Consider the following 72,089-nt stretch of genomic DNA (forward strand, 5'->3'; position numbering starts at 1 on the left):
TCTTTGTAAATGGTCAACTGGTATACTCTATAAATACCTCTTATTTTAAATTTCAATAGATAGAGTTATCATCATTTTCTTTAGTTTTCTATAAACAAAAAAACTGTACACAATCTTCATCAGTAAAAGAATTCATATCTTCCCATGGACGTAGGCAATCTTGTCGAACCACGTAAACACTGTGTTTTCATCTTCTTGCCTTATCTTTCTTGTTCATACAAGTGTTTTCTTTACTGCAAATAGCGTGCCATTCATTCATCATTCAAATCGCATCTAGTAATTTGAATATCGAGTAAATAGTACACGTTCATCGCTATCGAGTAGCTTTGAGTTCATCATTTCCACCTTCAAGTCTCACTGAGTATCGTTCAAGAACCGTCGAGTATGATCGAGTATTAGTTCAGTTGTCACCGAGTTCCATCGAGGTTTTATCAGAGACTCATTAGACAAAAAAGGGAATTCTCATCGAGAATCGAGTAGGAAGACATCGAGCATTGAGTGCCGAGTATCGAGGATTTGGCAGAATATTTCTAAGCATTTCCTTCATTTATCCAACATTTATCTTGAGTATTTGGGCTTTGTGAAGAGTGGTTAGCCCAACAATTTGTGGTATTAGAACCTTTAAAGATCATCAAGGTCAACATTCTTGGAGCATCAAGATACTCAAGAAATCAAGACTTGATAATCGAACAGATTAGAAATGGTTGTTGCAAGGTATGAGGTTGAGAAGTTTGATGGGAAGGGCGATTTTGGTCTATGAAAAGCCAAAATAAAAGTCATTCTTGGACAATAGAGAGAACACAAGGCCTTTTTGGACCCATAAACTCTGCCACCCACTATATCAACACAAGAAAGAGAAGATATGGAGCTTACAGCATATGGGACTCTGGTTCTTAATTTTAGTGACAATATCTTGAGACATGTAATTGATCAAGACACGAACTACAAGATGTGGGTCAAGTTGGAAGGTCTTTTTGCAACCAAGGATCTCTCCAACAAGATGTATCTAAGGGAGAAGTTCTTCACGTTCAAGATAGATCCTGCTAAGCCTTTTCTAGATAACTTGGATGAGTTTAAGAGGATAGTCTCAGAGTTCAAGAGCCTTGGCGAGAAAATTGGCGACGAGAATGAGGCTTTTATATTATTAAACTCTCTACCCGAAGCCTATAAGAAGGTGAAGAATACCTTGAAATATGGCAGAGAATCAGTTACCACTGATGCCATCATTTCAGCATTATGAACTAGAGAGTTAAAGCTTCAATCAGTCAAGAAGAAGCAACCTAGTGCAAAGGGGTTGTTTGCCAAGAGGAAGAACAAGCAAAATCAGTCTAGGGGGAATAAAAACAAGTCAGACGAAGAGCACGAACCTAAGACCAAGCTGAGATGAAACTATTGCAAGAAAAAAGGTCACTTGATGAGAGATTGCTACAATCTGAAAATGAGAAGGATCAGAAGGGACAAAAACCAGAAGCTTCAGTGGTTGAAGGTTCCTACTTTTATTCTGATGCCTTAGCCTCCACTAGAAATCAAACCAACCAAATTAGTCCTCTTAGGAAGCATGATTGGGTACTTGACTACTTTTAATACTTACAAGGAAGTAGATGGAGAATCTGTGTACATGGGAAACAATGAAGTCTGCAAGATCAAAGAGATTGGTTCAGTATCCTTGAAGCTAAAGGATGGATCAATCAAGCTTCTAAGAAATGTGAGACATGTACCTTTGCTCAAAAGAAACTTGATATCTCTAGGCATGTGTTGGTTGTGAATGCAGAGGAAAAGGTGGAATTCTTGAGGTGATCAAGGATTCCAAGGCTGTGTTGGTTGGTGAGAAGATCAATGACCTTTATATTGTGAAAGGAGTAGAGATGATGACAAGTGCCTACACGGCTTCAACAACAAGCTTAACAAAGGCTGACTTGTGGCACAAAAAACTATCCCATATTAGTGAAAAAGGGATGCAAGCACTGTCCAAACAAGGAATTCTGCCCAAAGGTGTCAGTGAGCACCTTTTTTTTGTGAACACTGCATTCTAGGTAAAGCAACTGGGCAAAGTTTCACAAAATCTCAGCACACCATCAAAGGAACATTGGATTATGTCCATTTTGACCTATAGGGACCATCTCTTACACCAAGCCTTAGTGGCTCAAGGTATTTTCTAACCTTTATAGATGACTTTTCTAGGAAGAGTTAGATATACTTTCTTAAAACTAAGGACTAAGTTTTTGGGAAGTTTAAGGAATGGAAAGCCATGATAGAAAATCAAACATCTAAAAAGTTAAAATACTTTATAATCGATAATGGGCTTGAGTTTTGTAATGAACACTTTGATAAATTTTGTAATGAGAATGGTATAATAAGACATAGAATAGTGAGGTATATACCTAAAAAAAATGGGGTTGCTGAGAGGTTAAATAAAACCATAATGGAAAGGTTTAGGTGTTTGCTCTCTAATGCTATCTTAGGGGAAAAACTATTGGGCAGAAGCTGCAGTCTATATAGCGTACACCTTGAATAGGTGCCCTCACACATATTTAGAATTGCTTACCCCTAAGGAAAAGTAGACTAATCATCCTCCTAACCTAGATAACCTTAAAGTTTTTGGATGTGTAGGGTTTGTACACAAAAATAAGGGAAAGTTAAAGGCCAATGCAGTCAAGTGTATGTTCGTAGGCTTTACAGAGGGTGTCAAGGGGTTTAAGATGTGGCATCTGGTTGAGAGGAAGTTCACAGTGAGTAGGGACATCACCTTTAGGGAAGAAAAGATGTTTATGAAAAAAGAGAAAAAGATTGAGGATGAAGGAGAGTCATCCAACACAGGAATTCAGGTGGAGTTACCAACTTAGTAGCCAATAGAGTCTAGCCAACCTAGTGACACAGAGAAACTGAGGAAGATGTAGGGGAACATGAGGAGACAGCATGTGAGCAACCTGATTTAAGCCAGTATGTCTTAGCTAGGGATAGACAAAGGAGAACTATCACACCTCAAGCTAGATATATTGAAATAAACTATATGTATTTGGTTTCAAATGCTGTTGTGGCTCCTACTAATCAAGAACTAATAACCTTTGAGGAAGGAACAAGTTGTGCTAATGCAAGGGATTGGATTGAATCAATGAATGAGGAGATGCATTCACTAAAAATGAATGACACTTGGTCTTTAGTTCCTTTACCAAAGGGTTACAAATCTGTTGCCTCTAAATGGATTTTCAAACTTAAAGAATGAGTGTCCTGTGATCAAAAGCCTAGGTATAAAGCTAGATTGTTGCAAAGAGGTTCACTCAAAGAGAAGGAGTAGACTATTATGAGATTTTCTCTCCTGTTATCAAATAGACTTCCATAGACTTCTTCTATCCTTAGTTGCTCAAAATAATCTAGAATTGTATCAACTAGATGTCAAAACTGCTTTTCTTCATGGACATATAGAGGAGGCAATCTATATGATGCAACCTAAAGTATTTGAAGTTAAAGGAAAAGAAAATCTCTTTTACTTACTCAGCAAGTCTATATATGGGTTAAAACAATCACCTAGGTGCTGGTATAAGAGATTCAATGAATATATTTCTAGCATTGGGTTCAAAAGAAGAACATTTGATATATGTGTTTATGTAAATATAGGTTCTTACAAGGACAAGGTTTACCTACTCATATATGTAGATGACATGTTGTTGGCAGGTAGGTCCAAAGAAGATCTAACCCATGTTAAAATCCTCTTAAAAAGAGAGTTTGATATAAGGACTTAGGAGAATCAAGCAAGGTCCTAGGAATAGAGATCCAAAGGAACAAAGAAGAGTCTATTCTAAACATCAGTCAGTCCAATTACTGCAGGAAGATCCTTAAAAGGTTCAACATGAATGATGCCAAACCTGTGAGCTTACCTATTGCTTAGCACTTTAAGTTTTCCTCAGCTAACTCTTCTAAAGATTTTGACCAATGACCTTATAAACAGATGGCTGTCATACCCTATAGTCAAGCAGTCGGAAGCCTAACGTATTTAATGATTTCTACCAGACCTAATCTCTCATATTCATGTCTAATCCTAGTAAGAGACATTGGGAGGCTACTAAATGGATCCTAAGGTACTTGGTTTGGTCTAAAAACTCAAGATCAGTCTACCAAAGATCAGTTGAACCAAACTTAGAACTTTATGGATATGTGGATGCTAACTATGCTGGTGATATGGACAAAAGGAGGTTCTTAACAGGTTACCTTTTCCTTATGGTTCTAATCTAATTAGTTGGAAAGTATCACTACAGCCTATAATAGCCTAGCTAGCCATTCACCACCAACAAAGAACTAATGATTTTTTTAATGTTTCATAGAGGAAACAATACCAACCAAAGCATTTTCACATGCCGTGATATAGTAGAAGAAGTCACCAAATTTCGAACTATGCTTAAGTTGATACCAAGAGAGAAAACACGGAATAGATAAATAATCCCCATCACCTTAAGGTTGCCCAAAACGAAAACGAAACATAGCCAAATAAAAGCCTCAGGAGGATTATCTATGCTTTTGTCAGGATTAAGAACTCTCAAGTGCTCTATAGGAGAAATGCCATACTCATAATGGAGTAGTTCAAGTTGAATACGAACCACAATGGATGGAAAATCCATAACACGCTTAGAAGGTTTTTCCACATAATATACTCAAAAGGTTTCTGGGGACTCGTAATAAGAAGAAGAGTCATTGTCATAAAAAGTATATTTTCACTCTCCCCACCATCTCCATTCTTTTAGCCCATAACATGTGTCCTTCAAATTCTTCTCTTCCATAGTGTACCCACATCATATCAACGAACAAACACAACATAAACCCTATTTTAGGGTTCTAGGCTAACAATAAATACATAAGAATTCAAGTTTTAAGGTCAACCTATGATGGTTACTTCTTGGATTAATTAAGAAAATGTTTGATAGCGTTGAAAATGTGTTATCTCACTCCACTTAATTCGAAGTCTTTCCTAGATTTTATGGGTTTATTTTTTTTTTATTACAGATTTCAAGCATCAAAGAGGTGATTGAGTGTTAGAGTTGAAATGGAGCTAAAACGGACCAAAATAGAGCTCAAATGCATCAACTGGGAAAGGAGTTATAATCGTGAAAACGCGCCTGAAGGTTCGGCACAATGATGCCGCTAGACACCATACATCATACACGACGTAAAATCCCGAGAGCGAGGATGCACCGAGTACCACGGTGCTCCGAAACTTGATGGAGAAGATATGCACACTGCCCATGCTTTGGCTCGGTGCTATGGCATGACGGTAAAACCCAAGGGCCAACATGTTTGCAACGTTGCGGTGCTACTTTGATTTTTTATAAATATAATGTTAGCCGCCAACATTGAGGATCATCCAATTTTCTCTGATTCTCTATTCTTCTCCTTCATATTTTCTTATGTTCTTTCATTCGTTTACCTTCATCAATGTACTCAAACTTTTCCTTTCTTATCATTATAAAGATTATTTACTAAGGAGTAAGTCTAGCTTAGGCATAAAGAAAATTTCCCCATGATTATAAGACTAGTGAGGTTTTGATCATTTTATTATAATTCTCCATGTTATTTTATCATGCTCTTAATGATTTCGACTGTATTTTTTTCATGAATGTCTGAAAATTAATTAGGATATATCATCGGCAGTTAAGGATTAATTTCCAATAGGTGACATATAATTGTATGTTAATCCGTAAATAAAAAATTGTTAGGTAGACTTGTAATTTGTGGACTATAACAAAGAGCATTATTGTTTTATCAACCTAGAATAATCATATTGAATATTTAATTTGGCGTTTCCGATTAGAAATACATTCTAACAATTCCCTAAACTTTAATGTTGTTATTTAAATTGATTAGCATGTGTTTCATCTAATCCACTTGACTAATTAGATAATTTGGATTCTCATCTAGTGTTTCTAAGCAAGTTGGCTAAGCTAGAATAATATGGTTCTCGCCGAATCTGGTATGGTCGCTCACACAATAAGAGCTAGGAACAATAAGAGAAGATCAAGAAGAAGGACCTTTGCACAACCCTTCTGAGAAGAAGAGAAGAAGAAAAAAAGAGAAAAAAACCCTCAGAGAAGTTGAGGAAGAAGAAGAAAAAAAAACCCTTGCACAAACCCGCCAAAAGAAAGAAAGACGGACAGATCTGTAATTTCACTCATCTATAATGTCAATAGAAGGTCAATTACCACTGCTTTTTAAAAAATGAGACATTTTTAATTTTGAGACTCTAAAACAAGTCACTAGGCAGTTTTCTCAATAAATAAGGAAAGATAATTCCATAAGGAGACTACCTATCATAGAACAAGTTACTTGACAGCATGCAAAACATTTTGCCTATACAAAAGATAGCCACTCATACTAGAGTAACAACCCCCTTTGGCAAATTTTTTTAAGGCAAACCAAAACCACCCATCACAATACGCAGTGGAAGACCCAGACAGCGAACAACGACTTAAACACACATAATATAGATATAAGCTTTGGTCAAATAACATTAACATGTTTCAAAACATAATCAACCAAAAACAATAGCAAAAATACACAGGCCTCCTCCTTGGGGTTGTAAAAGAAATGCTTCAGAGTAGTAAAAGATTAACAAAATAAAAGAAGAAAAAAAAAAGGATCAAGGGTCAGGCACATCCTCAGCATAAAAAACATTTAACCCAGAGGCAGACAGACCATCAGCCCATGGAATTGACAAACGTAAAACTGAAACAAAGCATCCACCTCCTCCTTGCGCGCAACAACATTTTGAATAAGTGCATTCAAGGAACTGGATTCAGAGACAAAGACAAGCATAATGTGATTCCAGGAATAAGAAAACTAATATCTCCAATAGCAACATCAGGAAGGGGAAGATCCTTAGTTACAGGAGGGCAGGAACATGATGAGCTTGAAACAGTTTATAGCTATAATGAATGGGCAATTGGGCTGGACCAAGAGTATCAGAGACAAAATATCAGGATTTTGAGAAAGAATGATGCCACAAATTGGTCCTGTGAAGCATATGAGAATCAATATGACAAAGCACTAGATTAAAAACAAATGTCTCAAAATTAAACGACGGTCGAGTCCCAAATTGATATAGCAAACTAGACAAGGTAGGAGAAATATATCGGACCCATGAATGGAAGGACACTGGTTGGCAATACCAATCTTGTAAAGAATAACATATTTGGCGTTTAAATCAAAAGCAATTTTTTGACCCTGTTGTAGCCCAACTTGTACATACACCCTAGTGAGCTTAGTGATAAGATATTTTACTGTGGGGCGCTACTGTTCTTGCACAGAGCTATCGTCCCTTTCTAGATACTAATTAATAAGAGATAGATAGAAGTTGAAACAATACCCTCGAACATGCACTTTCCTAATATTCGGACTATACGACTCATTCATCATCTTAGGCAGATTAACGATAAATTCACATATCAAATGAGGATAAAAGGGCCCTACATTCACCACAATTTTCAAAATACATGCCTTCTGAATATGAGCAATAATATTAAGACGTTCGTGATCTTGTTCTGATGACTCCTTTTGTTCGCATGAATTTCACGCCATGCAAAACTGCAAGTGTGCGTTGTCTCGTTTGCATATAATGATTGAGGTTGAGTATTGTCCTCAAGACTTAGCCAGTAACTTAGTTATGTACCATGACAACTTTTACCTTTTTTTCATCTAGAGAAATTAAACTTTAAAGATATTCTTTTTTAATTAACACTACACCTAATCCTATTTAAGTAGTTACCATATTTAAAGGAAAAAGTTAAACACCAATCTCATGCTTTATATATAATTTAAATTGAGGGTCATTATAATGGGGTAGTCCTTACGTTGAATGGTGATAAAGAATAATGTGCTCTGTTTAATTTTCCTAAATTAAGCTCAAGTATAAAGTTAAGGAAGGTGTCTTTTTTAGAACCAAATTCAAACACAGGGACTTGTAACTGAAAGTAGATGTTAAACTTTATGGATGAAATGGGCGTAGGCACATGTTAATCAAATGAATACGTTGATAAGTGTTTCTATAGCTAAGTTGATAAATTAATTACAAGCTAAGGGGGATAGTGGATGAAAATGAACATGGAGGATGGTAATGGAAGTGTGATGCATTGAGTGTGTCAGTGAGATGGTGAAGTGTGGAATAAAGGGAAAATGGTATATGTGGATGACAAAGATACAACACAAATGAAGCAACGTGCGTTAAAAGGTTGGAAAATCGGTTACTAAAGTAGGGTTGAGAAGGTTCACTAACATTCACCTAAGTAATGCATAAATATTTGTTCATGCCTTTAACTTATAAAATGAAGATCTCACCTCTTGGTGTTCTATGCCTCATAACTCCTATCTCTAGGAAACATGCTCAAATTAAGAATGGACAAAAGACTAACTTGATCTCTAAAGCTACTTCTTCTTGTGTTTAATGAGTTCCATAGTCACCTAATCTCTCAAGCAGATAGCTATTTCTACTTAAACCGATTGATCAGATGGATTTAAGCAATAGATTAAGCACACATTAACATGATGAACTTCAACTTATACTAAACTTATGAGAATGCTAGCTCATTCTTCCCAACCCATTAAGAAATTAGTTGCTCATGATGGAAAAAAATGAAAGCATGGATGAATAAGAAGTGATGAAAATCATGATTTCTATTTAAAATAAAGAGAATCTTTTTATCTCAATACCCAAAATACAAATTCAAGTAAGAACATAATAAATGTGTAGAGATAAAGATGTCAAAAATCGTCGACACAATCTCTTACTCCTTTTGGATCGACCGAAGGAATGGGTGTCGTAAACCTCCCCAACAATCAAATAATATATATAATTTCACTGAACCGACTAGTTATACTACAAGGTAGCACAAACGGCAAGTCCGAGGTCGAACCATAGAGAGCCTAAGATAAAATCTTTTCTAAGCTAAATTAGTCTTTAAAAAGCAGTAAACCAGGGGATTTTATGATTGATTTGATAGGAAAAGCTAAATGCATCATTTAAAATGCGGACAAATAAGATAGATTGAGAAAGAGTTAGGACGAAAATAATATTACCTTCGCCGCTTTAGAGACCTTTGGGCTATCTATGAATTTATTCATCAATTAATCAAGTGAACATTTAACGATTAACTATTTCTCAAGCCTAATCGAATGTAGGGAAAGCTCAACAAACTCCCTAAAGAAAATCAATGTGATGTCCATTCCTAAATTAACTAAATGTTGTCACACAAGCCCTTTCATTTAGTTAATTGCATTAAGTTCTTGAATTGATTAAGACATTAAGTTAAATTGGCCAAATCTAACCTAATGCATTCCCAATCTTTAGGTTTCGTTATGTTTTAGGTGGTCTTACAAGTTTAGCAATCAAGCCATAATTCTAACTAAAACCTATTGCTACTCAAAATTAGCATGCTTTTGATGCAATTATGGACATAAAAAACATTCATAGCAAGAGTGAACAAACATACGAGTATATGCGATTAAGTTGTCAATTAAATCTATCTATATGCTGATTCTTTAAATTAAAACAAAGAGAGGAAATAAATAAGAAACAGAAAGATCCAAGAAGATTTTATCAAATCTCATAAAATTCATAGAAAATGCCCAACAAACATCAAAACCAACAATCAACCTTAAAACATTCATCGAATCCGAATCACGATGCTAGGATATGCAATTAAAACTCAAAATACAAAGTAATCTCATGAGTTTTGGCCTGAAATGGTCAAAATCGACCTAAAACTCTTCCTTAACCTAATTCGGAAAGAAAAATCTATTTTTATACCAAGAGTGCAGCGTTGTAACGTTGTGATCAACGTAGCAACGCTGGCTTTTTAGTTGCTGCTGCATAAGGGTCTAGTGTATCAATGCTATCTGCTATGCTCTTCAACTCGCTAGGCACGCGCTCGTTCCCTCTGCTTCCATCAATGTGAATAGCATTGGGACGCTACGTTAAATGCAGGCTACTGCCTTCTAGCACAAGGCTTCAACATAAAGTGGGCATTGCGACGCTCCGAACGCATGTGATGATTCTGTCTTTCAATGTAAGCCTACGCTCTGTAGAGGGTTGCTACACTCAATCATGGGCATTTTGGTAATTTTGTTCTCTTAAACTTGTTAATGCAACCAAAGCTCTATTTCAACTGTTTCTTATCCCCTTTTTGCTCTAAATGATCTTTCTACTCTTTAACTGCTTAATACCTACAAAATAGAATAATAAACGTGTAAAATTCATAAATGAACCTAAATTACGCTAAGGAAAATAGTACTTTTATAGTGCTATCACTTTGGCTTAATGGATGATTGCTTCATTGGTGCTATTAATGGCAATGGTGATGCTCTCTTCCTAATCGAAGAAGAAGAATAAGCTCTTACTCAGAATTTCTCAAAGAGAAGCTTGAGAGGTTGAAGACAATGGAGGGAAAAATTGGGTAGAGTTTCGGTCAATCTCTTGACAAAAAGTCCGACATATGAATTTAAGACCGTGGGGCTATTTATAGACATTAAATGGAAGGTTCTCAGCTTCTTTCTAATGATTATCAGACATCTTTGAATTTAATTCTATGCTCTGCTGTGCCAACTTCACACGCCACAAATTCATTGGTTCTGTCATAAATATCTCAAATCAGTACAGAAAAATCTATCATTTATAGACTCCTATTAGCGATAAATACTATCATTGATAGGCTTTTATTAACGTTATAGTTCATCATTGATAAACACTGATAGCTGGATCTAAACTTTGGTACATCTACACAAAAAACTTTATTGTTTTATATCTGCTAATATCTTAAGTCTGGGTGTTATATTTGTAACTGCCTCATAAATTAATTAGATTTTATAAACATTCAACGGTATATAAGTTTGAGAATTTACTAAATTATTAACATCCTCTCTTGAACTTAGTTAATCTCTTATTAATTTCAAGTACAAACCTTTTAGTCCATTTTCTAAATTAACAATGCATTAGAAAACACTCCTTGATTACTCCTACAAGTATTCTCAATTTATCTCATTTGTCATTACAAGTAGATCATTCATATTGTTACCCAAGAATCATGACTCCTTTTGAAAGGACTCAACCTCTAGTAAAATAACCTCACTTTTGTGTTAGCTACTCTATTAGTTATGCAATCTAAAGTCTAAAATTCAAGTTTTACTTTTTCCAAGTTCCAACTTAAATTACAAATCAATTAATTATTGGTATGAGCATCAAAATCATTAAGACTAGATTGTATAAATACAAGAGTTTGCAATATTAAAACATCCAAAACAAAAGATAATGCTTTCATCTATGGAGTTCTCTACTCATATCACCAGTCAAACTCCATAGAATCCATTGGATTGTTATGGAGGTGTCATTCGATTAGTTTGAATTTGATGACCTAATTTAAGTTTTTGTGTTAGTTTTCAAAATGTGTTCAAATTTTTATATGATTTTGATGGTCTATTTTAATTGCATTAAGTGTGTCAGTTAATATATTAAACAGAAAGTATATTAGTTAATTTGTTCTATTTTAATTTTTTTTTATATGATTTTGATGCCATGTTACTTATGTTTAGTCCAATATATCGATTTATAGTGTATATATTTTGTAATTCATATATCAGTTGATTGATATACTAGATTTAAAGTTGAATAAAAGCATATATCAACTATATTTTTTATATACCAAATATGAAGCACATATCATTCTAAATAATTTGTTCAGTATACCAATAGTTGATAACCACTCGGTCAAAATTCAATTTTCAAGTATAACATTATTGTGTCAATAGCTTATTAACACACATTAAAAATGGTTACAACAAAATGAATTGAACCATTATAAGTTGATGATAATGTAATAAAAAAATAATACTTTAAAACAAATGAGTAAGGTTTAAAAAATTAGGTCCATGAATAATTGAAAAGTGAATGATAAATTTGGTATATCAATTGTATAATTGACCAATTTACTAAATATAAGGTATATTGATCGACTGATATATCATATATAAAGAATGTCACCAAATAGGGTAAAATTGGAATAATAAAAAATAAAAAATATATCTGATATTTTATTGCTATATTTGCAAATTTCAAAAAACTATTGCTAAATTTACAACTTTTAGTTTTTTTTTTAATCTTTTTTCCTATTCATACAATGGCCCCCAAAAAACGTAATTTTATTATAAAAAAAAGGTAATTTGCCCAAAAATAATACGCTAAACTATAAAAAATAGTCTTGAATTTTATCATTCGTTTAAAAGATACTCAAATTATTTCAAAAGATGTAATATTAACCACAATCCTTAATAAGTATTTCAAAATTATCTTGAAGTATAAAATTTCAAAATTATGTAGTCTCAATTTTCGTACTTTCTAGAGATTCACACTCTTATGTTTTCAAACAAATATACTTTTGAAATAAATGATAAATCCAAGGATATTTTTGGTAATTTACTTCAAAATAATATTTGAGAAATGACTTTTCTAATCACGCCAAAAAAACCATCCTCAAAAATATCTCCGACTATTGTAGCGTTAGTATAATATAAAAACAGACTTTTGTGTTGTGATATATAACAGTGTTCCGTTTCTGTTTGGATTCAACAAAAATAACCACACAAAAAATGGAGACCTGGTTCATCTTCCTTATCTCCCTCTGCATTTGCTCTCTTTGCACCTCCATTTTTACCCATTTCCGAAGCTCCACTAAGCTTCCACCAGGCCCTCCTTCAATCCCCATCCTCACCAATTTGCTATGGCTTCGTAGATCCTCCCTCCAAATCGAGTCTCTACTCCGGAGTTTCGTCTCTAAATATGGTCCCGTCGTCACCCTCCGCATCGGCTCCAGATCCACTGTCTTCATCGCCGACCGCTCAATTGCCCACAAGATCCTCGTCCAAAACGGTGCTCTATTTGCTGATCGTCCACCGGCGTTAACTGTTGGCAAGGTCATGACCTCCAACCAACACAATATTAGCTCTGCCTCTTACGGCCCACTCTGGCGCCTCCTACGTCGCAATCTCACTTCCCAAATCCTCCATCCTTCCCGTGTCAGGTCCTACAGCCAAGCTCGCAAGTGGGTTTTGGATATTCTTCTTAATCGCCTTCAATCTCAGTCTGAATCGGGGAACCCTGTTTCAGTCATAGACAATTTTCAGTACGCAATGTTTTGTTTGTTGGTGTTGATGTGTTTTGGGGATAAGCTTGAGGAATCCCAGATCCACGAAGTCGAGAACGTGGAGCGAGAGCTTATATTGAGTTTTCCGCGTTTCAACATTCTCAATTTCTGGCCTAAATTCACAAAGATTTTGCTTCGGAAACGCTGGGAGGCGCTTCTCCAACTAAAAAGGAACAAAGAGAAGGTTCTAATTCCTTTGATTGAAGCTCGAAGGAAGGCTAATCAAAACAGAGCAAACCGAGCTCAAACTGATGAAAGAGAAGAAGAGTTCGTGCTGTCATATGTTGATACGCTGCTCGAATTGGAGCTGCCCGACGAGAAGAGAAAGCTTACCGATGACGAAATGGTCACTTTATGCTCTGAATTCCTCAACGCCGGCACCGACACAACATCCACGGCCTTGCAATGGATAATGGCGAATTTAGTGAAATGCCCAGAAATCCAAAACAAGCTTTTTGCAGAGATGAAAAGAGTACTGGGAGATGAATCAAGAGAGGAGGTGAAAGAAGAGGATTTGGGGAAGCTTCCATATTTGAAAGCTGTGATTTTAGAAGGATTAAGAAGACACCCACCAGCGCATTTCGTGCTGCCACATGCAGTGAAAGAAGATACAGAGTTGGGAAATTATGTGATACCAAAGAATGGGACTGTAAATTTCATGGTGGCCGAAATGGGATGGGATCCGGAAATGTGGGAAGATCCGACGGCGTTTAAGCCCGAGAGGTTCATGAAAGGTGGGAAAGAAGAAGAAGTAGCAGAGTTTGATATAACAGGGAGCAAGGAGATAAAGATGATGCCGTTTGGCGTAGGGAGGAGGATATGTCCAGGATGGGGCGTGGCGATTCTCCATTTAGAGTATTTCATAGCTAATTTGGTCTGGCGGTTCGAATGGAAGGCCGTGGACGGAGACGAAGTTGATATGTCGGAGAAGGAAGAGCTCACCGTCGTCATGAAAAAGCCTCTTGAAGCCAACATACATCCAAGGATTCATATTGAGAACTGATTCTGCGGTATTATAAGTTTTTTTAGGGCTAGATTATAGAAATTACCCTTTCAACTTGAAAGGAATGTTGGATAGGTTACTCTGTTATATTTGAAGTCCTGTTATAATAGTTGGTATTTCAAACCATCAATAACTTATGATCAATAACAATATTACTATACTAAATTTCAAATTCCTTTTTATTATAGCGTTTGTTATTTTCTATACTCATCATCGGTTCACCTCTTTGTTATAAAATGTGTATTATTTTCAACTCAGATTAATAGTCTGCACCTCAATCAACAGATTATTATTAATCTACATATTATAATAACTATAGACTATAATAACAAACTTGGAAAAGCTATAAGATGTTTTGTCACTCAGAACATGAATGTTTAACAGAAAGCATAGACAAACACGGCAACAACAGAATACGAACAATAAGAAATCAAGTAAAGACATTTAGAAATTGGTAACTTAGTTCGGTGAAAATTCACCTACGTTTAGGGGGCAGTATGCTCAGAAAAGATAATCCACTAATAATGAAGAGGCAAACAATTACAACGTAGTACTTATTACTCATGTAGAGCCCTACTCATAGATCACTTAGGCTCCCCTTAAATGTGAGACTCTCTCTCAAAAGAACTTAGGCTCCCCCTAAGTATGTTAATATTAGTGTTGAACACTTCGGCTTTCAATAGTGTGTGGCACTTCTCTCAACAATATTAACTCCCTTCACTGATGAATCTTAGATCCTCTCTAAGATTAAGAATTCCTTCCAAGAATGAAGTCTTAGGCTCCCCCTAAAACCGAGAATCACTTCTCGATGACAATGCCTTAGACTCCCTATAAGACAGAGATTATCTTCTAGGTCTTACACATTTCAATCAACAAGATTGCACAGCGGTATATAATGAGTAAAGAAAAAAATACGATGTTGCACAATTCGGCCACCAAGAATAGAAATACTCTCCGATAATAGTCAAATGCGGCAGTCTAAATGAACGTCATTTTTTTCCTTTTAAGAACTGAAGCCAAGAAAGGAAACACAATCATTTTCCGAAAAAAAATAAGCTGAGCCATGAACAAAGAAAATATCAGGCAAAAAATAAATCTGCAGAATATTTCCAATTAAGGAAAGTAAATATACAGGAGGAAAAAACATCTTTGGTGACCGTTGTTAAGACAACATTTGTGACAACGACACAACGGAAAAATTAGCACATGCAGCCTTAAAAAAATATGGAGCCAATCAACCAAGTTCTAATAAAACATAATGTTCCAAATATCTTCTAAAAGTTTCTATAATATTCTCAAACGTTTTTTAAAAAGTTAAAAAATATTCAAAAGATTTAGTTTTTGGATGGAACCGTAGTACTTTGTTTAAAAAACTTGAACTTTAAAAAATTTCAATAATATGTCACAACGTCAAAATGATAAAAAATACTATGAACGAAAACTGTTAATACCTCATTTAAAAAATACCTTAGTTAAGAGTTGCTTTAATATTCTTCCTTTTAAAAAAAATTAAAATGTTTATAATCTTTGTATAGTGATCAATTATTTTAAGTTATCCTTGCATTGGAAAATAACCAATTATAAATCAACTATATAAGTACCTTCTTTCTTTTCATATATATATTCTCATTTTTCTCTGGGTCATCAAATCCTTACACCAATTTCCTTATGAGCTAAATATAAACCAAAACCTCCTGTTAAAACACAAAATCTTACAAAATTCAAAGGAAAATTACAATGGATGACAATTTAAGTATGTTATTTTGTAGGTGTATTACTCATATTTGATGTTTTGCAAATATGTCGAAACATCAAATCTGAATTTCTAATTATTTTTTATTAAATAAATACCTAAACAATTAATTGATAGAGAAAGAAAGAAAGATATAGAAAGAGAAGTGGTGACCGGACGTGTGGTGGTCGAAGGAGGTAAGTGACAAAGAGATGGAGTAGTAGTCAATGACAAATTGTATGCAATTGGTGAAAGAAAGATGTTGAGGGAAAGAAAGATTGAGAGCGAGAAAAATGGCGATTGACAACTAACGATCACCTGACCGGATGTGTGGCGGTTGACAGAGGTAAATGTATCATTTTAATTCAAGTGTATCAAAGGGTATCAAGTATATTAAGTGTATCAAATGTATTAGATATATCAAGTGTGTATCAAATACGTGTCAAGTGTATCAGGTATATAAAGTGTGTCAGGTACATTAAACGTATAAGTGTATATCAAGTGTATCAGGTATATTAATACATTTTTTACATTTCCTATTTTAAATCATGGGTTGTGCTTGTTGTTTCTTTTTTCTTTTTTTTCTTTTTTTGTTTTATTTTTTTTAAAAAAAACTAAAAGGTTTAGACTACAGGCCTAATATTAATAATTTAGTTTTCCCATTTTTCAACTAGCCCAATTTCAAAATCAAAATCTTCCCTTGAAACTCAGGAAAATGATCAATAGCTAGATATATTAAAGACCGACAAAAGGAATATCATCTTCGACCATGGTGAATCTTTTGAACTAATCACAATAAATAGAGTAATTTGAATTGCAAAAAGGATCAACAAAGTCTTCGTCACTATAATGGCAATGCATATATTTTCTACTTTTCTCTTCTACTAGTTGTCCTCAAAATTGAGATCTAAATCTCGACGTGTCTCTCTTTTTTTGTGTTCAACTCAAATAATGTATTAACACACTCAACTACAAAAGTACAACAAGGGGTAAAAATCAGTCTGATTTTTTCGATTTTAGGGCCAAAACAAAGAATCAACTCAAACGGTTGTTTGGCTTTATAAATAATGGATCCCAGCTTATGTCCGGTAAAGAACAAAACCAATAAATTAGTTTTTATTCAGTTTGGTTTATTAGGGTCGGATTCTTGGTTTTTAACATTTGTTTTCTTCTTCCAATTTTTATATTTATTTATGATTTTGCTTCAAATGGGTTCTTTTAGCTATTTTCATATTAAATTTGGGTTTTTTTTTTTTTTTTCTAATAGATTGAAATCAGTCATTTTTGTTTTTTTTTTCTTGACATTCAAACACACAAGCATTATGATAATTGTTTTTTTTTTTTAAAACAACAAATATACATGCACCATAATAATTTTAAAAAAAAAATGTTAGGTCATTAGATTAAAGTAGGGAAAAGAGAAGAAATGGAAGGGGTAAGTGATGGGGTATAGATAAACACTTAGGAGGTATTTGATAAATGGGTACGAGTTATTGGGTTGGATGTGTATTTATTACCCATGTTTGTTAAACCCATAAAGAAAACCTATGTGTTATTAAAACCTCTCTTTTACCCACTCAAAACTCCTTTTTTTATCCTCTCAAAACTAACTCTAAAAATCAATGTATTTTTATTTCTTTCTCTCTTCCCTCATCTTTGCCATTTGGATCCATATCTGATTTTTTTTTATCGTCAAACCTTTGGATTCTATGTATCGAAAAAAAATTTGTCGTAAAAAATTTTTGTGTTTGTATTATGACACAAATATTATAAGTATTGAAAAGAACATATATTTTGTGAATTTTTTTTTTGAAACGGCCACATGTTCGATCGGTTCATATTATTTTTGTGATCTTATGAAAAATATTACTGTACTACATCACATTCTCACCATCATAATCAAATGAAAAGTAATTATCCTATGTACAATTTCAATTCCAAATATACTATCCATATTATATAAAAATAAACTGTATGATATGTGAAATAATAAAGTTAAGTTAGCATGATTCAATATATATACATATAATATACCAATTAGTAATTGAGATAATTACCTTCAATATATATACATATAATATACAATATACCAATTAATTTAGCAGCAATATGAAATATATTTTGTTGGTATGTTTTACCGATTGAAGAGAATTATAATTATTACAGTTTTTGAAAAGAATATATGAAAAATAATCTATTATGTTCTACAAATTGAGAAAAAAAATTGAGATTGTCCAGTTTATGTCATAAATGATTTGAGAAAATACGTGTATATTTGAAAATTAATTAATAATAGCAAAACATGAAACTAAAAAAATAAAAGAATGAAATAAAAAACAAACAGAAAAAAATAGAACTAATCTCATTCACAAAAAACTGTATCAGATCCCCAACTCTCAACTCAACTCTGCACAACAAAGACAATAATTATCAACTCAACTCTCTACTTTTATCACGCACCAAATACAAGGGAGTGTTTGATAAATGGGTATAAGTTGCTGGGTTGGATGGGTATTTCTTACTCATGTTTGTTAAGCTCATAAACAAAAACGGTGGGTTATTAAAACCACATATTTTACCCACTCAAAACTAACCCTAAAAACCAGTGATATTTTCATTTTCTTCTCTCTTCCCTCATCTTTGCCATTTGGATTCTCCCTTAGATTTTTTTTTTTTTTTTTTTTTTTTTTTTATCGTCAAACACATTTGGAACGTCACTTTACAAAAATTTGATATGATGATTTGATTCATTGTTTTTGTTGGATTTCTTTCAATGACCGATCTTATCTTATATTATGTTCTATTTGAGGCCTTCACTAATATTATAAGTATAAAAAAGAACATATATTTTGTGAATTTTTTTTGGAAACGGCCACATGTTCGGTCATTTCATATTATTTTTGTGATCTTATGAAAAAGGTTATTGTACTACATCACATTCTCACCATCATAATCAAATGAAAGTTAATTATCCTATTTACCATTTCAATTCCAAATATACTATCCATATTATATAAAAATAAACTGTATGGTATGTGAAATAATGATAAGGGTTTATCTATACCCCTTTGAAAGCTTTGTAAGGTGGCAATAGCGATTTCTTTTCATATACTAGTAAGGATTTTTTTTTTTTGAAGTTTAGATATATTTCCTAGAAAAGTTCATGGGTATTTTTGTAACAAATTACTAATAGTTTCCATCCAAAATAACATTAAAGATTTTTTGAACTTTTTGAAAGTTTAAGAGTATTTTTAAAATATTTGAAACTTCAGAAATATTTTCAAACACAAAGTACAAAATTTAAAAGCATTTTTTATAATTTAGATTTTTTTAATGTTGACATATTATATGTTAAGATGTTGAATCCATATAACAAATTTAAAATGGTTAGTTAGAAACACCGACGGATTTAGTATACGTAAACTCCCCCTCAACTTCCCTCAACTTCCCTCAACTTATGCTTTATATATATATATAATCTAATATAATATTAATGCCATTAGCTAGATTAGTGGTAGTTCTATCTTTTAGCCTCCTCTAGATCCAAATTTAAATCTCACTAGAAGTCATTTACATAATATTCAACTTCATTTATTTATTATTATTATTATTTTTGTTTATTTTTATGAAACTAGCCTTTTAGTTTCTTCTTATTGGCTTCTTCTTCAACTTCTTCTCCTAATTTATGAGGTAAGTTATTTATTTATTTTTCTTCTTCTTTTTAGTTTGTTATTTTATTTATATGCATTTGGTTTTAATATTTCAAAACATTATTATTTTTTGTTTGGAGATTTTCAAATATAGAAAAATAAGGGAAACTATTTATACAAAATACCAAATTTTAATCTTCTTTGATAGATGCTGATAGAAGTTTATCACTGATAGATGCTAATAGAAGTTTATCACTAATAAATGCTGATAGAAGTCTATTAGTGTCTATCGGTGTTTTTCTTTTTTTTTTTTTTACTATTTTTGTAAATAGTTTAATATTTTTCTACCTGTAAAAATTTCCTTTTTGTTTTTGTTTTTTTTAAATTTCTTCAACTTCCTCTCCTAGTTTTTTAGGTAAGTTTTAAATTTATTTTTCTTCTCTTTTTAAGGTTGTTATTTTATTTATATGCATTTGGTTTTCATATTTCAAATTATTCTTATTTTTTTGTTTTAGATTCTATATTTTACATTTATTTTATTAATTTTTGAAATAATTTATGGATCTTAAGTAAAGATCTAAACTTTGCTTGTTGGGTCTTTTAAATTAATATATTGTAGTTATGTTATTAATTTCTTCTTGATTTATTGTTGTTACATGTTATTATAGATTTAAAGATCTAAATGGAGAAATATTTTAAAAGAAAATCAAAGGGACCATCATCTCCATTGAACAAAAGTAATAATAGTTACAAGAGATATATCATAAAAGTAAATTTAGAAGATTTACTGAATTATAAAGCCTCTATCAACCAAATTTGTGGATCCACAGTTGATTAGAAACATATTGTAATGTAACTCGAGTAAATTTATCAGCATTGGCTCAATAAATTATGGGGTCTCTTCAAACAAAACAATTGTGATTTTATCAGCATTTGCTTCACTAACGGTATCTTCCAGCTCAAATATGGGGTCTCTTCAGGAGTGGTGGAATTCACTTTAGAAAATAACAATTCCAAACAAATTAAGTTCGTTCTTGATTTTGATTCCTTCTTAGTGCGCATCACCTTGACTAACACACGAATTTCGTTTAAAATTTTGATTAATTGACACAATTTATGCCGATTAATTGAAGTCACGAAGCGTGGAAAGCACATAAAGCGTAAATATCATCTCATCCAGGAGATTGTGCATCGAGGGGACATGATCGTCAAGAAGATCGCTTCTGAGCATAATGTTGTTTATCCATTTACAAAAGTTCTCACGGCTAAAATAAGGGTTACCAGGAGAATCCGGATCCATGAGACATGTCACATCTAGTCTAGGGCAAGTGAGAGATTTTACTAGGCATGTAGTGTATGCCCTAAATTATTGCTTTGGCTCTCTCTTTAGCCCTATGTCTCTTATCCTTAGGAGGTCTTCCTCCGCTAGTAGGTTTTTTTTGGAAAACTTCATTTATTCTGGTGTGGATGGCAGGCACGCCTATATTTCTTGGTTTCAATAGGACTTCTTACGAGCGTTGTTTCTATCTACTATTATCTAAAAATAACCAAGTTATTAATGACTGGACGAAACCAATAAATAACCCCTCACGTGCGAAATTATAGAAGATCTCCTTTAAGATCAAACAATTCCATCGAATTGAGTATGATTGTATGTGTGGTAGCATCTACTATACCAGGAATATCAATGAACCCGATTATTGAAATTGCTCAGGATACCCTTTTTTAGTTTAGCTTTTAGAATCTATTTCTTAGTTCAAGATCTTTCTTACTAACTGGAATCAAAGAATTAGTAGATCTGTTCCACTCAAAATGGGAATGGGCTAGGGTTATGAACTTATAATCTATAATTTGATGATCGAGTTAATTCCAGCTACCCAATATTTGGGGGATCATTTCCCTGAACCCATATGTGTTTCTGTAGGTCTTAGTGTAACGGGTTTGTCTGGAAATATACGTACCCATATTTTTCCGCCGCGTCGTGCATTTCGTGTCATTGCCCTTCGTCCCGCTTCGATTTGTCTAGATGTGATCCAAGCGGGTTCAAGTGCCTGAATAACGTATCTACCGAAGCAAATACGATTGCCTCGATAAGATATTCCTTTCATTCTTCCTCTATGGTGTTTACAAAATCTGGTTCTTTTGGGGTTGTAGTTGATGGTTATAGGTGGAATCAAATTGATTTTGACTTCAAACATTAGATCGTCTGTCTCAGTTAAGAGGAGTCATGAACAGAACATGTTCAAAATCACAATCAATTCCTTTTTCAAATCCTACGGCAGCTGCACGAATAGGATGAATCCTAGAACAAAATGAGAGGTAGCTAACCAACTTCTAGGAGAGACATAATTGACTACATTAATTTCGGTCGCTATGCCCCCTACGGAATTAAAAGAACCTAAAGAAGCATAGGTCATATCACTCCATTTAAAGTAAAGGGATTCAATCCCCAAACCCCATTTGAGGCGGACGACAAGAAGGATGTTGGAATCTGAAGGAAATCAGTTCTTCCCGAAGCAAGTCAAACGTCGTTCTTTCCACTGCCGCCTTAGTTTCATGTTTGATTCCAGCGACAATGAGCTCTGGTAAAGTGTGATCTGACTTCTGAAAGAAGAACCTCCACTTGAAGGCGACAACAAGGTTTCATCTGTCGCCCGATCTAATTGAGGAGTAACTATTTTTTCCTGAGAGTTCCTCTCCCTTCGATCGAGTTGGAGTTCGGAGCCAAACCCCCTTATATTTATTAAACTTAGGCTGGGTTTGGAACAAGTAGAAGATTGTCGGGGTTGATGCCCTAAATCTCGTGATCTTGTAGTTCGTAAAATTGTATTTGTACAAACATATTATTTATTTAATAAAAAAGTATTATTTTATTTGACATTTAATTGCATTAACCCAAAACCAATAAACTAAGATCCAAGGTTATTGGATGTTACTTAAACATGTATATGGATACATGCATGTGGTTCATATTTAAATATTAACCTGAATGGTCTGTAGTAAATGAAAAAGGCTAAATACTTTATCCTGGTGACACTACGGATACAGTCCGCTTTTTGGTTATTACAATTGTTGTAAAGTGTTACAAATGATTTGATCATGATCATTCATGTGAAGATATGTGAGTGGGGGTATCTTATACAAAGAGTTTGTATAAAACTGAATCACGAAATGAATAGACTCACTTTATAACATCGTTGCTAGAGGAGACTTACATTTCACCAGGATGACCAAAAGTGACTTGACTTTAGTCTAGTGTGAGTTGTGAACTCTTACCTATAAGGGTGATCCTTTGATCTGCATGAGTGAGAGTGATTAGATTCGCCGACTCAATATGCCTACCATTTTAGGATTCGTCTGATTGGAGAGTTGAGAACACAACTATACAAGAAGGAATTCACTCCTTCCCGTTGTTAGGGTAAGTAGATAAATTTCCACTACTACAAAAATTGTATTACTAGACTTTTTTTGCAGTTAAGTATTAGTGTTATTTGACATTTTTAATAATGTCAAGTAATTCCCATGTCAAGAATAAGAGAAATTTTTTTTACTGGCTAAAAATGTCAAGCTGTAATTTACTTGATATGTTATTACTGTCAAGTATATGAAATATTTTGACTTATTTTAAGTGTCAAGTATCTATGTTCTTGACATTTATTATGAATCAAATTTTCATAACTTGACAGTTTTTAGTTGTCAAATGTAATTTCTTCTTGACACCTAAAAACTGACAAGTTAATTAATGCTTGATATGTTTTGCTTGTCAAGTTTGTATGTATTTATTTTTTCTAAAAAAAAATTACACTCTTAGAAATTACCTATATAATTACTCCTATTTGGAGATCCAACAATCACATTGAGATATATATAACAAACAATATTTATCAACTAAATAAACAACACACATATTTCCAATCTTGTCAATTATATAAACAAATAATATATATATTCACAATTTTATATCTAGTGTTACTAAACTAACACTTATACCCAAAATGACAATTCTATATTAATATTTTCAATGTTACAACACTAACAACCTCATGAATAATACAAAAGTTACAAATTATCTCACCCAACAAGTGAATAAAACTCATTTGAACACAATATACTTAATAACAAAAAAACGAGTTATGATCCTTAATCATAAAACATAGAGCATATAGAATAACAAGAAAGAGAGACTGCACCCTCTTCCAAGCACTACAACACTCTTAGATAACTTTAAAGTCAAAATTTCATCGGATATTATTCTCAACTCCTTGAAATCTACAAACAAAAGAGAAGAGTATTAGAACCAATAACTTTAAGTCTAAATAGTACCTCCAAGAAACTCTCCTACCAATTAGAAAATTACTTATAATGGCTCGTGTTTTAAGGTCCAACAATGATATAATTTAATTGAAGAAGATAATCATTTATCAACCCAAATGAACAATTAAAAAAAGAATGAATTTCAACATTATTGTCAAACCCCATATGAACACATTTCCAAAAACTACAATCAACCCCCTCCCCTTGCGTATGAATAATTCCAAAAGTTACATATACCCATCTCATATGAATGTCATAGTTATGCCATATCTCCAAGATGACTGAAATAATACCTATGTCCAACCCATATGTGCAAATATCAACACTGATACCACACATATCAAATTAACAACTATATAAAAAACACTTTAATAAAAGTATTTGCATCCCATACAATACTTTAATATCAAAGGCACATAAAGTTGATGTTTTCTTATTTGATTAACAACTATTACCAACTATTACAGAAAGTAAACATAAAAATTTCCTATTTGATTACCGTACACAATACATTTGATGTTTTCTTATATCTTTCAGATTAAGTGTAATCAGTCAAGACATCCTTTAAATTTTGGATCAAGTACTTTCATATTTTTTTGTATGAAATTGTCACTAAGTTAATCAATTCGGAGATTATCAATTAATTACCCACTCCAAACTACAATTAGTTTCCTTAATAACTCAAATCAATATTGAAATAATAAAAATCAAAATTTAGAGGCCACAAGAAATTGAACTTAATACCTGTTGAAATGCCTTGAATTTGTTTGTTGGCGCTTCGAATAACCAAGTACGGGGGTCTCGTTGACCCCGAAACCTATTCAAATTTTGTATTCAACATATTTATTTATTTACAGTTATTTACGATTATGACCCTAGGGTTTAGAGTAGTGCACTATATAAACTCTCTAACCCTAGAGGCGCCATTTTGATGTAATTTCTGAAAAACATTCTCTCAAATAATATTGTTCTCTCTCTGCCCGTGGACGTAGCTAACACACTGTTAGTGGACGTAGCTAACACACTGTTAGTGAACCACGTATATCTGTGTGTCAATCTTCTCTATCTCTATGTTTTTTTGTGTTCTTTAATTGTCGATTTCGCAACAATAATTCTAGAATTCCATCATCAAATGACAATAATCCACATCATAAAAATTAACAGAAATTCATCATCAACTACAAATTCTCACACATCTAACACCATGAATGATTTCAATAGCTAAATGCAACCATGCTTTTATAGAGAATATTTTTATTGATTGAACTCAAAAGTAAAGCTACAAACTCTCAAATAGAAATTTTTCACTCTTGTAAGTTTCCTCTCTTCTATTTATACATGTTTACAAGAAAAGTTTAACATCTCTAGAGACATTTAATAAAGCTCTTCCTTGTGTTTATATGAAACTTTAATAAAGCTCAAAAAGGCCACATAGTAATATTAAAATTTTGTTAGATACAAATAACTTTCACTGGTATATCAAAAAAGAGTAAGAACTTACTTTTAAGAAGCTTTGGTGTGATAGGGATTGTTTTCACTAGCTGAATAAGATAGAGTTAAACGTTAATATAGAGACATTTTACTTAAAACTATATGTAAGCAAAGTACATGATAATAATGTAACAAAACTCATGGACATAAACTCATCAGAAAATAAACTTATCCTAATGACTGAAAAATGAAGAGAAAATTAGTAACTATAACCAAATAGAAAAGACAATAGTAACCAAATTACTAAGAGAGAAGAATATAGTAACTGAATTCATTTGGCAAGGTACATGAAAATAAACAACTCACATAGCAACTTAACCTCAAATACCTCAATTTATGGAACATGAAAGCTTTGTGGTCATAACAAGGAAGATTCCTTGAAAAAACCTAAAACCTAAAAGAGAAAAAACAATGAAAACACACACATTATATAAATATTAAAGTTAGAAAAGAGAGAGCCAACCCAATATATTGAACCATTTCCATGTCTTAAATACAAAATTCTAAGTACAAAATCATATTCAATTAGGGTTCATATAACTTAGGTTGGATATGCCTCCGAAGCTTGCCCACAAGGTCAACCTCAAGTGAATGCAATAGAAGGTTTCCAAAGGAAGTACAACCCCCATGGGAAAACTTATAACCAAGGGTGGTGAGATCATCCAAATTTCAAATAGGGATCTTAAGGGAAATTTGAGAACTAGAATCAATCATCTTCAAGCTCCTTAGGTATATCTCTCGAGGATGTAGTGAAATCCCTTGCTGACCATTCATTAAAATTTCAACAGGAACACCACAATTTGCAAAAGGACAACATACAACTTCAACAAGAAACCAAACAACTTCAACAAGAGACAAAATCTTTTCAACAAGAGACTAGACAATGCTTCTCAAACTTGGGCACACAAATCACGCAACTTGCAACTGTAGTAAGCAAGCTTGAGAGTAAATCATTAGGAAAGCTCCCCGCTCAACCAAAGCATGCAAATGTAAGTGCAATCTCTCTAAGAAGCGGAAAGGTAATTCCTTTTTCCTTTCAAGTAGCTAGTCTAGTTCAACTAACTCCCAAGAAGCCTGAAAAGGCAATTGATCATGATAACAAGGTAAATGAGTTTGAGGAATCTTCCATCTTCCTAGAGGTACGTAACTACTCTCCCCCTAATGTAGAACTGTATGTACCTAAGACCCCTTTCCCCAGTGGACTAGCTAAGCCTAAAGGAGAAGAAGCTGATTTAGAACTAATTGAAATGGTTGAAAAGGTACAAATTAAAATCCCTTTACTTAATGATATTTAACAAATACCTTGGTATACTAAATTCTTAAAATACTTGTGTACTAAGAAAAGAAAAGGGAAGGAGGATGAGAGAGTAACTATTAGCAAGTATGTGTCTACTTTGTTAAAAAAAAGGACATGCCTCAGAAATGTTGGTACCCGGGAATGTTTACCTTGCCATGCAAAATAGGAGATAGAATATCACTCATGCTATGCTAGACCTAGGCGCATCAATAAATGTCATGCCTTTTCATGTCTATGAGATCTTAAATTGAATAGCCTATAAAAAATGAATGTTTGCATACAACTAGCCGATAGGTCATATATACAACCTCTAGGCATAGTAGAAGATGTTTTTGTTAAGAGTTGGAAAATTAATATTTTCTGTTGATTTTTACATTTTAAAAATAGATCAACCATACTCTACTTCTTCCTCTAATATTTTACTTGGTAGACCCTTCATAAAAATTGCAAAAACTAGAATTGATGTAGATAAAAGGTCTTTATCAGTAGAATTTGACGAAGAGGTAAAATCCTTCAACATTTATGACGCCATGAAATTCCCTAAGGAATATTTGTCTCTTTGTTCCATAGATATATGCGACATGTTTGATGAATTGTTGTTTTCTACGATGAAAATTTGGATTGTTTTGTTGTCCCCTCCATTGTTCTTGATGATGATGACTATTCGATTGACTCTTTCTTTACCTCGAATGATTTTGATTTGAATGATAATTCTTCTAATGATGATATTGTGGAATCTCAAGTACAAGGGATCGAGCTTAAGGCTCTTTCTTTTCACCTCAAGTATGTTTTCTTAGAAGAAGAAAAAGCCTTTCCTGTGATCATATCTAGAGAACTCACATATTCTCAAGAATGTTCACTAGTAGAAACATTGAAGGATCACAAAAAAGTAATTCATTGGACTTTAGATGATATCAAAGGGATAAGCCCTTCCCTTTGCATGCATAAATCGTTCTAGAGGATGGAGCTAAGGAAACTCTTCAACCTCAAAGAAGACTAAATCCAACCATGAAAGAAATTGTTCATAAAGAAATCCTTAAGCTACTTGAAGTCAGAATAATATACCTAGTCCTGGATAGCCAATGGGCAAGTCTAATACATTTGGTATCGAAGAAAACCGGGATAACCATTGCGAAAGAAGAAAAAGGTGAGATGATCTAAATGAGAGTGAAAAACGGTTGGAGAATGTGTATAGACTTCAGAAAATTCAACGAGGTAACAAAAAATGATCATTTTTCTATACCTTTTATTGAGCAAATGGTTGAATGGTTAGCCGGAAAACCATATTTTCGTTTTCTTGACAGATTTTCTGGATTTTATTAAATACCAATAGCACAGGAAGACCAAGAAAATACTACTTTCACTTGAACTTATGATAGATATGCATTTAGAAGAATGTCATTTGGGCTATGTAATGCCTCAAGTACATTTCAATGATGCATGATGAACATTTTCTCTGACTATGTAGAAAAGTGCATAAAGATTTTCATGGATGACTTCATTGTGTATGGAAATTCTTTCGAAGATTGTTTGCACAATTTGAGTTTGATTTTTAAAAGATGTATAAAAACAAATTTGGTTTTAAATTATTAAAAATGTCACTTCATGGCTTCTCATGGAATGTTTTAGGACACCTTGTATCTTCTAAGGGCATAGAAGTTGATAAAGCAAAAATAAATGTCATAGCTAACCTTCCCTATCCTAAAAACATTAGGGGAAGTGCACTCTTTTCTTGGTAGTGCAAGGTTCTACAAGAGGTTCATTAAGAACTTTTCAAAAATTGTACTCCCTTTGTCAAGTTTACTTCAAAAAGATGTCGTATTTGATTTCAATAAAGAATGCAAAGAAGCCTTCGACACACCCAAGGAGATGTTGACATCAACTCCAATCCTTCAACAACCCCAATGGGACTTGCCATTTAAGATCACGTGTGATGCTGGTAACCTAGCAGTAGGGCGGCATTAGGACAAAGAGTTGACAAGAAGTGCCATGTCATCTATTTCGCATCTAGAACGCTCAATTCATCTCAAGTCAATTATTCAACAAAAAAAAAAAAATAATAATTTCTTTCTATAATGTTTGCTTTGGATAAATTTAGATCTTATATTCTTAGTTTTCCAATAATTGTTTACATTGACCACGTTGCTCTTAGGTACCTCATGATAAAAGAAAGAATCGAAGCTTATACTTGTCAGATAGATCCTTCTTTTGCAAGAGTTCAACTTAACTATGAAAGACAGAAAAGGATCCGATAATTCAATGGCTGACCATCTAAGTCAAATCAAGCAAGAAGAAGAGTTAATTCTAATTAGAGAACACTTTCCTAATGAACACCTTTTCAAGGTGACTGCTTTCTTACCGTGGTATGTTGACATGGTAAATTACCTTGTTACAAGTAAGTTTCCCTTTAGCATGTCTTCATCTAGAAGGTCCAAATTAAAAAGTGACTCTAAATACTTTGTATGGGATCCTCCTTATCTATGGAAATTTTTTTTCTGATCAAATCATTAGGAGACGTGTCCCTAACGAAGATTTTGAGTTTGTTTTGTCATTTTGTCATGAACATGCATCTAAAGGTCATTTTAGTCCAAAACGAACGACTAGAAAATTTTAGATTCAGGACTATTATGGAATTCTCTTTTTGCCGATTCATATGCATATTGTAAGTCTTGTGAAAAATGTCAAAAATCCGGATCTTTGTCTAAAAGAAATGAAATGCCTCTAAATTCTTTTCTTGTTTGTGAAATATTTGACGTGTGGGGCTTAGATTTCATGGGCCCATTTCCTTCTTCGTTTGGTTATCTGTACATTTTGCTTGGAGTGGATTATGTTTCCATGTGAATTGAGGCAATCCCCACTAGAGCAAATGATTCTTTTATTGTTACGAACTTCCTTAAAAATAACATCTTTTCAAGATTTGGGATCGCTAGAGCCATTATAAGTGATCAAGAAACACATTTTTACAATAGGACCGTAGAGACATTATTGAGGAAATATGGAGTTCACCACCGTGTTGCAACCCCATATCATCCTCAAACAAATGGCCAAGTGGAAATTCCAAATAGAGAAGTGAAAAATATTTTAGAAAAATCGGTAAACCTAAAAAGAAAAGATTGGAGTTTCAAACTTAATGATGCGCTTTGGGCTTACAGAATTACTTTTAAGACGCCCATAGGAACAACCTTGTACAAAATTCTATATGGCAAGGCATGCCATATTCCAATAGAGGTTGAACACAAAGCGTATTGGGTGGTAAAATGATGTAATTTTAATCTAGCTCAAGCCGGAAAAGAAAGACTCCTAGAGTTACAACAATTGGAAGAATTAAGACAAGATGCTTATGAAAATTTAAAAATTTATAAAGAGAAAACCAAAAGTTTTCATGACAAAGGCTTAATAGGAAAGGACTTCAAAATTTGACAAAAAGTTTTGCTTTACAATTCTAGATTATAATTGATGCCTAGAAAACTCAAGTCCAAATGGCTAGGATCTTTTGAAATTACTAAAGTTTTCTCTTATGGTGCAGTCGAAATAAAAGGTCTTGAAACAGAAAAAATCTTCAAGGTGAACGGGCATAGACTCAAAATTTACAATGATGAGCATGTAAACCAAGTCCAATTGGACTTGTATTTAACTAATCCCTCATATACTTGACGCCCTTCTTCACTAACATCGAGCAAACGACACTAAAATTTTGCAACAGGACAAATTTTTTTCTTTCTTTCTTTTTATTTTCATTTTTCATTTTTCTTCTTTCTTTCTTATTTTAGCATTTCAAATAAAAAGAATAATTGATTCTTCTTTTTTTCTTTTTAGGTGATTATCACAATAAAAAAAAATAAAGCAAGGAAATTCCCTCTCAAGCAAATAAATTATCAACAACAAAACCAGGGAAGTTTCTCTCTACATCCCTTCTTTTTTGTTTCTTGAATTCATTTGCTTATTCTAAACATTAAGGACAATGTTCCATCTCTAAGTTGGAGGTGGGTAAACATTGCATGTTTTTTGTATTCTTTTTGGTAATCTTTGATTAGCTTTAAAAATGAGCCTCTTTGAAAATTTTTACTTTATAATGATCTATATAGAATCATATATGCATGTCTGGAACCCTTGAGCGTCTGAGCTCGAGTTAATAGATTATTGATTACTTAGACTGATTACATAGATTTTGCAATTCTATTCTAACATATCTGAATAAATTTGAGGCTCTGATTCATCTTTATAGCGTAATTTTGATTATCTGAAAAACATGTCTATGGAATTCTTTATGCTTCAAAAGACTATTTTGCCTTGAATGCAATAAATTCGTGATTGAGTAAATGCATGTTTACACATTCAATAGTCCCATTCACTTTGTTCTATACATCATTTGTTTTACACAATCTCTTGATTCTTATCGATGAAATTTCAATGACACATTCTTTCAAGTAAGGATACAAACAAAATTTTAGACCTTTTAAAATTTTCAAACAAAATTTTGAAACTCGTTTTTCAAAAGAAACTTTCTTTCCTTTTATTTTCATAAAAAATAATCAAATACTTAGTCTTTTAGATTTTTTTTATAATCTTAAAACTCTTAGAAATGTCATATCTACTTAATTTTCTTTGTCACCGTGATAGGACAAATTTTGGTCTAAGAATAACCATCTTATTTTAGAGGCAAGTCTAGGCAAAGAGGAATGAAAAAAAAAACCTAGTGAATAACAAAAAAATTGCTAGCATTAAAAAAAAAAAAAGCAATCTTGCCAAATTAACATAACCTTCACTAATGTGTGTGTGCGCGCATGGGTAGAGGTGAAAAGAGATACCTCCATCGTATTTAGTTAGGGCCCGTGAGAAAAGAGTGATAGGTTCTCGGCGGTGTGAGTGTGAGAGCTATCCATCTAAGTAAAAGAAATGTCAGTTCTATTTTGTGTGCGAGTTTAAAAAGGCACCCTTGTATTAGAATTGCCTCTCTCCAATGCAAGTTAGTATATCTTAAATTGATAATCGGGCCAGTGTAGGGCAAACAGGAATTGAGAGTTGGATGTCTCCTTTCTATTAGTTTTGGCCTTTAAGTAAACTAAAACTAGGTAGTCTTTTCTTTTATGATTTTGCAAGAAAAAGACTTTTTCTTTTCAAAGTAAGCTTCAACATTTTGTTAGTAAAACTTTAAATTTCTAAATGCTTGCTTAAATCCTTACTTAATTGATTTTTGAGAAAAGTGACGAGAATCAATTCATTGTGTAAGACAACTTAATGTATAGATCACTTGAATGTGAGGATGAAAATGTGCCAACATGAATAAGTCAATCTTGATAAATGAATGAAACTTTGAATAAACAATAAACAATCCATTTTTGCTTGAATTTTTGCATACTTCTATTTTTTACTTGGTTGGGACGACCAAGATCTAAGTTAGGGGTATTTTGATAGGTCTTGTAAAGAGGTATCTATTATTACTAATTCCCTCAATTATTCTTCAATTATTTGCTTAAAATTTCTATTTTGGTAGGTAAATTCTAATCTCGACCCAAATGAAGTTATTTCGAAAGATTTGGAGCTAATTCAAGCTAAACGACACCAAAAAATCACTAACAAGAAGATCCAGGACAAATTACTACTTTGTCTCTCAAGAGGAACAATTCAACACACTTTAACAATGCTTGGAGCGTCACAATGCTCCTCATAACACTGAGCTTGACGCTAGCTCAACACTTGAAGATAGAATGCACCTATTTGTTGCAAAATCAGGGTAGCATCCTCTGGAGATTGACGGAATCGCCACGTGCGCGCTTGCCTTGTACACCCGAGCGTTAACGCAGCGCCAAGATGCTAGCCCAATGTTTCTTGGCTTTTTTTTATGATTTAGCGTTGCAATGATATCCTTGGCTTTGCGACACTACACCTGTAGATTTAAATAAAGTTGTTTCATTTTCAACAAAGAAAGAGGAGAAAAATTCACTTTTTAGTTGATAGAGAGTTTAGAACAAAAATAGAGAGAAAATTACCCAACTTTGTGTTTTGTATGAGAGATTTCTTGCAACTTTTACAATTCCCTAGTGAATTGATTGATGGAATTCATCATACTTTCAAGAACTTCTTCAAGACTTGTTATCTCTATGTCTAGGTAATTCTTTTTCTTGTCAATTTTTAATTCTAGGTTTAATTCTTGAGTTCTTTTTTATATTTCCTTGAATTGTCTTCATCCTTGAATGTTCTTGGGTTGAAAGTTCTAAGAAAATTCTTCTTTTCTATTCCCTCTAATCTTTCAAGAAGCAGATTCCACAAACCGGATCCTTGCTAGAGTCATAGTAAGGAAGATCTCGTGGAATAGAAGAATTCAAGGAGATTGCCAGTTTGTAAAAGGAGATTTTGTTGCAATTGTAGATCAGCAAAGGTATGTTGCTTAACCTTTTATTGATTACTTGTATTTTTATTTCGTTTAAGAAATTTGAGAATGTGATCACACACTTCCGCGGGATTCATTTCCCTTCACTTAACTGTCAATTTATATATAAGAGGTCAGTACATTTAAAAATGTCAAATAGGTACCTGAAGTTTCAATTTGGTGTCCAATAGGTCTTTAGCATATTTATATTAGAATTTGCAATGGATGGCAAATCCAAAATGTATAATTAGGGTCATATCTTCAACATATGAGAAATTATAGATATGGCAAAATTCTTAAATTTAAATTTTCATATATTCCATATTCAAATTTTTCCCTTTCAACAACCCATGTTTTTTGTATATTAGTCAACTAATATACTACATTTAAAGTATATCAGTTGTGTATTTTTTTTCCATAGTTTGTATACTTGTATTTTTTGTTTGTAGCAATATGACTTATTACTCACTTTAATTTTTGTATTTGTTACATTTTTATCCCTCCTGTAGCTTTTTTCTTTTATAAATGATGTCGTTTCTTTCATTTTCAAGTATAAATGTACAATAGGCCAGAAAGATTCAACCTAAAGTTCACTAACACTAAGTTTAGTGTACTCATTTTGAGAATTTGGGCTTGTTTGGAATAACTAGAGAAAAAGAGTTTTTCAAAAAAATCATTTTCATGATTTTTTTAAAAATATTTAAAAAACTAATCATTTTCAACCGTGTATCAATACTATATCAATTGTATCAAGTGTTTATTATTAAATGTGTATCAACAGTTTATCGAGTGTATCAGGCGTATACTGGTAATGTATCAACTAAATCAAGTGTATACCTATATCAAGTATATCAAGGGTAACAAGTGTATATCAACATTGTATCAAGTGTACTAATTGCATTAGTTGTATCAAGTGTATCCGTGGGTTTAGTTTTTTTTTTTTCTATTTTTTCAAAAGTAATAAATCTGGGATATGAGCCTACTTTTTTAAACATATTTTGCCAAATCTACCAAAAGCCTTATATATATATAATAAAAAATAAAATTAACAGATCAATTAGACATAAAATTTGTTTTTTTCTCTAGTAGAACATTAAACTTTGAATTTTGTGTGTAGTAGGCTCGTAAAATTTTTAGTTGCCAAAATAAAAAATTCAAAACTTATGACATTATTAGATATTTTTTTTCATATACCTATTAAACATAAAATTAAAACTATTGGAATGCCTTAAATTTTTTTTTCTGGCTTTTCGAGCAATTAAGTATGTGAGTCTTGCTGGGAAGGAGTATATGTCTATATGCTAGTGCAATGGGGAGTTTGATATATGCTATGGTTTGTATTACGTTTGATCTCATGCATGTTGTTAGTGTTTTCAGTTGGTTCAAGAGTCAACCTAGAAACGTTGACAAGCTATGAATATGATTTTTCTTTACCTTAGAGATGTTAATAGTAGTCTACGATTGGTTATGTGTTCACGCTGGGTGGATCTGTTTTTAGTCGGAAAAAACCTTACAGCCTACAATTACTTTGTCTACTACAGAAGTACAATACATGGCTTTCACATAAGCCTTTAAAGAGAGAGTATAGTTTATAGGGCTAGTTGATGATCTTGGTTTACATCATGATTAGGCTATTGTAAATTGTAATAGTTTGAGTGCAATATGTTTAGCCAAGGATCAAATTCATCATGAGAGGACTAAGCACAATAACGTAAGGGATATTTGTAATAGATAGTAAGATAAAGGGAAACATCTAAAATCTATGAAGCACAGATATTTCATGTGAGACAAAGAATCCATATCAGACACGTATCAGATATCGATACTTCCAGATACTTCTCAGATACGTATCTGACGAGCGATTTGATGTATCTATTTTTATGCTTACTTTTTTTAAAGAAAAAAGGCAAACAACTCATCTAATCTTTTTCAATCTAAAACTAGCCAACATATTATTTTAAGTAAGAGAAAATGTACCTTCAATGTATTAGTATACTCGTTTTTTAGAAATATATATTAAAATAATATATAAAGAATGATGTATCCTTCAATGTATCCGTATCTTAGATTTTTAGAAATTGACGAATCGTCGTATTCAATTGTATCCGTATTCGTGTCTATGCTTCATAATCTAAAATTATATCACACCTTTTTAAAATATTTGCAAATATAGAAGTGTTGACTAGTCAATTTTTATTTTTTTTTTTCTAATTTTCAATTTTGTCCTCCCTTGTCATGTCTTGTTGCACACTTTCTTCTTCATTTTTTTATTTTTTATTTTCTCTATTTTCTTCAGTTTTTGCTTCTTTCATTTTTTTTTTAAATTTTCTTTCATTTCTCCAGTTTTTTATTCTCTTTTTTTTTTTCTTTCCTTTATTCGGTTTTTGCTTCTTCCTTTTTTTTTAAAATTTTCTTTCCTTTATCTGATTTTTGCTTCTTCTTTTTTTTTTTTAATAATTTTTATATTTTTTTATTTCTCCAATTTTTGCTTTTTCTCTTTCTTTTCTTTTTTTTTTTTGTTAATTTTCTTTCCTTTCTCTAGTTTTTGGTTCTTCTCTTTCTTTCTTTCTTTTCTTTTCTTTTCTTTTCTTTTTTTTTTTTTTTAATTTTCTTTCCTTTATCCAGTTTTTGCTTTGCTTTCTCATAAAAATTATGAGGCTGAGTTTCATACTCAAGACTTGAATGTATCCAATTTATAAGTGACTTGGCCCCAATAAGTCAAATATCAAATCTGATTATTATAACGAAATATTAAATATAAATAGCAAACGAAAACGAATTTGAAAGAAACTACTTTTTTTAGTCAAAAAATTTGCACCATTTTTAGAAACATTTCTTAAAAGTTTGAAATAAGAAACGAAAATAGTTATTAAACAAGTTTACTTCTCAAAAAATGAGAAATTTGAACGATATCAAACAGACTAGTTTTTTTTTCTTTTTATAGAACTTTAAAGTATGATTTCTATCCAAAATAAACGTGAAAAAATGACATAGATGACCCAAAATGAAGGGCACAAATTGAATTATTTGTGTATTTGTGTATTGATAATAACAATTATTAGTGATATTAGTGATAGAACTTACATAGATCATATCAGTCATATTCATGTATTAGTGATATCAAATTTAGGTAGATATAAGTTGTAGAAGGCTATTGGTGATAAAAGTATATTATTGATAATCATGATAAAACTTTCTCAATAATAGCCACCGATAGCTTTGAGTGCAAATCTTTCAAAATTGATAGTTACTAATGAAAATCTATCAGTGATAGTCACTAATATTTTCTATCATTGGTAGCTTAATCTTTGATATTTTTTCAACAATTAATGTCCACTTATAGAAGTCTATCATTGATAGCCAACTTAGTGACTTTAATTAATAAATTTGAATCTCGAACTAAAGTGTAAGTGGAATGCCTAGAAGTTATCACTAGTAGCATGTTATCAATGATAGAAACTATAAACGATGACATGTTATTTGATGGTAAAAAGGAATGACAAAAGTTATCTCTAATAGCATGTTATAAATGATAGAAGCTATCATCGATAACTACAATATAAGTGATATCAGCGATATCAGTGATAGAACTTAGGTGATATCCATATATCGATGATATTAATAATACAAAAGTCAATTCATTTTATGAAAGTCTATCATTGATAGCTACTGCTAAAAGTTACCGGTGATAGTCACTGATTGAAGCTACCAATGATAGCCATGCTATTAGTGATATTCCTATATCAGAGATATGACTTAGATATATATCAATAAAATGAATGATATTGATGATATTGGTGATATGAGTTAGATAAACATCAGAGATAGTCACTTATATACCTCTTATTGATAGACTTCAATCAATTATAACTTTAAATGTTAATCTTTGAAAGATGATAGTTTCTTTTCAAAAGTTGATAACTATTTATAAAAGTCTATCATTGATATCTACTGATAGCCATAGGTATTAATATTTCAAGTTTGATTACAATTGATCAAAGTGTATCAATGATAGCCATTGAAAACTGATACCAGATTGATAGGTGATATTTCAAGTGTTATTATTTTAAGGTTGTATTAATATTTCCCAAATTTAAAGCTATAACTGATAGCAACTATCAATGATAGAAACTGATAGTAGCTATCAGTGATTAGCAATTGATAGTAGCCATCAATGGCTCACTGATAGCTCCATCAGCTGCTATCATTGATAGCTACTATCAACGATAGTTTTCAATTTGAGAAAATCGGTAAAAGAAGCAGAAAATGTTGGGCTATGTGTGGACTTTTTAGTCATTTTCCTATATAGCTATCACTAATAGCTACTATTAGTAATATCTTGCACTAATTTTGTACCATATCCCTAATATGTTTATCTTTATTCTACAATTTTTTTTTATTATTTTTGGTCTGATTGTTATTTGTGCAACAAACCCTAATGAAAGATATCATTTCCTGAAAAGTGAGACAAGGGTTATGGTGATGGAAATTTGTATTACTGATAATCCTGTTGAAATGCTTACAAACCCTGTTCCACATGGCTATTAAAATTATTAAATAATTCACAATATTATATATAATTTATTCAATTAAATAATTCTATAAAAACATCCATTGTTACTAATTATATCTAATTAGTTAATTAAATTTATTGATTATTTTAGGAATTCATTAACTATTTAATTATTTAAAATAAAATAATGGTTTAAATTACAAATTTGGTTCTTATGACTTGAAAAATGTTAGAATTTAGTCCCTATAGTTTGATAAAAGCTCATAAATAATTTCTATTATTTAATAAAAATCTAATAAATAACCTATAATGTAGGAACTATATATATGTATATGTCTGTGTGTGTATGCGTGCGTGCGTGCGTGTGTACGTGTGTACGCGCGTGCGTGTGCATGTATGTGTATGGGCGTGTGCATGTGTGTGTGCATCTGTGCGTCCATGAGTGTATGGGTGAGTGAAATTTCCACAGGTACAAAAAATGTCAAATTATTTATAGAAATAGCAAAAAAACACACTAATAAACACTGATAGACTTCTATAGCATAGATTTCTATCTGTTTCTATAACTGATAGATACTATCAGTCTCTATAGAAGAAGATTAAAATTTTGATATTTTGTATAAATAGTTTTCCTTATTTTTCTACATTTGAAAACCTCTTTACATATACGGGTTTTATCTGACTTCTCTCCAAATCATGATAGTTATGGTTTTGCCATTTAAAATAATTATTTTGATTTTCCAAATAGTAATGACTAGGCTGCATCTAATTCATATTATCCATACTTCTTTACCACGTGAAAAAGAAATTAAAAAAATAATTTCTTAAAAAATAAATATATCACGTGGTAGTATTTGGTTGTACCATAGTTGAGATTGGTGCATTTGAGGGAGTAGCCAAAATTTTCACTTTTACAAAACCGTTGTGCTGAAAAAGAAGGAAAACAAAAGTGTGGGCTCGGTTGCTTCCACTGAGTCAATGACATATATAGCCTATGGATGGTCCTTTTGTTGTTAGAATTCAACATTGTAGGAAACGGGAGGACCCTCAAAACAGAGCTCATTCTCTCAAAAAGGACCGGACGGCAATGGTGGTGCATGTGTGGGACTTCCTATCTCCTCACTCCCTCCAAAACATGGATACCTCTTGGAGCCCAAACCCAAGACTCAAGATTAGAGTAAGAGATTTCCAACACCAAATTTTCCAATATTAAACCGTCCCCTCTTGTTTTGAAAGTTAAATTTTCACCCACCAAACCTTTAATCTTCAACCCAAAAAAAAATGGAGATTTGTTTTATCGTCATCGTCTTCCTCTATATTTGCTATTTCCTCAGCTCCATTTTTACCCATTTCCGAAGCAACACAAAGCAGGCCCTCCTTTAATCCCCATTCTCACCAATTTTCTATGGCTCAGCAGATCCCCACTCCAAATCCAATCTCTTCTCCGGAGTTTATTCGCAATTTATGGCCCCATCATCACCCTCTCCATAGGCACTCTCCCCGCTGTCTTCATCGCCGACCGCTCCATCACCCACAAGGCCCTCGTCCTTAACGGCGCTCTCTTCGGCGACCGTCCACCGACGGGAGCTGTTGCCAAGTTCATGTCCTCCAACCAACACAGCATCAGCTCTGCCTCTTACGGCCCACTCTGCCACCTCCTCCACCGCAATCTCACTTCACAAATCCTCCATCCTTCCCGTGTCAGGTCCTACAGTGAATCTCGCATGTAGGTTTTGGATATTCTTCTCAATCGTCTTCAGTCCCAGTCTGAGTCGGGAAACCACCCTGTTTCAATCATCGAGCATTTTCAGTACAGTATATTCTGTTTGTTGGTGTTGATGTGCTTTGGCAATAAGCTTGATGAATCCCAAATCAAGGAAATTGAAGAGGTGCATCAAGCTATGCAATTGAATTTTTGGCGTTTCAGCGTCCTCAAATTCTCGCCCAAATTGTTCAAGATTTTCCTCCGAAAGCGTTGGGAGGTGTTTTCTGAACTGAGAAGAAAGCAAGAGAAAGTCGTAATTCCTTTGATTGAATCAAGAAGAAAGGCAAATCAAAACAGAGAAAATTGAGGCGAAAATAAAGAAGAATTCATAGTGTCATATGTTGACACAATACTCGATTTGGAGATTCCCGACGAGGACAATACAGAGCTTATTGATGAGGAGATGGTCACTATATGTGCAACAACCCAACAAGTAAATATACCAATAACACATAACCATGCTATCAGTGCAATCCCAAACTCAAATTAGCTTGGATTCCAAGACAAATTGGTATTAAATCACTTACCTTGATTTTAAGCCTAAATATCAAGTAATTAAATCTCCCTCTCAGCTTTGAAATTCTTGAATCAAGGCGTCTACACATAAAGCATAAATAACTTTAATTTCAACTTTAAGGCCTAGTTCAAATACATAAATTATCAAAACGTAGTTCACCTATCCAACACGTGGTTTACTCCAAAATGTTTAGGACGAGCTTCGTCAGCACCATGACCGGTCCCAAGCTGACGAGGCGCCACAACACTACTGAGATGGCTTTCCCTCTGCCACTCTGGATTTCCCTTCAGAATATCTTTTTATTGCAATCGTTTTCTCTACACCTCATAGTAGCCCTAAAATTGATTCCTTCCCTTTTGTCCTTATTCATTCCCAATGGTGTATAAATTCATTCTTTCACCTCTATATAATATATGAGCAAATATACAAGATTAATATATAGAGGCTTTTAAGCTCCCTCTTTGTCTCTTATTCTTCATTCTTCTTCTTCCATTTTCCAACTTGGTAACATAGCCAACCATGGTGAACACTGAGTCATCCCTATCGTCTTCAGGTCTACCTCATGTCGTCACCAACATTGGGAGTATAACAGGACTTCCTTTAAATCAACTCATAAATCAAGTAACATCCACTAAAATGGATAGATCAAACTTTCTTCTTTGACAAAACCTTGCCTGACCCATTCTCAGGAGTTACAGGATGGAAGGATATCTAACAGGAGAGACTCCTGGCCCCAGTAGGTTTATCACAAAAAGTGTGAATGCCAGTGGAAGCTCCAGCGAGAGCTCAAGCTCCAAATCAGCTACCTTGTCGGAAACAGAACAACAACCAAGTTTGGCCTATGACACTTGATGGTTGTGGATCAGCTTTTGTTAGGTTGCCTTTACAACTCAATGTCACAAGATGTTGCAATCCAAGTGGTGGGATTCAAACATCCAAGAACCTGTGGGAAGCTGTTCAAGAATTGGTGGGCATCCAGTTCAGGGCTAAAACCGATTACCTTAAGCATCTGTTTCAACAAACACTCAAAGGGGCCTTAAAGATGAGTGAGTACTTAACCTTAATGAAAAAAAAAAATATTCTGAGAGGCTTGCCCTTGCTGAAAGCCATATGTCTACTTTTAACCTTGTTTCTCAGGTACTATCGGGGTTGGATAAGGAATATAATCCAGTAGTAGTAGCTATCCAAGGCAAAGGTACAACACGCTGTCTGATATTCAGTCGGATCTTCTTTCATATGAAAAATGCCTCGAATATCAGCTTGAAATCAAATCAAGAGTATCTGGAATGTCTAGCTTATCGCTCTTCCCCGACCTTGTCTCTGTGAATGTAGTGCCAGGAAGTACTCAGACCAACCAAAATCAGTATCGAAACTCATAAGGGAGCACCCAATTTTTAAACTCCAGGGGAGGTGGAAGTCGAAACAAAGGAAGAGGCCACTGGAACAATGCCTCAACCAATTGGCCTACATGTCAAACCTGTGGAAAACAAGGCCATACAACTGGTGTTTATTTTTTTCGCTACAACAAATAGTTCAACAATCCTCGCCAAACTCATAATTGAGCTGAATCCACCCAACTACCCATCAACCATACTCAAGATCAAAATCCTTCAGCCTTGGTTGCCAATTCCAACACCGCCTCCCCTGAAACCGTAGCTGACCCAAACTAGTATGCTGATAGCGGGGCCACCAACCATGTCAATAGCAACCCCAACTTTCTAACCTCTGATACGAACTATACAGGTATGAATAGGGTGATTATTGGAGATGGTACTCCCTTGGAAATTTCTCAGCAAGCTTCTTCCACTATTCGTTCTAAATAAGGATCTTTTTCCTTGTTAAATATTTTGTATATTCTCGATATAGCTAAGAATTTAGTCAGTGTCTCTAAGTTGGCCAATGATAACAACATTTTCGTTGAGTTTCATGCTGATTTTTGTGTGATTGAGGACAAGGAGTCGGGGGAGGAGCTACTGAGAGGCATGCTTAAGAATGGTCTCTACTAGATGGAATGCATAAGCCCGTTGATAAATAATTTTTCTAGTACTCAGGAAAATGGGAGTGCTAGCTCGGCTGCTCACACTTCTTCTTCTCTGCATATCTTTCACATAAATGTATTAGTGTCCAAATCTTTACTACATAGACGTCTTGGACACCCATCCCCTAAAATTCTGAACAAATTGATTAGTGGATGTAATCTCAAAATATCTAATAATGTGAAAAACGAGTTTTGTGAAGCTTATCAGTTCGAAAAAATGCACAATTTGCCCTTTCCCCTTCACTCTTCTCATACACAGCCCTCTTTCAATCTCATTCATACTGATCTATGGAGGACTGCCCCAGTGCTATCAAACGATGGTTTTCGGTACTACATTCTGTTCATTGATGACTTCAGTAGATTCATATGGCTATACGCCCTGAAATAAGAGAGTGATAGTGTCTCTGCCTTCTATGACTTTAAGTCTTTTGTGCATACTCGATTTGGTAAAGTTATAAAAAACATACAAATGGATGGTGGTGGTGAATTAAAAAAATGTTGCTCATATCTGTAAACACCTCGGCATTCAAATCCGAGTCTCTTGTCCTTACATATTTGCCCAAAATGGTCGTGCTGAGCGCAAACACCGTCATCTTGGCAAAACCAGCCTCACAATCCTTACTTAGGCCTCCATGCAACTTATTTTTTAGTGGTACGCATTTCAAACTGCAACTTTCCTTATTAACAGCTTTCCTTCTTCTATTCTTCAGGATAAAAGCCCCATGGAGATTCTCCTTCACACAACGCTAGACATCTTCTCCCTACATGTCTTTGGCTATGCTTTTTACCTTAATCTTTGACCGTACCAATCTCACAAGTTTGATTTGCACAGCTGATAGTGTGTCTATCTTGGGCCTTCACCAATTCATAAGGGTTTTCGCTATCTCATTAAAAATGGCAAAATCATCATCTCTCGACATGTTTGATTCAATGAAGAAGACTTCCCTTTTAAATCGGGTTTCAGATCCCCTCCGACCCAAATACCTTCACCATCTCCAACACAACCAATAACATCATGGTTTCCCCAACCCCCATTGGACCCCCTTCTCAGCCCATCTTCCATGGCCCAACAGACAATGCCTCTCCAATCCCACTCTATTTTTCCAGGCCTAAAAAGCTCAACCCAAGTCCCTACGACCCATCCACTCAAGGACACACAACAAGCTCCTTCTTCTTCCCCTTTTCCTTGCCCTGTGATAACTAGTAGACATGCCAGTTATTATAAGCCTTTTATTTAGAATCATGAAGGTTAACAAGTAGAAAATGTGGTGATAATACTAGGAATTCATGAAAAAATTGAGTTTTGCGTCGATTAGCACCTAAGCACTCACTAACCCAATATTATGCATTACTCCGTGTCAAAGTGTCTATTTTTGTAACTATCTGATAACTTATAAAAATACAAGTTATTTATGCCACCTTATCTAGATATTGCGGCCAAAAGTTAGCAATTATGGGCCAATTGTATGAAAATTAACTCAGTATGACAATAATTATAAATGTTTGCAATAAAACCCACTAACGCCAAAAGATGGAGGATACGCCAAACTTTATTCTATTTTGCAGGAAGACCAAGTCACCGCTTACGCCCAAGGCTTGCAAGAAACTAATCAACGCATCTCTATCACATTGCGACCATTGATCAACCTTGCAAAGACAATTACCGAAGTAATGGCGCAATGCGATAATCAGTCCAGATCTATGTTTCGACCGCATGTGGTAATAAAAACAAACACCGCATGCGAATCTATGATCGAAAGATGCAACTGAGCAACGTAAGAGTGGGAGATTGAGACGCGTGTACAACTAACGGTTGTGCAGAATTGACGATCTGATTTCATAATAGAAGGAATAATATCCCCTCATCTACGAAATTACCATAACCATCAAGTGGGCACCACATGGCCGGAGTCAAAGGATCTCCTCCTATAAATACCCCAGCATATTCAGAGAAAATGATGTTATTTAATACTGGGCAAAGTGCTATAATATTTTAGAGAGAAAAGGGCTGAGCTGAATGCTGAAAAGAAGAATCCGGGAAGAGGAAGAGATAAGGTCGAAAGGTAAATCTCAGATCTAACCTGCCATATACCTGAGTGAAGCTCTGTGTAGAGACACCTGCTACCGGTGGAGCAAGCCTGAGAGGGAAGCTCTCCCCGCCATCAATTTCATCAGATTCGGCAAGCAATTCTCCATTGATCTGTGCCAAGACATTGGCATTCGATCGTATCTGTTCTATCCCTTTCTATGTATTCCATGTTTTCTTTACCTCTACATTCACTCATTATGTATCAAACACTTAATAGAATTATTAAATGTTTCAATAAATTCCATTTACCATTTTCTATCTGTTTCCGTTCACCCCTTGTCATTTTCTCCATGATGTTTTTTTAATCCTCTGATGAGCAATATGAATTTCCAAGTGCTTAATGTGAATTAAAAGTTATAAAATACGTTTAGCTAAAGCATGTTGGACGGCATCTTCACTTGTGAGAGTAGAAGTGAAGATATCATTCTGATCTATCGAGAGAAGGTCAGGAGAATGCGTTAACTAAAGCGAGTAGTACTTCCAGACATGGAAGCAACCTTGCGTTCATTACGTTAGACTCTGTTTCACCATAGACATGTGGGGAACACGTCCGATCACTAAAAGGTGTACGCCAAGAGAAGAGCGGAACAGTATTTGTACCTTTAATTCTGTTAAAGAACTTGCGTTGTTTGTACTACTTATCTTTCTTTTCTAATCTATCCACGAGACTTGTCGTCGCAATCCACGTCTTTGCACAGTCTTCATAGCTAGCCTTAGTCCTAGTATCTTGCACATAAAACCTGTATCTTATACATCTAGTTTAGGTTTATTGTATTTTTATCGCATCTTTACAACTTTTCTTTACTTTTCTGTAATTACTTACTGTACACACTTTTATATAATATTGAAAAACCCGGTCGCATACACCATGAACATACCGCATTAACCGACACTATTTTCCTCGTGTTCGACCTCGGATCATATCGAGAAACTTGCGGTGGAATTGCACTTGGTTCCATCGTAAGGAAACTTGTGACAACGCAGGGCATACTACTTGATAAATATAATTAACGCATAAATAGCAGTAGTATCGCATCATGAGCATTGAATTTCATATATACACTTAGCATCCCAACACTATCGCAGGAATCAAACGCATGCGTTGGAATTAAGCACTCACAATCAAACGCATGTGCTGAAGCCAGGCGAGTGCAAAGACAAATGCATATGCTGAAAGCCGAGCTATCGCATAGACAAACGCATGCAGTGATCGCGTGCGTCCATCACATGAAAGTTGCGGTGATCGAATGCATCCATCACATGGAAATTACGGTGATCAAGCAAATGTGTTAATCACTTGGAGATTGCGGCTAGGGAGTGATAACCATAATAGAAGGACGATCGCAAGATGGGTAGAACGTGTTGACACTTCAACTGAATCAAGCTTGGACGCATACCTTGGGAGTATTAACAAGATAAGACGATGTGAGAATGCCCATACCGCGACAAAGGCAGTAGTAAAACATACCGCGATCATGATAGCTGTCAGCGTCCAAGCTCCATAAATAGCCCTTTGGACCTTCATTTCAAGACATCCGAACTTCTGCCTCAAGGAAGAGGTTTGCGATCACAGATGAAAGCATGAGTGAGATTTTCAGTGAGAATTCTCCATCTCCACAAACCAGACCGAGTGATGACCAGAGCTTTCACCGGAGATAGAGCTTGAGAGAGACATCTCCACCATTCATCCATGGCAACACCAGCAGCCTTGACGCGTCACAGATGTAAAATAAGAGATTGTTTTCATCTGACCCTTTCATTTCTCTTCTCTATCAATGTATTGTATTGCATTTTGGCTTAAGACATTAATTCATTGTGTAATCAATGCATGTCTTCATTCCTTCGACGCCATCTTCTTCATCTTCTTTATCTTTATCATTGTTTACCTTCATCGTTTAGTTATTAAAGGCAATTGCATACTCAATCGTGTAGCCTATAGATAGGACGCAGGTAATAACCCATCGAGAGGTGTGCGTTGTGCGAGTATAGTGAGTTAGTTCTTTTTGCTTAAGTGTGAGGCTGTAGCAACGCTGGTCTATAAGCTGTTACAATGCTCGTCTATGAGCTATCTGGCTGTAGCTATCAACCTAAGAGGGTAAAGTAGTGAGACACACTAAAGTGAAGTATGCGTTGTTCCTAGAGATAGGCGCAATCTTAAGCTCGACGCATCCATGCGTTATAGAGATATAAGCATGCGACTGGACACCAAGAGGTGTGATGCGTTAGTGTGGTGAGCTGGGATTACTCGAGCGATTAATATAATGAATATTACCATGTGTTAACAGTTGTTGCATCTCTACCGATTCTCATTGCATATCTTCCATTGCTCAATCTGTTTAATTAGAAGTAGGAGTAGTGTAGTATACATCAACTTCTTCTTTTTACTTTTATTCACCGCCTCAAACGCATTACTTCACAAACACTATTGAGTGACAAGTCCCTGAGTTCGACCTCGGATCACCCAAGAAACTTGCGTTTACGTTACACTTGGTGCGAGCGGAAGAAAATTTGTGATGGGACGCATGGTCATCGCATACACTCATGAGCACTTATTACATGTTCAATGCATGACCTGCAACGCGTAGGGATTGAACGCATGATAAATGCATGAGTTCTCCAACGCAGCATTTTAAACCCCAACAAGTTTTTGGCGCCGTTTCTGGGGATCGACCGCGTGACAAGCGGGAATACTCACCATTATACTACAACAAGCTTCTTCTTCTTCCCCTTTTCCTTGCCCAGCCTCACCTTTCCAAGGCCCATTCTGCCAACAGATTCCTCCATCTACTCTCTCTCCTTCCTCGAGTTCTTCATCTCTTGGTCTTCCTACATCATCTCTTCCACTACTCCCATCACTCGTACCTTCTCCATTACCAAATCAACCACCAGTAGTTAACAATCATCCGATGGTCACTAGGGGTAAGTTCGACATCTTCCATCCCAAAGTATGGACTACTTCTGTTTCTCCAGATCCTTCATCAGTTGAACCATCGACAATCACTCCTACCCTTGCAATTCCTCAATGGCGTTCTACCATGGTCACTGAACTTGAAGCCCTCCACCAAACTCAGACTTGGACACTTGTTCCCCCGGCCTCTCACCAAAATGTTGTCGGCTATATATGGGTGTTTCGAATCAAACGAAATGTTGATGGATCAGTTCAACGTCACAAAGCCCGTCTTATTGCTAAAGGCTTCCATCAACATCCCGGCCTCGACTTCTTTGACACATTCAACCCTGTTGTAAAGGCGTCCACAACTCACATTGTCCTGTTCCTCAATGTGTCGAACAAATGGGCCCCTTGGGAAATCGACTTCAACAATGTGTTGCTTAATGGATCCCTGAAGGAAACTGTGTACATGACACAACCTCCGGGTTTTGAGCATTCTTCATTTCCTTATCATGTCTGCAAGCTCAATCGAGAAATTCATGGCTTAAAACAAGCCCTGAGGGCGTGGAATGATGAACTAAAAACCTTCCTCCACGGGTTTGGGTTTTAGGTTAGTACTCTTGACACCTTCTTATATTACTACCATGCTAGTACTACCACTATTCTTCTGCTTGTGTATGTTGACGATCTCATTGTTACTAGAAGTGATCCGGCTCAAATAAATTGATTAATCTCCTCTCTCAACTCCAAGTTCTCTCTTAAGGATCTTGGCCGACTTGATTACTTCCTTGACATTTAAATTACTTACCTTCCATCTGACCTTTATCTTAATCAGTCCCAGTGCATCACGGACCTCTTATCTAGACTTAACCTCCAAAACATGAAGTCGTGTCCCTCTCCAATAGCCCTTGGTTCTCTTATATCCTAGAATAATGGAGTTCCCTTATCCGATTCCCTTGTGTATCAAAGTACAGTAGGTGTACTCCAGTACCTTACAAACAGGCGACCTGATATTTCCTTCATCATCAATAAGCTTAGTCAATTCCTTAAAGCACCTATTGATGTGCATTGGTCAGTAGTTAAATGAGTACTTCGGTATCTTGTGATACAACTTGGTCAGAATCTCAATATTATCACTATCTTTTCAGATGCAGATTGGGCTTCAAATGTTGACGATCGCAAATCTACTACCGCCTATTGCCTTTTTCTCGGACCCACCCTCTTGTCATGGTCATCTAAAAAACAAATGGTTGTGGCCCGATCAAGTATAGAGTCAGAGTTTCAGGCCCTTACTCATGTCGCTACTAAAATCACATGGGTTTGCAATTTGCTCTCTGAAATTGACTTCTTTCCATCCAGTGTCCCTGTTTTATGGTGTGATAACATGGGAGCCAGTGCTTTAGCTGCAAATCTTATCTTCCATGCCCGGACTAAGTACATTGAGATTGATGTTCACTTCTTTTAGGATTAAGTTCTCTAAGGCTGCTTAGAGATGTGATATGTTCCATCGAACGAACAATTTGCAAATTGTCTGACCAAAGCTCTTCCTCATGATCACTTCACATACCTACGAGACAAGCTCGGGCTAGCTACTCCACCCTCTTGCTTAAGGGAGAATGTTGAGGACGAGCCTAGTCAGCACCATGACCGGTCCTAAGCTAACGAGGCACCACAACACTGTTGAGATGGCTTTCCCTTTGCCACTCTGGATTTCTCTTCAGTATATCTTTCTATTGCAACTGTTTTCTCTGCCCTCATACGAGGCACTAAAATTGATTCCTTCTCTTTTGTTCTTATTCATTCCCAATTGTGTTAAATTCATTCTTTCACCTTTATGTAATATAGGAGCAAATATACAAGATTGATATACAAAGGCCTTTAAGCTCCCTTTCTATCTCTTATTTTTCATTCTTCTTCTTCCGTTTTCCAACTCAAAACACCATAAAATTCTACAAGTACTCTAACATAAACATAAACAAGAACCAAATACTCATAATTCATTTTTAACCATTTTTCCAAACTCCACAAGTCGCAACACCTTAAAATTTACCAAAGAAAACGACCAAGAATCGCCCTTGGCACTGTCGGACGGCACGCTTATAGCTTCCAAAACTACCTTCAACCTTTCCAACATAATGGATAGTCCAAATTAGATCAAATCCAAATGGACATTTTAAAACCCACACAGAAAAACCAAAGAAACCTTAAATCTCACCCAAAAATCGAAGAATCCGACGAATTGAGGTGCTGGATAGAAGGGACATGTCGACAACAAGCTGATGGAACGGCTTCGCGGCTAGAACCTTGGAGACGCGTGGGTTTGCCTGGCAGCGCAGGTGCCTCGAACGACAACAGCACGAACGGTGAGGTAGCTGGCGGGTTCGAACGGCGCGGCTGGTCCAAACGAAGTCAACGGTTGGGTTGGACGGCGATGGCGTGCCGATCTCGGGCGGCTGGGCTGGACGGTGACGGTCTCTGATGGCTAGGAGAATGAGGGATCGGGGGGCTGGTGGCATGAAGGAGAAGAGGAAAAAAGATATTTCTTTTTTTTTTTTTTTCTGTTGACTTGCACGCATAGCGAATTAAAAGGCCTATTTAAAAAAAAAAAAATTCCCTCCTCTCCTATGTCTGATTTTCAAAATAACAAAACAAAATTATATGTATATACATACATAAATACATACATATATATATATATTGGCGTCACAATATGCTTGAAATTCCTCACCGGTCGCACCGATACAACATCCACAACCTTGCAATGGATAATGGCGAATTTAGTGAAGAACCCAGAAATCCAGAACAAGCTTTTGGCAGAGATGAAAGAAGTAATGGGAGATGGAACAAGGGAGAAGGTGAAAGAAGAGGATTTGGGGAAACTTCCATATTTGAAAGCAGTGGTTCTAGAAGGATTAAGAAGAAACCCACCAAGGCATTTCGGGTTACCACACGTAGTGAAAGAAGATACGATATTGGAAAATTATGTTATACCAAAGAATGCGACAATATATTTTTCATGATGGCGGAAATGGGTTGCGATCCAAAAGTGTGGGAAGATCCGATAAAGTTTAAGCCGAAGAAGTTAGAATTTGACGAAGAAGATGAATAGGGACAAATTCTCAGCTAATATTCTCTTATTGAAGGAAAGGCATAATCAGCCCAAATTTATACAGATTTTTCCCAATTAGGGTTACATAAGTAATTGAATAATAAGAAGAATATGGAGGAATAAAAATGGTTATACTTCGACAGATGGCCCAATCATAAAGGAAGGTGATAAAGTCTGTTGAAATCCAATCCTAACATAAAGGTCTAATCTTTATCAATCCATCGTGGCTCTTCTATGTGATGTGGCGGTCTCCAGCTGATGTGGCTTCTTTGACTCATCCTTGGTGGCAATATCTCTAACAGGAGAGGTTCATGAAAGTCAGTGAAGGAGAAGGAGAAGAAGAAGAAAGAGTTTTGTTTGATATTACAGGAAGCAAAGAGATAAAGATGATGCCATTTGGAGCAGGGAGAAGGATGTGTCCTGGATTTGGTTTGGCAATTCTTCATTTGGAGTATTTCATTGCAAATTTGGTATGGAGATTTGAATGGAAGGAGGTAAAGGGTGAGGAAGTTAGTCTGTCGGAGAAGATGGAGTTCACACTGGTAATGGACGTAACCTTTGAAAGCCAACATAAATCCCAGGTGAAATTGTCCTGCTTTGCTCTGTATATTGTGCGTCCAAATGCAAACAACTTTGGGTTTAGCTACTTAATTATGTATAATTAAGAACACATACGAACCAGCTTTTAATGTTTATGTAATAATTTGGCTAATATTTTGTCTACTAAGTAATGTTTATGCAATGTTCATTCTAATATGATTGTGTTAAGTGTGTAATTTGCAACGTTTAAATAACATATATTTCATATTTTTATATTATTTTCATCTATTTTAGATATATATTTCACCCTACTTTATCGTGAACACTTTGCATATTTGGTTATTTGCAATGTATACTTGTATGTTTGTTCATCATCTCATCACCATCACGTCCCTAATAAAACTATTATAGTTTCATTATATCTTTTCCCAATAAAATAAAATAATAAATAAAGTTGTATAAACAAGGTAGGAAACAAAAATAGTTTGGGAAGTAGGAGAATTAAATTTACGCTCGTCTTGTCAAACCAAACGTCAATACAATTTGAATGAAAAAATGGTTACACTTCAGTAGACACGGTGTTTTATTCAAAAAGTTACACGTTTCTCCTTTTTATTACTATGGTATTTTTAGTTATTAATGAAAAGATAAAAACAAAAAAATAAAAATAAAAATGGATATAAGATATGTTATTTCAAAAATGTGGTTGAATTTTATGTCTTAAAACTCGTGATTTGTAAATAATAAATTTATTCTGAAATTCAATAAACTTATTATTGAATTTATGAATTGCTTATTTCGTTTTAGAAATAAATCCAATAAATTAAAATATCCATGACTATTATATGAGTACTTGAACTTTATGTGGAGACATAAAAGTGGATGAGGTTCGAGTAAATAGTCAAAATGTTCTATAGTATACGAATAAAGTTTGGTATCTTATTTTGGTAACACTATTATCGGATGTGGCCCACTCTATAGTTGTTACAAAGAGTTGTAAAGTGCTACAAACGAAATAATCATGATTCATTCATGTAGTGACATGAGGAGTGGGGTATCCTGTGTAATGAGTTTGCATAAGATCAGACCAAAAAATAAGTCGTTCTTATTTATAACGCTGTTTACTATTTAAAACTGACAATTTCATAGCGATGATCAAGGTAACTTAACCTTAATCCTGAGCTAACTATGAACTCTTATTTATTCGGGATTATCCTTAGATTTGCATAGGTGAGGGTTTGTTCAACAGTGCCGGCTCAATAAGTCTCCCATTTCAAGGGTAAAACTAGGTAGATAGTTGGGGACATAGGGTGCAAGATGAAATTCACTCCTACCCGCTTTCACGGATAGTAGAAAAGTTGTTTCCTTAAGTGCTGATTATGAGTCTTGAACAAGGGGCCCCACCCTCTCATTGACCCAAGAGAGATTCTGTTTGTTGATTGGATCACAAACAAATTGTTCATTAGGAGATCAGTGGAACTTAAGGAATAAGAGGTAATCTCGAGGATAAAATAGCCTTTTGACCTAGGTATTATTATGAACAACCTATTAAGGTTAACTTACTAATTATGGTTATATCGAGTGGACACAATATAAACTTACTAATTATGGTTATATCGAGTGGACATAATATATCTACAGTCAGAGAGTGCAACTATTAGCCTTTAGTGGAGTGACCCGGTAGTTAACAAACAGGGGTTAATTCGGTGTAAAAGAGTTTTAACGGATCGTTGTAGCACATGATCTATAGGTCCATTAGGTCCCCTACTAGTTTATAAACGAAATTAGCCTTAGAATAGCGTGATAAATTGATTTGAAACATTCTGTTCACACAAGGTTTCTAAAGAAACATATTTTGTGGGGTTGAACTTGAGTTGGTGTTGGTGTTGATGTTGATTAGATGCGATGTGGTTCGATCTCTAGTGCTTGATTCTCTGATTCTCTCTCGGTTGAGTGGATATGCTTGACTTTAAGAAGAAAGGCACCGAACATTCTTGAAGTCTTGGAAGAGTCTTTGTGTCTTCAAGAGTCTTTTGTCTTCTAGGAGTGCAGCTTCAGGAGTCTTCAGAGTTTTAGTTTTATGCTTGTTGATGAATATTCTCTGGGCTCTCTGAAGGTGGAATTGTTGACATTTGCAAATGAGGAGAGTTTCTCTATTTATAGAGCTCCCTGATGGGCTTCATGGGCTTCGGCCTAGTTGGCCCACAGGTCTGGGCTTGATTGGCCCATGGGTTGGCCTTTGGACCTTTGGGCCCAATTAACTGGGTTTATGCTTATTTTGGGGTTTTAGGCCCACATTAAGCCTATATTTGGGTGTAATTGGGAAAATGCTCAAATTATAACGTCAAATAATTTTACTCCATCACGTCTGCGACGAAAACACAGAATTTGTCCTCAATTTCAATTTGAGACCCATGCCAATTCTTAATTGGTCACAAATTTGACTATTTTGGAATTTCATCCTTAATTTGGTGGTTCGTGGTTGGTCCAAAATTTCTCTTCCAACAAATACCCTTTTCGAGATTCGTGCACAGATGTGGGCGGATGAATCTTGAAAATAATAAAGTTGGAATCGAGATATAAGTAATTTATTCTTGCCTTCGATATGTTCACATGACCAAACTATGAATTTAATACATAATTTGATTAAGAAGTGTGATAAAATTTGGGAACTGGCTAAACTTTTAAGAACAATTGCAAATTTTCATCTCCAATTTAATTTGGTTTAGAGACAAAAACTTTAAAATTTTTTATTTAGACATTTGGAATATGATCAAAGTTTAATTTAAGGAAAGAAATCAAGTTTTATCCCCAATTCGATTTGATTTGGAGATAAAAACTTCAGAATTTGCATTTTAAAAATGAAATTTGGAATATAGTCAAATTTTTTTAATTTCAGAAAAATTTCAAGTTTTATCCCCAATTTAATTTGATTCGGAGATAAAAGCATGAAAATTTGAATCTAGTATGCAATTTGGGATATAGCCAAAATTTTAATTTAATAAAGAATTTCAAGATTAATCATCAATTTAATTTGTTTTAGAGGTAAAAACATACCAATTTGGATTTAAAAAGGAATTTGAAATATGGATTTTCTTTTAAATGGAGAGATATTTCAAACTTTATCCTTAATTTAATTTAGTTTATAGATAAAAGTTTACATAAATTTAGCCTGATAGAAGAACCTATCTGAATCAAAGGATTTAATTCAATTTAAACTTAAATAAGATTTGTTTATAATCTAATTTAAATCTAAATCTAATTAAGAAATCTGTTTCAATTTGAATCCAAAATCTAATAGAAGATTTCGAGAGACGAAATTCAAGTGGATTTGAATCATCCATGCTCTTAAATTGCCTAAGACTTTTTTTTTTTCTTTCACAAATTTGAGTAAAGGTAATAGACTTCTCACTTTTTCCTATCTTTTCCTTTCGGGTTATTTAAATTTAGGGATGCTTTTGGAATTTAATTAGGGAAGAGGGGTATTTTGAAGTTATTTAAGGGGAAGGAGTTTTTTTTTTTTTTTTTTGTTCCATCCAAATGTGTCTATTGCCAATATTTTATTATTTTATTATGTTTTTTCTCCGCATTAGAAAGTATATATATATGTCAAAATTTGAAGCAGAACAATAGAGGGAGAGGACATCATTGGAACAACTCACCCTATTCTGACATGCGGTCAAAATGCGTCTGTTCAACCGACGCATTCTAATCATTTTTACTAGGATTGTTTGATTTTATTTCTTCATTGCACACCAAAATAAATTTTAAAGTCATTAACTTGTTATTTAATCCTTTTCAGGCCGAGCTCCCAAATTTTCCATTATCTGCTCAACGAGCCTTGCGACTCACCTCTATATATCGAGTGCGATATTTCGATGGTGATGTTCCAATGGAAGAACAAGGTGATCCAACAAGACATGAGGATGTTCCTATTCGACCTAATGTTCGGAATGAATATCCAATAACGCCACTCGATCATTTTACACATACTTCCATGATGTCCTCTCCCTCAACATTTGAATTTTTTCCAACAACCTTCAGTACACTCGTATGGGAGAAGGACAAACTTCACATGTCCATCCAAATATTCATGACCAGTATGTGACATATTGAAACGTAGTGAGGGTATACATTTTGCGGAGGAACAAGTGTAAGAGGGTGTAGCGATCATAGTCACTATGTGACTCATGATCGATTTAAGCGTAATAGATGATCTTATTCCAGTCGTGAATAAAGAACATTGTACATATGATTAAATTTATTAATGAAATTCAATTACGAAAATGCACTCGCAGTCTACAACACACATGCTAAAGAACCTTGAACATTATTTACAATAGTCGAAAACTAATATCTATATTTTTGCATAAGTTTCTAATAACTTTAAATAAAAACAATAATTTGAAATTAAAAATTAATATTGAATATATCAAATCAATCATAGAAATTTCTTAATCTCAAAATAACATTATTGTGTATATTGTTAAAAAACTAGTAATATTACTATCAAAATAAAAAAACGAGATTAGTGAGATAGTTGATTTTAGGTAACAATGATTTAGAATTAAACAAATGAAATATTATTAACGGTAAAAAAACATAAATAATGAAAGAGTCGGGTTTCAGGTTGTTAAAAGAATGAAAAAAATAAAAACAAAAATATTTTATTATTCTATTAATTGAAGAGTTAGGTTTCAGATTATTTTATTAGATTATTATTTTTTTGACATTTTTTTTTAATAAATGCGTCTCACATTCGGATGGGACAAAAAAAAGAACCCATTTCCCCTGAATAACTTCAAAATACCCATTTTCCCTAATTAAATTTCAAAAGCACCCCCAAATCTTCAAAAGCACCCCAAATCTAAATAACCTTTTCTTTCTCTTTTGTCTTTTCTTCTTTTTCTTTTCTTTTCTTTTTTTTTTTTTTTTAAAAAAAAAACAAAAGATCATTTTTTTTTCTTAATTTGCTTCAGCAGTTTCTTCTATTTTTTTTCTTTGCATCTTTCGATTCTTTGCTCATCGCCACCCTCCGCGCCGTCTTGTCGGAGTTAAACGCCTCAGTTGCTAGGATCTCCTTGTTTGCTGGGTGTTTATCGTCAATTGGAGTAGCTCACCATCGGGATTTGCTTTGTGCGTCGTCATCAATGGTGGAGTGAATTTATGACGATGGTGAAGGAGTTCTCACCGGCGGCACAGTGTGGGTGACGGTGAAGGAGTTCCTTTTGTTGTTATATATATATATATGAGGGGTGTTCAAAAAAATCGGTAACCAAACCAACTCGGACTACCCAACTCAAATTAGGTTGGGTTAGATTTTATTTTGGGTTGGATTGGATTAAAAATGTTAAAAAATATTAAATTCGGGTTGGGTCTGGAGTTTACCCATTTCAGGGTCGGCCCGAATTCTTAGCAAAATACCTCAAAACTATCTACTAATGGAACTCTCTCGCTCTCGCTCTCGCTAGGGACGTCATAATTGTATGAAAATAATTATTTAAAAAAAAAGAATCGATGACCCTACCCGACCCAACCCAAAAATTTTGGAAAGAACTAATACGGTTCATTATTAGCCAACCCGAATTTTTGGGTTGGTCCACAAAAATCTTCGGACCTGGTCCAACCTGGACTATGTACACCCCTAAATATATATAAATATATATATATATATTACCTTTTTTTTTTCTTTTTATATATAATTTTTAAAATTCTGATTTCTTTATCTCCTAACTTCGCCTTTTTTCTTTTTCTTTTTCTTTGTTCTTTGCTTTCTCTTTTTTTTTTTTTTTTTTTTTTTTTTATCTATTCTTTTTCTTTCTTTCCGCTTTTCTTCTCTTTTTCTTTTCTTTTAATTTTTCTGTTTTCTTTCCTTTTTCTTTTTTTTCTCCTTTTTTCTTTTCCTTTTTTTTCTTTTTTTCCTTGTTTTTTCTTTCTCTTTCTTTCCGTTTCCTATTTTTCTTTTCCCCTTTTTTTTTTGAACATTACCTTTTGTTATTCCCACATACTCTTCATATGTTTACACAAAAGATGGGTTCTTTCTTCTTCTTCTTTTATATATATATATATATAGGCACATATTTAGTAAGGGCATTCGACATATACTGTTAGCTTCCGCTAGCACGATCTAACTCCTGCTAGACACAACCTATGTGGGCGACTGTGTAGCCTGCAGGGGTGGTTTTTGCAAGGGTGGTCATCAGCTCTACCAACAACTGATTTGACTCTTGCTAGACAATAGTCCTATTGTGGGTGACTGTGTAGCCTATAAGGGTGATCCTGCCAACAACAACAATCTGACTTCTGCTAGACATACCCCCTGTGTGAGCGACTGTTAGCCTGCAGGGGTGGTCGTCAGCTCCCACCAATAACGATCTGACTTTTGCTAGGGAGTTCAACACCCCTATGTGGGCGACTGTGTAGCTTGCAGGGGTGGTCGTTAGCTCCACCACACAACCGAGCTGAGCTTGCTAGAAAACACAACATATGTGGGCGACTGCGTTAGCTTGCACGGTTGGTCCGTCCTCCGCAAACAACGATCTGACCCTTGCTAGACACAACCTCTATGTGGGGCAACGTGTAAGCCTGCAGGGGTGGTTTTCAGCTCTCCCCACAACGATCTGGACTCCTACTAGACACAGCCCCTATGTGAGTGACTGTGTAGCTTGCAGAGGTGGTCGTTCAACTCTGCTAACAATGATCTGACTCCTACTAGACACAGCCTCTATGTGGGCGACTGTATAGATTGTAGGGTGGTTGTTCAACTCCGCCAACAACAATCTGACACACCTACTAGACACATCATTCTATGTGGGTGATTGTGTAGCCTGCAGGGGTGATCGCCAGCCCCACCACGTTTATACATACATTTGTTTATATTTAAGCAATTTATTACTTTCCTTTTTTTTTCTTTTTTTTTTTTACAATCGGTACTTTATCTATATATATATATATTCTGCAAAACAATTTTTAAGCTATGATGTATTTAACAGAGTATCCCGAACCAAGGAGAAAAATGCACCTTAGTCATGTTAAAAGATGAGAATCAACCTTTTGAGAGTGGAATTATCCTCCCGTGGGAGAGGCGGTGCACGGAAACTTTATTAAATCTCAACCTCCCATAGACAATTCTATTTTCCCAACTCGATGGTCTAAAGAGAGACCCGTGGAGCCCAATTCATCGCCGAAGTCCTGGTTTCTAGAGTTTTTAACACATAACAAAGCTCCAAATGAAAATCCAGAGTCAACATTGGGTTGCTGCATTATTAACAGTAAGAAAGTTCGATGGGGTGCCTCGTTGAAGACTCATGGAGAATTTTTTTACATCTCCCATTATTGGGAATGGTTAGTGGTCGTAGTTTCTCATAACACAACAATACTCAAGAGGGCTCGCTTGTTCGATGTCATTTTTGCTTCATTATACACCTATGATCGCAATAGCGACATTGTTTAGGCTAGTGACATTGTTTGGGATTTTTGTGAAGCATGGTGTCCTTCAACAAATACCCTTCATACCTCCTTCGGAGAGATGTCTATTTCTTTATGGGACTTGTGGAGATTAGGGGGTCTTCCCATCAAAGGTAGATTTTATGACGAAAGCATTCCTAACTGTAATGATCTACTGAAGCCATCCGATGAAGAAGATTGTCTAAGGAGCTGCAAATACCTATTTTCTACATACTACCACATCGCTTCTGAACAAATAGATCACTCTTGAATTCCCGTGAGTGCATGGATCTCTTTTTGGTTTAAGCATCCTGACGTGAATTATCCAAAGCCACTGACACGCAAGTCATAGAAATCTTCTCATCCTCACTCGACTCATAACCCGGATGAAGCCCCCATTCGATGTCCCAATTGGTCCGAGGAGAAACTTAATTTAATTCGCGGACTAGCCATCACAGACAAATTCAAGGATAAGACCTATTTGGCCGCCTTTCTTTCCTGCTGGCTATGCGTGTTCATGTTCCCCAATAAGCAGTCCTCTTTGAAGGAACTCTTATACAAGAGTACCTTGATAACGGGTAGAAATGCATGTTATCATAGTGCTAAGTTATTAAACAATGTTGGATTGCGTTGATAAAATATGTTAAATTGCGTCCATTAAGCATAAATGCTATAATATTGTAGTCGCATGCGTTTAGGGCATTAAAACTATTGATTTTTGTATTTTTGTGCAGAATATGTATTAACGCAATGTAAGATTGCGATAATAGGAAATTATCGGTTGAGCGCAACTTCACCGCAAGACTTTGCGTTGATCGTGCTCGCAAACATTCACCCGAGAAGGATCGCCGCAACTTGGTCAGCGCAACATGGTGGGCGCATCTGACTGAAAATCCAATTAAGAGGGATGGGACAGACAACTGATCACAGTCGAATCAAAATTAAGTTGACAGCCGATAACGGCCATAAAGTACATTCAGCTTTATCGGTAAGAATCATTCGGCGCGTCAATTAGGAATTAAAGTCGTCCCATCTGTACAACCGGGAGAGAGAAGCCACCTTTCACCATTGATGCCTTATAAATACCAAGTGCATTCTTCAGAAAAGGGGTTGATCGGTTAACAAGTTCACCGTTTTTACAACAAGTTGCTTCTGTTCATAGTTTTCTTTTCCAATTTAAGGTGGAGCAAGAGAAGAGTGGTGGCATCGAAGATCGCTTAGGGCAACTTGAGAGAGAACCTTGGGACGTAAGGGCAGAGAGCGGGCCGACTCTCGCGAAAGCGAGAATATATTTAGAGCATGAATAGAAACAGTGTAAATGCCTGGCAGCAAGAAATTGCTACCAGGCTCTTTATTATACTTGCATTGTTATTTATACTTCATCTTCGTATCTATTCAATGGAAGTTCTATTTCTACATCTGCTCACTTTCTTAATACGCATGAGTAGCTAAACTAGTTGAATGGGTTGAGAAGAACTAAGTTAATATGACCTAGGAAGTTCATTGCTTGCGATTGTCTTGTTTTATGCTGTGCAAAATACCCTTTAGAGTTACTCGAGAGAAAGTCTAAAGAAAAAACCTAATGTCTCGAGAGAGCTAGGTTAGAATCTAGACTCAAAAGAGCAAGATTAGACTTGCATAAACAAGAGATAAGGACTTAGAGATAAGCTCTGTTTGTCAACTTGCATCGCATGCATCCTAGGAATAGGTATGATATTATGTGGTCGCATTTGTGTGGACGTCATTTCGTCCTCGCATAAATATGAATAGAGGTTTATACCCTGTAGACTTATTGCATAATTATCGCATGCGTTCTAGCCTTAGAAGCCGTGGTATTTGCACCGAGAGGTGGTATACTATTGTATGCATGTTGCATGATCGCAAAGCATGAACGCATTCTAGGGAGTGTTAGCCGAAACTTTTCTCAACCCGTTCACCGCATATTTATCGTATTTTTCCGTTCACCAACTCTTTCAAAGTCCGCCGCATTTGTTATTTATTTTCATCAACGCAAACAACAAACCCAACGATTTATTTATTTTCCCGGTTACCGCAAGTCTTTATAAAAATCACAACGCAACTATTTTCACAAGTCCCTCTGTTCGACCCTGGCTTACCAGGAAACTTAGAGGAATTTACACTTGAATTCCGCTGGGGAAACTTGAGTGTACAACGCAATCCATCAATGCATATCATCTATATTTCCACTTAATAAAATAACGCATCAAGTTTTTAGTGACGTTGCCGGGGACTTCGACAAAATAGTTTGTTAACGGTAATTTTTTTTTATTTCTTTTCAGGACTCTTAATCTCTAGCAAATTACGACCTAGAGATTGAGAGGACTTTTAGAAGAAGATTAAGAGACCACCACCAACAATAAGAAGAAACATTAAGAATGGCGGAGCAACCGGACGCAAGGGCCGCTAACGCGAATAATATAATGGCGAACCCCATCCTTCTGGCGAATGAACGCAATAGCCCCATCCCGGGACTATGCGTCACCTAACCTCTACAATTTCTCTCCAGGAATCATGAGGCCGACGTTAGATGGATCGAGGTTTGAAATGAAGCCGGTAATGTTGCAGATGATTCAACTTGCTGGGCAGTTTGGAGGAAGGCGTGCGAAAGACCCACACGCCCACGTTCGAAGCTTCATAGAAATCTGCAACACTTTTGTGTTCCCAAATATCTCAACCGAGGAAGTTCGACTAACTTTATTTCCCTTTTTCTTTGTGTGATCAGATGAGGAATTGGGCATACTCTCTCAAACCGGGAGAGATAACTTCGTGGGAATAGGTGGTGGAAAAGTTTAAGAAGAAGTATTTTCCACTTACTGAGAACGCTATGAGAAGAAAATTAATAACAAATTTTGAACAAGAAGATGACGAATCACTCAATGATGCCTGGGCGAGGTTCAAGCAGTTGGTAAGAGACTTTCCACATAATGGCTTACCAGACTGCCTGCAAATGGAGATTTTCTACCAACGATTGAATCCCTCTTTGCAGACCGCTGCCAATGCGACAGCCGCTGGTGGTCTGCTCGACAAAACATATGAGGAGGCTAAAAGTATACTTGATCGCATTTCCAAAAATCATGAGGATTGGAGGGAAAGCGATCAGAGATTAAGAGTCAAAGAATACTACGCAAATAATGGGGCCATCGCATCCTTGCAAAATCAAATGACTGCGATGATGAATTTAATACAAGGCATCGAATTAATAATATAGGAGCATAGAAAGGGCAGGTCAGCGTAATTAAGCAGACGAACACAAGTTGTGTCCTTTGTGGTGATGCTCACCCGATGGAGGAATGCCTAACAAACCCACAGTCGGTATGCTTCATGAGAGATAATCCCTTTTCCAATACATACAACCCCGGGTGGAGAAACCACCCCAATTTTTCTTAGAAGAATCAACAACAAAATTTGTAATCTATGGCGCAAAAAGAAGGACCACCAGGATTCTTTCAACGCAACAACGGTCAATCGAGCAATCAAGCAAGTAGTTCATAACAACCACCGTAATCCTCTTCTTTGGAGAGCCTACTGAAGCAATATATAATGAAAAATGAGAGGGTGCTTCAAAGTCAGACCACGTCCATCTGCAATCTTGAATTACAGATGAGCCAGATTGTGAGTGAGCTAAAAAATAGACCGCAAGAAGCGTTTTCCGAGCTCAACTGAGCTCCCTCACAATGCTGGGGCTAATGGGAAGGAACAATGCTTAGCAGTCTCCTTGCTAAGTGACAACACGACTGCGGATGTAGGGGAGAAGCGCATTGCGACCAACTTGAATGCGGTGATAACCGAAGACCCGCTGACCTGTAGTTTGGAGAAGCCCAAGAAAATAGACCCTGAAGTTGCGTCCACCCTTAAGCCTCTGGATCTTGAGACAGAAGAAGTCCAACCACCAGTGACTCCGTAAGGATTGAAAGAGGAACAAAATGAGGAAGAAAATATCGCAATAGTGGTTGTAGTGCAAAATGCTATGATCCCACCTAAAATGGGTGACCCGGGAATCTTCACAATCCCATGTTCTATCGAAGAGACCTTCAGTGGCCAGGCACTATGCGATCTTGGGGCAAATATAAACATAATGCCGTTATCAATCTTCAAACAATTGAATGTCGGCACACTTATGCCCACAAAGGAAACTCTCTTGCTCACGAACAGATATCGAATACATCCTGAAGAAGAATTGAAAAATGCTGCAATTTTAATTGATAAATTCATTCTACCGGCAGACTTCCTCATTTTGGATTATAAAGCGGACGAAGATGCGCCGATCATATTGGGACGACCATTCCTTTCAAATGGTCGCGCTCAAATTGATGTGTGAAAAGGAGAAATTGTAATGAGTATTCATGGGGAAAAGCTCTGAATTAAGGCAGTAAAGACCTTAGAAGACAAAGAAAAGAGAGAAAAGCCACCATCTACTTGAGCAAACCAGCCGGAAATAAGTGGTCCCTGTGGTATCAAATGATCGCAACTTATTAGGGACTCAAGTTTTGGGAAACCCCAATTCTTCAACTCTTTTCTCCACTACTCAAAATTTTTACTATCTTTTCAAATTCTAATCTATCTTTATTTCACTATCACTTTCTTTATTTCTACCAAAAAAAAAAAAAAAATATTGCGATAATGATTTTTATTTTGTTTAAAATAATTTGACCTTCTCTTTGTTTTTCTTACAACAATTGAGGCGTTGGATTGCGGAGATGTTATGCGAAGAAGCAGTTATCTTATTCCATCACCACAACCCAAAGAAGAGAGATCGCCACAAAGATGGATGCGTCAATACAATGTGGGCAACAGCATAAAATTTGGGAGTGTACTCTTCCTTATCTTTATTTTCAATTTTGTGCAATCACATTGCATTTTAATCTTCAATGTTATATCACCGCATCCTCTTTAATCACTACAATCATTTGACATAGACACTAGAAGAAATTCGACCTTTAATGTCGGTTTTAAACCGACATTAAAGGTAGTGTTATTAAAGGCCTTTAATGTCGGTTGTCTTTAATGTCGATTTTAAACCGACATTAAAGGGCTTCAATAACACAACCTTCAATGTCGGTTGCAACTGACATTGAAGGTCTTTAATGTCAGCTGCAATCGACATTGAAGTTCTTTAGTGATTAAAGCCCTTTAATGTCCGTTTTATCAATTATTGTCCATTTTTTTAATCCTTAATGTCCGTTTTATCAATTATTGACAGAAAGAAAGGGTTTGATCAAAAGGAACACGTGGTCTTGCATTCAAGTTCTGGAATTTTTCTGCATTTGCCTTTTCAAATTTCCTAGAGGACCAAATTTGTTCTTCTTTACAACTTGCTTACTACAGTTACAGCTTCCAATATTCAATTTTATACCGCATTTCAGACACATATTTTTGCATCCTGGATCACATATTACATTCATAATAATTTCTAGATACAAGATGTCTCTGATAATCTTCAATATATATATTTCTTTCTCTACGAGAGGAAAATAGAGTTGATCATCCAAATCCACCAACTTTTCATGATCTTCATCACTATTTCTACCATGTCTTGAACATATCCTACCCGCTAATGATTCCCATATTTATGATGTGAGGTTCTTCGACCAGTTCATTGCTTAGTATAATGGAGAATTTGAGAAAATGAATTCATGATCAGGTGCACAACACTTGCAACGCAAAGTGATTAGCATATTACAAACCTCATTGATAATAGCATAAATGGTACGGAACAAATTTGTGAGCATACAGTCATCATGTTTACCAGATGTGGTCTTTTGTTAATTTTTCCCATGATAAACTACATGAACATGCTAAACAAAGAAGTAGATTGATGTGGAGGTGTAAGAGGAGAAAACAGAGAGCAAATACTTCATCCCAGTTGATGGTAGAACAACCAAAACAACCAGGCTTGTTTGTAATTGACAATTCAGAATTGTTGAAATCGATTAGAAGGCAATCTAACATGGACATTCAGTAGATTGAGTAGTAGTATGGTTAATTCAAAAGTTTCAATATTAACCTTGACCTTTTCTAAAGGTTTCAAAACTACTATTGGAGTAGAAATATTATAAAATTTTAGACAAAAGTTGGGACCTAGAACGAAGTGACCTAGGTCTCAAATTTCTGTTTGAAATTTTAAGAGATTTCTCCGGTAAAGATGGTTTTGAAATGTTGAGGAAAGGTGTAGCATAATATTGTAACTTCTGAGAGAATAAAGATTCTTCTTAAACAAATGGCAAATTTCAAGGGTATTTTCTGTACCCTTGAAATTTTAGTAGTAAATATAATAAAGTCAATAGTGTTTTTTAAATAGATAAGCAATAGAAAAGTAGGGGATATTAACATTTTAGTAGTAAATAATAAAAATAGTGTCTTTTAAGTAGATAAGCAAAAGAAAAGTACTTTCCTTCCCTTCCTTTGTGTCCTTGGATATGATTGAGCTAATTACGTTGTTTTTGGTGCAGTGAGAATAAACGCGAAGGTATGGGGAGTTGTCATGGGATGCTGAGAGGACCTTCTTTCCCATTAATCTGTGCCATAATAGAGTACTGTTTCCAACCAAAAAAAAAATCATTAAAATTTAGAAAATAATCAGGGTTAGGGATAAAAGAAGTGATAAAAGAAGTGGTATTAAGCAAAGCATAATTTCCACCAATCAAGGCTTGTCTACAATAAACCTGATAATTAATTGTGGCAGTCATCCCCAATTGAACCAAATACCTTAATCAATCCAAAAAAAAACATTATAAAAAATTAAATTATTTGAATGATTAATTTTTGTAAAGTTAAAGAGTTAATTAGAAATTAAACCAGAATCCATTGGCAAAAGTATGAGAAACAGTTTTGCCACCACTGTTATAAGCACCACTAGATTCACCAACCCAAGGCTTAGAACAACAGGACTTACGCATATAATGCAAATAAATAACTTATATTTGAAAAGGTAATGCAGCACGAACTTACACATATAATGCTCAATGATATCCAAAGAAAAGCAATGCAGCATGAACTTACGCACATAATGCAAATAAATAATTTATATTTGAAAAGGCACACAATATCAAATCTTTGAACAACAGAACTTAAAAGGAATTAATGAATGTTCAATGATAGAGAAGGTAAGTTGTATATATAGATTTCAGTCATTCATATATAAGAAATTCATAATATTAATTCATGCTTGGCAATCTCTTCGTCCCATCAAAAGTTCGTCTCAATAATGACACAATAGTTGGAATATCATCCCCATCCTTTAGAAAGTTCGGGTCCAAGTTGTATTACACATGGCACATTTAAAAAATTGTTTTTCATTAACAGGTAACAGCTAACAGCCACAAGCTCTTCAAATAAAAAGCAGAAGAATAATAATATGCCTCAATGTTCATGAAAGCTTCTACTTATAACAAAACAATAGAAACACAAACCTCATTTTTTGGTGCAACATGGCACTCTCGATCAGCAATAGCCCTTTTGTTACAAATTGCAAGCATTCAAAAATGCACTTACCAAGAACAATTTTCACCTGAATCCCTTGCTATTGCAAGAAATCCATCTCCTCCCCACCCCTTCCAAACACCTAAAAAATACACAAACAAAAAAGGTTTAAGACAAAGGATTGAACGTGAAAATGTTATCAGAATTCATATTCAACTATCCGTGTTTATTGGGAATGTGCATAAGGGATACTCACTTGACACTTATGTTCTAGAAAAATTTCACCAAATATTAAACCACCACACAATATGTGAGAGTGGAGGTATGAGCGAGAGCGAGAGGGGACTTTATGTGCGAGAGCGAGAGTGGAGGTATGAGCAAAAGCGAGAGCGAGAGTAACGAGAGTAGCTAGCGGAGGGACGAGCGAAAGCGAGAGGGCTGCGTTGCAAAGACTATTAGCAAGAGCGAGAGCGAGAGTGAGAGCGGATGGACTTTATGAGTGAGAGCTAGGGATTTCAGCGAGAGGGGAGGGATTTGGGCGAGAGCCGAGAGGGTAGGGATTTGACCTTTATGAGCGAGCGAGGGATTTGGATGAGAGGGGAGGGATTTGGGTGGAGATATATACGTTGTGGTCTACAGGATTGGAATATCTGAATATGGCACACTTATGTAACAAATGGTGCTGGAAAAAAATGTCAAAAGAATTACCAACCTGGGCCTTTCTGTTCTATTGTGTTTTTCTTTTTCTTCAGCTTGACACTTTCTAGAGAGATCAAACCTGAAAACAAATTATTAGGAGCAAAATCAATCTTGAATATGGTAATGATAACTTTATCTTCCTCATAAACAGCAACTGCAAGAACTTTAGAGATATCATGAAGTGAAAATGTGCTTCAGTGCACTAATACAAGCAAAAATGCCACATTTCTGCCATTCATGGAATGATTGTAAATACATAATCAAACTTGAAGATATTGATAATACTCTAAAATTTTAATATAGAACGACATACCAGTAAGCTCTCCAACACCTAAAATGTTAACTTATTCTGAATCTGATGAGTCTGATCTCATACTTTGTCGTACACTTCTCCTGGTTTGTGCACTAGATTTTGAAGTATTTATGGATGATTCACCTTCGTGGAAGATGACTTGACATTTTTCCAATCTATCTTCCAATTCCTCTGTGCTAAATTCGTCAGTTCCACCAAGCTCATCAAATCTTACCTGATGGATTCACATGAGAGAAAGGTAATGTTAATAAAAACAACCATAATTCAGTAATCAATGATGTATTATCATAAAGGACATACCACATAGTCATCTACTTTTGCATTCTTGATCAGAGCAAGGGTTGGAAGAACAACGATCTTCAACTTCTCAGCCAGAAATGGACTTTTCTCAGCATTAATTTTTACAAAACGTGTCTCAATATGTTGCTTTGCCAAAATGCTCAAGTGCTTGTCCATAACCTGTAATTTGTGTGAAAATACATTGTTCACCATTAAAATTCCCCAACTTCTCTGTCAAATGTTTGTTTCCGCAATAGTAGAAACCCAGCAGAAAAAAAACCCCTCAAGCTTCACTTCTAAACGTCCGCACAACATACAAATAAAAACCATTAATCAGTGACCTTCAAACTTCAAACATATAAATTTAAGCAACAAAAAAACAGATAATAATATGCGTTAAACATTTGGAATGCTAGTACTCAGATTGAAATATGGAGTGGGGACAAAGAAAATTTCACCTTTGAACAGATCTAACCCAGAGATCGAAGATTGAAATAGATCTGAGTTGGAAGAACAAGGATCTGAGCGACAATGACCGACTGGGCTACGACGAAAGGGATCTGAGCTACAATGACTGACTTGTACCTTTGATGGCTCGACTTCAATTGAATGGACAGCTGGGCTTGTACCTTCAACAACGGAACGAACTGTTGGGCTTCGTCGGAATGGATGGTGGATCTCCTAGAAGAAGACGACTAGATCTACTATGCTATGCGTGAAGAACGACAAATCTTCCACGACTAGATCTAAGGTATGACGAGGTCCAGAGAGCGAGGAGGTGGCGAGATGGTGTCGAGCTACGGCGAGCAGCGGGGCAAGGTCCATGGAGCGAGGAGGTGGCTGATAGGGAAAATAGGATTTAGAAAAAGAAATGAAAAAAAATTGGGGGGGGGGGGGAGGAATGGGTTTTGTTTTGTTTTTTTTTTTTTTTTTAAAAAAAAAAAGAATGGATCTTTAATGTAGATTTTAAACGACATTAAAGGTATTACCTACAATGTCGGTTTAAAAATCGACATTAAAGATCGTTTTTTTTTTAAAAAAAAACAAAACCGACATTATACATCCGGTTTTACTTTTTCCAACCGACATTAAAGCCCAAAATTCTTGTAATGAGATAAATTTAGTGAGTTACCGGCATTCTGTTTCTTATCCAAGTATGATTCCAATGATGAAAAAATATGCTTCTATTTCTTTTCGTATACACTAGTCAACTTAGTTCTAAAATAGTCACCTCATGCAATATTTCTTGAAGTTGGGGTTTGCTAGCTTTTCTTCAAACTTTCTTTACAACGCATTCTATGACCATCGCATAACTTATTTTAATCTTTTGGCAATGACGACATTGTCGCATTTTAAATTTGGGGGTGAGGGTATTTATTTTCGACCTTGCTATTTTTTTTTTTTAAAAAACATTTTTGAGAATAAAAACTCCACTGTCAACGCAATGGGAAACCCATGTTGATAAAGTTAAGTTGTGAAAGGCACTTACTTGTAGTTGGATGTCTGCATGACACACGTGGGGGCAAGCCAAAATGAAAGTAAGTCACTAGGATCAACGCAAAAATAAATGATCGCAACTCCACTGCCTAATTGGTATGAGTTAGTCTGAGAAAGAGTGCATTGCTCATAGTTGGATGTTTGCATGACACACGTGGGGCAAGCCAAAACGAAGGTAAGCACTCAGATCAGCACAAGGTCAGAGAGAGAAAAAAAATATATAGAAGAAAATTGTTGTGCAAGGATAAAATCATTTGACACTCCGGTAAAAAAAATCTTTTTTGAAATAAATCATGCGATGTTCCGAAATTTAGTAAAGTCCTTTTGAAAGTTAAACTTGCAGTCCCTAGGTCTTAGAAATATTTTAAGAAGAGACTTGAATAAGACTTAAGAAAATTCTTGTATATAAGACTTGAATGATGTATCCTTGAGAAATCTATGAAAAGAACTTTGCAGTGGACTTGATAAAGGAATCTTTAGCTTATGCTTGAGGACAAGCATTGCTTAAATTTGGGGGTGTGATAACAGGAAGAAATGCACGTTATCATTGTGCTAAGTTATTAAACAATGTTGGATTGCATTGATAAAATATTTTAAATTGCGTCCATTAAGCATAAATGCTATAATATTGCGGTCACATGCGTTCAGCGCATTAGAACTATTGATTTTTGTATTTTTGTGCAGAATATGCGTTAACACAATGCAAGATTACGATCATAGGAAACTATCAGTCGAGCGCAACTTCACCATAAGACTTTGCGTTGATCGTGCTTGCAAACATTCGCTCGAGAAGGATCGTCGAAACCTGGTCAATGCAACATGGTGGGCGCATCTGGATGAAAGGCCAATTAAGAGTGATGGGATAGAAAGCTGATAACAGTCAAATCCAAATTAAGTTGACAGTCGATAATGGTCAAAAAGTACATTCAGCTTTATCGGTAACAATCATTCGACGAGTCAATCAGGAATTAAAGTTGTCCCATCTGTACAACCGGGAGACAGAAGCCTCCGTTCACCATTGATTCCCTATAAATACCAAGTGCATTCTTTAGAAAAGGGGTTGATCAGTTAACAAGTTCACCGTTTTTACAACCAGTTGCTTCTGTTCATAGTTTTCTTTTCCATTTTAAGGCGAAGCAAGAGAAGAGTGGTGGCGCTGAAGATCGCTCAGGGCAACTCGAGAGAGAACCTTAGGGCATAAGGGTAGAGAGTGAGCCGACTCTCGCGAGAGTGAATATCTTTAGAGCACGAGTAGAAACAGTGTAAATGCCTGGCAGCAAGAAATTGCTACCAGGCTCTTTATTATACTTGCATTGTTATTTATACTTCATCTTCGTATCTATTCAATGGAAGTTCTATTTCTACATCTGCTCACTTTCTTAATACGCATGAGTAGCTAAACTAGTTGAATGGGTTGAGAAGAACTAAGTTAATATGACCTAGGAAGTTCATTGCTTGCGATTGTCTTGTTTTATGCTGTGCAAAATACCCTTTAGAGTTACTCGAGAGAAAGTCTAAAGAAAAAACCTAATGTCTCGAGAGAGCTAGGTTAGAATCTAGACTCAAAAGAGCAAGATTAGGCTTGCATAAACAAGAGATAAGGACTTAGAGATAAGCTCTATTTGTCAACTTGCATCGCATGCATCCTAGGAATAGGTATGATATTATGTGGTCGCATTTGTGTGGACGTCATTTCGTCCTCGCATAAATATGAATAGAGGTTTATACCCTGTAGACTTATTGCATAATTATCGCATGCGTTCTAGCCTTAGAAGCCATGGTATTTGCACCGAGAAGTGGTATACTATTGTATGCATGTTGCATGAACGCATTCTAGGGAGTGTTAGCCGAAACTTTTCTCAACCCGTTCACCGCATATTTATCGTATTTTTCCGTTTACCAACTCTTTTCAAACTCCGCCACATTTGTTATTTATTTTCATCAATGCAAACAACAAACCCAACGATTTATTTATTTTCCCGATTACTGCAAGTCTTCATAAAAATCAACAACGCAACTATTTTAACAAGTCCCTATGTTTGACCCTGGACTTACCAGGAAACTCAGAAGAATTTACACTTGAAGTCCGCTGGGGAAACTTGAGTGCACAACGCAATCCATCAACGCATATCATTTATATTTCCACTTAATAAAATAACGCATCATACCTATGAGCGGAAGCGGATCTTTCCATTTTCATTGTGACAGAATTTTCACACATACATTCTAACATACAGATATTCATTGAAAAAGCTAATTACTAGCGTGCTTTAAAAGATAATAACAAAAGACCGAGAGAACGTACTAGTTAAAGACTTTCTTCAATAAACTTGGTCTCACGTGGATAAATTCCTCTCGCTCTTTCTCGTCCAGCAAGCAATCACCTAGCACCACCATGGTCGTCTACACGAATAGCAGCGTATGAACAAAAAGCAAATGGGGATAACACCACCACTCGAAGCCCTCAATATTCTTGAAGTGAGAATCCAAAGGGTGGACTTTGATGGAATTGGTAGAGGGGAGGAGGCAAAGCAATCGTGTACTATGAACAAACAAATGGGAGAAAGGGAAGACTATCGTATAGTCGGGTGCTTGATCATCTAGGTTAGGGTACACAATCATGTAGTAATTGCTAAGGGATCGTCTATCAAAAGGTAAGCGATCATTTAGATAACCGCGGGTGATCGTTTAGGAAACGCGGGTTTGCGATCGTTTAGTAGGCAAGCACTATCGTATAGGCTCTCAACACTAAGCGATACAAGACTTTCACCCCGTGAGCAATTTAGCGTGTCTTGTGCAAAACGAAAACTATTTTTCATTTTATTCTCCAGTTACTTGAACTGAATTGAACTTCCCACTTTCGCATGAATTCGGAGAAAACTTTGGCCAATTATCTCATAGCCGCCCAATTAATAAAATAATGAATATAATCATATTATATTCTTAACCTATAGTTTGATATTATATATCAACTATAATATCTTCTCCTCTACTTGATATAAATCATATTTATATCCAATTTTCTCCAAACTAATGTATCTCATACATTTAGTCAATCATATCATATATAATTAACCAGTCCAATTATATCATATATAATCGAACTTCCTCTTGTCAATTTGAACATTTCCATCTGACCCAAAAACCGATTCTCAACTTTTATCTAAGCGGCTCGAAGCTCTAACGGTACATGAATAGTTGACTAAACTCTTTAGCCACATGATTCACCATCTGTTAACTAGTAGGCATTCCACTAAAGACTGAAAGCTAAACTCTTCTTACCATAGATATATTTCTATGTCCGTCGGATATAACCAATCATGAGTGTGATAACCTTTCAAAGATCCTCGTAAGTATAGCTGGGCCAATTTACCATTTTTCCCTTGTAATTACATCTCACTCCTTAAGTACCACGGATCCCTCTAATGAACAATACAACATAGTCCAACTATGTATGAACACCTCTTGGTGCGCTATATCGTTCAAGCCCTGGAATCAGCCCTTAAGGGAGCTATCTATCTACTTACCCTTATTTCGAGGAAGGAGTGAATTCCATCTTGTGTAGCTGAGTTCACAGCTCCCAAATTACACGAATCCCCAAAGTGGTAGGTTTGAGTCGACGACCTTGCCAGTCGCACCCATGCAAATCAAAGGACCACCCTCAATGACAGAAGTTCTCAACTCACTCAGGATTGAGGTCATGTTATCTTTGGTCATCCTAGTGAAGTGAAGTCTCTATCATGAAACGGTGTTATATAACGAGACGTTAACACTTTGTGGTCAAGTCTTATACAAACTCTTTATATAGGATGCCCCCGCTCGCATGTTCCCTACACGAATGATCAGGATCAGACCATCTATGACAAGTCACAACACTTGTAACTATTCCACAAAGCGGGCCGCATCCATAGGATTAGCAAGATAA

At 35.2% G+C, this 72,089-nt stretch overlaps 2 protein-coding genes, 1 non-coding gene and 1 pseudogene across 3 annotated transcripts; 2 read left to right on the plus strand and 2 right to left on the minus strand.

Annotated features, from left to right (window-relative positions):
* The first annotated feature begins 12,560 nt into the window (after nt 1–12,560).
* Nucleotides 12,561–14,360, plus strand: LOC120089226 (cytochrome P450 89A2-like). Its single transcript, XM_039046645.1, has one exon. It carries the CDS (start codon nt 12,619–12,621, stop codon nt 14,173–14,175), a length of 1,557 nt encoding a protein of 518 aa, XP_038902573.1. The 5' UTR covers nt 12,561–12,618; the 3' UTR covers nt 14,176–14,360.
* A 24,176-nt stretch (nt 14,361–38,536) lies between these two features.
* On the plus strand, nt 38,537–54,598 carry LOC120089082 (annotated as a pseudogene).
* A 6,183-nt stretch (nt 54,599–60,781) lies between these two features.
* Nucleotides 60,782–60,888, minus strand: LOC120089626. The gene has a single exon (XR_005485299.1). It is a non-coding gene; the product is annotated as a small nucleolar RNA R71 (small nucleolar RNA).
* A 5,531-nt stretch (nt 60,889–66,419) lies between these two features.
* Nucleotides 66,420–66,844, minus strand: LOC120087608 (thioredoxin domain-containing protein 9 homolog). The gene is made up of 2 exons (XM_039044430.1): nt 66,689–66,844; nt 66,420–66,602 (listed from the first exon to the last, which is right to left on the minus strand). Exons 1-2 carry the CDS (start codon nt 66,842–66,844, stop codon nt 66,420–66,422), a joined length of 339 nt encoding a protein of 112 aa, XP_038900358.1.
* Nucleotides 66,845–72,089: the final 5,245 nt, after the last annotated feature.

Source organism: Benincasa hispida, chromosome 10, assembly GCF_009727055.1.
Source record: "Benincasa hispida cultivar B227 chromosome 10, ASM972705v1, whole genome shotgun sequence".
In the NCBI taxonomy this organism is placed as follows: domain Eukaryota; kingdom Viridiplantae; phylum Streptophyta; class Magnoliopsida; order Cucurbitales; family Cucurbitaceae; genus Benincasa; species Benincasa hispida.

What these genes read in the sequence shown, in the direction of transcription:
- LOC120089226 (XM_039046645.1), top strand. Translation starts at nt 12,619, where the DNA reads ATGGAGACCTGGTTCATCTTCCTTATCTCCCTCTGCATTTGCTCTCTT.
- LOC120087608 (XM_039044430.1), bottom strand. Translation starts at nt 66,844, where the DNA reads ATGGACAAGCACTTGAGCATTTTGGCAAAGCAACATATTGAGACACGT. An exon ending in CAAAAGTAGATGACTATGTG is followed by an intron (nt 66,603 to 66,688) that starts GTATGTCCTTTA and finishes TGAATCCATCAG; the next exon opens with GTAAGATTTGATGAGCTTGG.